Raw genomic sequence first — 72089 nt, 5'->3', positions numbered from 1 at the left:
AAGCATTCTTATGACTATTAGTTTGTGCTCTTTATCAGGTAGATTGTTTATCTCTGTTTCATTTAGTTCTTTTTCTGAGGATTTGTCCTGTTCCCTTATTTGGGAATGCATTCCTTTGCCTCCTCATTTTGCCTCTTTCTCTGTGCTTATATCTATGTATTAGGTAGGTCAGCTACGTCTCCTGATCTTGGAGAGGTGGCCTTATGTAAGAGATGCCTTATGAGGCCCAGCAGTGTGCTTCCCTCTCGTCACCAGTTCCACATGTTCCAGGAGTGACCCCTGTGTGGGTTATGTGTGTCCTTCTGCTGTGGCAGGGTTGCTCTTGCTGCAGGTGCCCAGGGAGGCTAGGCTGTCCCCCTGGCTGGCTGGTTGTAATTCTCAGCTGCCTGTGGCTGCTATGGTCCCTTCAGTCACTTCATCAGGTGTGGGGAACCCCAGCACAGTTGGCTATAAGATCTAATAGCACATTCCTGTTGCGGTTTTTCTGTTAAGTGAGTAGGCCCCCATTGAGGCTGGTTGCTAAGCTCAGGGGCTTACAATTGCTGTGGGCCCCTGGCCTGCAAGGCTCTTCTCAGCTCTCTCAGGATTGCAGTTAAGCGGAGCCAGCCCCAGCCATGGGAGCACCCAATTGTTTCAGGCTTTGGAAGGTGGGGCCAATGCCCATGTCACTATTTGTGAAGCACAAGTCTGCTGCAGCTGACAAGCCCCACTGTCCACAGGTCCACACACACCATCAACACAGTCCTGCCCCATGCACATGCCCTGACCCCCTGAAGCAGGACCACTCGCCCCACGCAGAGGCCCCACACACCCCGCCAATACTGGCCTCCTGCTTTTGCGTGCCCTGCCCCCCAGAGGCAAACCCATTCACCCCACTGCAGATTTGAGACCTCTTTTATAAAGGCACAAACCCCATTCCTGAGGGCTCCACCCTCATGACCTAATCACCTCCCAAAGTCCCACCTCCAAATACCATCACACTGGGGATTAAGTTTCAATACACGAATTTTGGGAGGACATGAACATCGTCTATAGCACCTTGTTAAATTGAAATGCTTCACTTCCAAGAAGTCTCCTTCCGTGCTTTGTTAACATATTAAGGGTTAGGTGATCCTAGGAAAGCTAATCTAACAAGAATTAGATTTTTTTTCCATTAGAGAAGAAAAGGAAAATGAATATTTTTTCTATGTCAGGAGGGGAGAAGAGATTCGGATAGTAATTTTAGTTTTCATATTCTTTCCATTCATTCCCATTGAGTGCTTTAATTTTGTTTTTCTACTTTGAACTGTTTTTCCTTGAAAAACCACTCCTTTCTACTTGTTCTGCTTCATCTCATTCTCCAGTGAAGGCAATTGAAATTGAACCCTGTTCTCCTTCTTAGGTGTGTGGAACACAAAGAATTTTCAATACAGTTGATCTCATCAAACAGATCAATCAGAGAATGATGATTTCCTTTCAAAGTGATTCTTTGCTTTTCAAAAGAAGGTCCCAATAGGATTTCCTTAAATAGTTTTCGTCTGCATGGCATTGCTCCTACAGTCTATTGTGGAGAACTTGACTCCACCGATAGCAAATGCTTCAGGAACATCTATTTTTGTTGATGATTATGATCTGCCTGATGTATTTGTGTGTATATCAGTCCCTCCCCTGGAGTCAGGATGGCAAGTGCATTTTATTGCTTGTTCCAACTCAGGTTGATTGGAAAGATCTGCCTAGAGCGTTGAGTTTAAAAGGATTTTGAGACCAAATCCAGGTTCAGGCTGAAGAGCACCATCATCGACTACAAATGTCTGACGTGGGAGCAAGAAGGGATGGTGGCTGCACATGTGCTTACCAACCTGCACTAGCAGTAAATATCTTCAGGGAAAGACACCGTGCATCTTTGAATCACTCAGAGAACACAGCACAATTTACGTCGTGTGTAGACACAGTGTATATTCACTGAATTCAATTAAATGGGAGGATAGTGACTTTCAAGACCATTCGCAGTAAACCAGTGGCTTCCTTATACATATTTGGTACCTTTGTCACCCAACCAACACATTTATTGAGCATCTATCAGTTGGAAGAAGTCCCTCTATAAATGGATTGTCAAATTCCTTCCGTCCCTCCTTGAAAAGATCAAAGCATTCACACGCACGCACGAGCACACACACACACTCCCACACCTCAGTCATAAACCCAGGGTAACAGAGATTTTGGTTTTCCCTTGGTTTGTCTGTAGGGCTGAGGTGCCTCTAGGACTTTGCCTGCAGTTTCCTACCCTGAGTTCATGATCTTTCATGAGCATTTTGCCTGCTTCTCTTTGCCGAAGCCATGACAGTAGGCAAATAATACACAAGTGAACAGGTCTGGCCGAGAAGTTGTATAAACACCATGTCACACTCCCTGCCTTCAGTCTCCTAAAGTATTGGGTAAGCGCTACAGCCTTTTAGCTAAACCAGATCACAATCACTGAAAAATTATATAATCCTCAGACTGTCTCATCATCAATAAAATGGTCACAAGATTAGGAGAATTTTGACTAACCATAACAATGACGACACTCTGGCCTTTTAGCAGGAAGCTTCCTGTCTGGGTGACATGCCTGAGCAATGCACAAACTCTGGGGCAGGGTCAACAATCATGTGAGAAATCTTACAAGTAGCACACTGCATGCTTTGTGTAACAACTTAAATGTTTCTCAATTTCATCTAAATATACTGTTACCAAGCTGGATTGTATAGAGGGGCTTCTGTGTGTCTGTGAAGCCCCTAAAATTCCAAGCAAAGTTTGGAAAGTGGGTGCATTTTTCTGAGAAAAGGTTCCAGAAAAAAAATCCAAAAACAGTTAAGAAGATTTCCTAGACGGACTTTACTTTGTAATTCATAACCACGCCCCCTTCTCTCTCTCCTCCACGCCCCATCTTCATTCATCTTAACTCCAGATACGATTTGTGAAATTGTTAGTTTTTTCCAAGATGTATACTATCCATATCAAGAAGGAGGGGTAACAGGATCATATCCGGTACAGCCATTCTTCATCACCCATACTTAGCCAAAGGAAGCACTCAGTAAACATTTGGTGATGGAAAGAGTAAACCATCTATTTATAACAGGGGAGTCGTTTGATGTTAAGTAAGATTATTATAGGCTTCGAGTTAGGGTTTGATTTGGTGTCACTGTGTTCACAACTTGACTTTTTTAAGAGCTACAGATGAAGGAAAGAACTCATTCTAATTCTGAATCTAAAGATTACAATAGATAGCAATTAGCACAGCCATCAAAGGGGTGGAGAAAATTTCATCTTTAAGAGGATAAGGATGTTACTATCATAACCAAAGAAAGATGATCAGATGCGATCCTATTATACCAGCTGCTAATAAAATAAAGCTTCATGAAATGGGTTAAATTACTTCCTTAATATTAAACATACGATTTTACAGAGAGATCTTGCTGGAACTGAATATGAGGGCAACCCACGGCACACCAGCTCCCTGCTTTTGCATTCTATGACAAAGACAGAAAATAAACAAACGTAATCATGGTGAGAGCAATATTTACGGCACCACCTCACTTTCCAATACCTTTCACACAGGTTCTCATTCCTTCATTAGACTGAAAGTTATCTCAGGTCAGGTTCTGGGAGTTGAAAACTCAAATGCCTAACTCAGTGGAATCCACAGTCATGTTACTGACAAGGTAACACTTGTGGCCCCTGGCAATTTTTAGGGTCAAGACAGTGCCTCTGTCAGAAGGGGTGTTCAAAATCTCCTCGCATTTCATTCTCCTCCTGTAAACACATGGATCAATCGCTGTCACGGAATTTTCATATCTGAGTGTCATTCTTTAGCACCAGAGGACAAATAATAAGGTTCTAAAGTGTTTCTGACATAGTATGCAGGAATAGCCTTTCATCCATGGGAATTACCGGAAATCATACAATGTCTTAACTGGTCAAAATTACTATTCAACCCCAGCAAAAGTATATAGCCTTTCAAAAGAAAGGGCAAAATGGCTCACAAATGAGGTGACACCTCTGTTTAACAGCTGAGGACAGCAAATAATTTGGGACAGGAAGCAAAGCGTGCCTTATCCTATTGAAGAGTGCAGGGGAACTCGAAATTGTCAGAATGCAATTGGCCCTCCTGGAATTTGGGCAGGCCAGCATCTGACACTTCCAAGCAATGCCGTGAGCCTTTTTAATGAACACGAGGCCTCCAGATTGGATTTCACCTCAATTCAAACTATGAAGCCTGCACTCTGAGAATAGAGAGTGCAGAGATGTTAATGAGCTCATGGCTGTCAGGTTCAGAATTGCCCTCGTAGAGATCAACTGGTCTAAAACCTTCATTTCACAGAAGGAAACTGAGGCTTTGAGAACATCACACAATAAAGAAACGACTTAGTAACTGCCTTTTGTCCTCCCTGAGTCCACAGTTTCCTCAATTCAGTTTAATTCAACAACTACTTATCAGCTCCTGTGCTGTGCCAGACCATTTGCTGGCGTCCTGGAAATTCATCGAGACGAAGGAGACCTGGCTTCTGCTTTCTGAAAGCTGCTCCTCTGGATGGAGGGACAGACATGGACACAAGCAATTCTATCAGAGGCAGAGCGTGCTACGGGCTGGAGTTAAGGACAGATGGGGCCATGAGAATATGCCAGAGGGAGAGATTTCCTTTTCTGGAGTGATCTCGGAAAAGTCCCTGGGGAAGTCTGCCTTCCTGTGCTCCTGAAACCCCACCCTAACTTCCCACTGGGTTCTCCTTCCTGATCAGAGTCCCGCTCCGCAGATTCTCAGACCCACGCTTTTACTCAAAACTTCTCTGGAATTCGTTCTCCCAGGCTTTCCTGTATGTTGGCTTGGGGACAGGAGTGGGTCTCGATTTTGTGGGGCCTTAAGTGTGTACAATCTTGGGGACTCTCTTGAAGAAAAAATGCAATGTTCCGAATACAAAAGTGAGTATTTATTTAGAATAAGAAAAGAAATCCCAACAAATTGTTGAAGCCTTGGAGGCTGGATCTCTTTCTTCTAGGGTCTCTGTCAATTTGCCAGAAATGCTTACATAGAAATACTTCCTGAATGCTGCCTGGCTTCCATCCCCCACCACGCCACCTCCAGCGCCCTCCAACTCCTGGAAACTCCTCTCTCTCCAGGGTCCATGCGAGGGAGGTGTTTCATTAGCTTCACAGTAAATCTGCCTTTGCCTGGGGAGATGACCGGTTCAAGGTCACACACTGAGTAAACTGGCCAGGGCAGGACTAGGACCAGGACCAGGATCGCTTGAGTGGAATGAGGACAGACTGAAGTCACACAGACCTGGTTCCAATCCCGGCTCGGGCACTGAATAGCTGTGTGTCTCTGTGCAAGTCACTTACCTACTTGGACTTTTACATGGAAGTCAAATTTCTAACACATTTAATCCACTGCTTTTTGGGTCTTGCAGCCAAAACTAATTCCAGAATACATTAAGTCCTATGCTCTTTACACTTTGCTACACAGCCTTCAGTTTGTAACGTCTTTGCATGCATTAATCTTGCCAGGTGTAACTGGAATTCTAAGGATACTGAGGCCTTAAACGAAAATGCCACGACCGGGGTGGGGGGCGGCTCCGTGGCTGAGTGGTTAAGTTTGCGTGCTCTGCTGTGGCTGCCCAGGGTTTGAATCCTGGGCGCGGACATGGCACCGCTCGTCAGGCCACATTGAGGCGGCATCCCACATCCCACAACTAGAAGGACCTGCAACTAAGATATACAACTATGTACTGGGTGTTTGGGAAATAAAGCAGAAAAAAGATTGGCAACAGTTGTTAGCCCAGGTGCCAATCCTCAAAAAAAAAAGGAAGATTGGCAACACTTGTTAGCCTAGGTGCCAATCTTTAAAAAAAGAAAAAAAGAAAAGAAAATGCCACGACCGGAAGGAGTCAATGGTGGGATTTTGACCCTGTGGCACGCTGATGAGAGCTGCTCGTTTGGAAGGCACATTTCACCCAACTCCACTAGCAGCCATAAGTATGATGACCTGGTTTCATCACTATAATCAGCAGCATCGGGAGCATGACTAGTGCAGTCATGGTGGCTACCATTTATAGGATGCTCACTATCTGCCAAGCAATATGATATCCCATTAACACGTTAAATCCTCACAACGCCCCACCAGCAAGAGTGAGTATCCCTGTTCTACAGATGAGGAAACTTAGATGCAGAGATGTCAAATGACTTTGAAACAAAACAAGTGAATTGTCAATGGCAGAGTTTATCAAAATCCAAAGCCCCATCCCCTAATAATTGCTCCTTACTTCCTCCCACAAAGTGAGGTCTGGTAAGAATTGGCTTATACAGAATTGATACAGCCATAAGCATCCAGTAAACCACTTCAGAAATATTTATTACATCATCATCACAAGCTACCCCCAAACTTAGTGGCTTACTTACATCAGCAACCAAAAAACCCGATGATTTTATGAGTTAAGAATTCAAGCAGGGCTTGGCTGGGCAATTCTTTGACCCCACATGCCATTGACCAGGGTCACATGATGACGGGAAGAGGAAGCTAACAATCTCTTAAGGCCTGGACCCAGAAACTAGCACAGTGTCTCTCTTACTATGTTCTGTTGGTCAAAGCAGTCACAGAGCCCGCCAGGATTTAGGGGAGGAGCACACAGATCTCATCTCCTGGTGGGAAAACTGTTGAGCTTGCAGTCAACTTCAATCAGTCCCAATACTAAACCTATTGAAGAGAATTTCACAGAAATAGGAAGGCAGATAATTTGACTGCTTGAAATATGTATTAGTTTGCTAGGGCTGCCATACAAAATACCATAGACTGGGTGACGTTAACAATGGAAATTTATTTCTCACCGTTCTGGAGGCTGAAAGTGCAAGATCAAGGTGGGGGCAGGATTGGTTTCCTCCAAGGCCTCTCTCCTTGGCTTGCAGATGGCCACCCTCTTGCTTGGTCCTAACATGGTCTTCCCTCTGTGCACATGTATCCCTGGTGCGTCTCTCTTCTGGTAAGGACATCAGTCATGTTGGATTAGAGCCCCACGCTAACATCCTTATTTTAACTGAATCACCTGTTTAAAGACCCCATCTCCAGACACAGTTACAGTTTGAGAGAGTCAGACTTCAACATATGAATTTGGGGGGGATACAATTCAACCTGTAACAAATGTCAACTCTAATGCCATATCTAAGTGGAAAAACTGAGGTCTAGAGAGAGAAAATGATGTGCCAAGGTCAGACAGTACAATTAGTAACAGAGTCAGGATGGAAGTTCTTCCCAATGCTCTCCTTTCCTCAACACATCAGATGATTCCAAGACTTAGATCCTGCCACACAGAAGGCAGGAAACGGAGCAGGGGATACCAAGAAAGGCCCAGTGTGGAGGCCAGAGATTCCTCCTTTTCTCTTGGAATTTCAGGCTTTCCACAATTGTCCTTGTTCCAAGTCATTGGGTTCACGGTCTTCTCAGCAGACCCAAATCTCTGGTCTGCTCATTCCTTTTCCCATTTCTTGGCTAACATTTCTGGCATTCAGGTCACTATTCATATTTGAATCACAGTGATATTGGAGAATATGATGTCCTTGTTTCTGCTTTAACATAGATTTGTCAAGACTTTGGGAACATCTCCTCAGAGATTTGCAAACTCAGACCCATTCTGGGACTGTGAGTCATCACATAGGCGCCCCCCTAATTTGCAGTGTATACCCCATCTTTGGTTTGCAGCTCTTGGATTTCAAGAATAACCTGCATCTTAGAAATGAGTTGGCCTCTGTTCTGTCCAGGCTTCTTCTGGGTTGCATCTGCTACCTTCTAGGATGGAGGTAGAGGACTGGAGGCTCCAGATGTGGTCTAAGCTTTCCAAGAACCTAGGACAATTGGTGTACAGTGCTCCTTTTCCATCTCACCTTACATTCCAATCTACGTTTCCATGTTGTCTGAGGCTAGGAAGCAAGTCTTCCCTGAAATAAAAGGAGAAGATTAATTCCAAGTCATGTAGCAAAATTATATTAAGCTTCAATTATATACCAGCCACAGTGTGGGGGGCAGAGAGCCAGTATAGTTGATTGAGACTGGCTTGTCGAAATACTCCAACACAAAGTAGACCACAATAAAAACAATGATGGATGTATTAGGGGAGAAAGAAGGCAAGGAAGGGTAAGTGTAATCTAGTGCTTAAAAGCATCAGCTTTGGAATCTGAAAATCCTGAGTTTTGATTCCTACTCTACCATTTACAAGCTGTATGACTTCGGGAAAGTTAGTTAACCTCTCCGTGCCTTATTTATAACAGTTGCTTTATTGAGAGGATTAAACAAAAGAATGTAGGCAATGTCCTGAATGCAGTGCCTGTCACAGAGTTGGTGCCCAATAGATGGCAGCTATCGTTGTAACCTGTCTCCCAGTGTGGCTGCAAGAACTGAATGACCTGGACCCTCGCCTACTCTGTGAATCTGCTTTTCCTTCAATGTGCTCCACTCAGTAAACGATCCCTTCAAACACGCTGTTGCTCATGCCAGAACCCTCTCTCCTCATTCTGCATGAACCAGTCACCAAGCTCTTTGATTTAGCTCCAAAATATATCTCACATCCACCCACGTTTCTATGTCGAAGCCTCCGTCGTCTCTCATCTGACACCTGTGACAGACTCTGACCTGGACTTCATAGCTAGACCTTCTAATCCAGTCTTCACAGGGCAGCCAGAGTAACCATTTTTAAATGTAAAGTTAATCATGTAACTCCTTCAATTTAATGGTTTCCTAGAGCCCTGAGGATAAAAATCCAAAATGTTCTGCAGCCCTGCATGATCTAACCCACATGCTTACTTCCCCAGCCTCCTCTTGCCCTCCACCCTCTGTCTTCTGCTGTGCCCTCATGGCATTGCCCTTTCTGGTACCGTGTACAAGTTAAAGTTTCTTCTCTCTGTGGTGGTTTTAAAATATGTTATAAAATTCTTTGACAATCCTCCATTTAATAGGTGAAGTCTAATTTTCTTCTCTTTGCATGTAGGCCAGACTTAGTGACTCACTTCTAACATGTAGAATGTGGCAGCAGCGAAGCTATATGACTTCCAAGGCGAGGCTATAAAGAGGATAGCTTCTGCCTGGCTCTCTGTTTCTCAGATTGCTTGCTCTGGGGAAGCCAGCTGCCATGTTGTGAGGATACTCAAGCAGGCTATGGAGAGGTCCACGTGGGGAGGAATTGAGGCCTCCCACCAACAAAGCACACTAATTTACTATCCACATGAATGGTGTGGAGATGGATCCCCCAGTCTCTGTCAAGTCTTCAGGTGGTTCAGCCCGGCTGAAATCTTGGCTGTAATATCATGAGACCTGCCCTGCCCCACCCACTGACCCAGAATTGCCCAGCTAAGCTGATCCAGAATTCCTGACAAACAGAAAATAGGGGTATAATAAATGCTTATTTTAATTGTAAGCTACTAAGTTTTGGAGTGATTTGTTACACAGCAGTAACTAACTGAAACGCCACGTTAGGAGGTTCATGGAGACTACTTTCTCTTCTTGGAACACTCTTTCCTCCTCTATTCCTCAGGCTAACCCTTATTCAGGATGCAGAGGAGGACAGGGTGGCATGCAAGTGGGGATGGGCAAGCCCACGCTGTCTTGGAGGAGGGAGAGGGACTTAGAGTTAATAGCATGCATATGAGCATCATGTATGTCAAAGGAGAAGCGAGAGAGAGTGGCCTCCTTTCTCCTGAATTATTGACCGCTTCCAGCAGCCAGAGACCACAGAAAGCAGCCGGCCTAGAGCAATTCCCCCTAAGGGTTGTCTTATTGAAAAGACACAGAGCTGAAAATGAATTCTGACAGAGCACTAGAGTTCTGAGTTAACTCATTGTATGACTGATATTTTCCAGATAGTTCACTGGAGAATTTTCAACCTTTCTGGGAAGCGCATATATTCCAATGCCAAACAGACAAAACTGCATGATTCTCAACTCTATGAGCTCTCCATTCCCCTGCGGTAAATGAGGGGGTTTACTGGAGTGGCCTGCAAGTCCTCCCAGCTCTGAGCTTCAGGGATCAGATGAACATGTTAGGATCTCATACGCAAAGTCATGGACAATGCTTCTCTGTCAACTGAAAAAGAGAATGTTTTCCAGGATTGATGTGAAGAAAAAGGTAAGTTAGAGGAAGAGCCCTGCATGTTGTAACTGATTATTTACATTTCTTTGCTGAACTGATGGAAAAAAGTACCACTGGGGGATAAAGAGGAAGCAGAAATGGGACATTCACAGAAGCCGTGTCCCCCAGCCTGGGGAGTGTTGGTAAAACTCACCATGAGCTATGAGTGCAGGGCTTCTTTCCGTGGGGTTAATAAGTACCCATCTGAAAATGTTCTTGATGAAAAAAGAGATAAGGTCCCCCTGGCCTCCTCATTTTTCTCTCTCACTTATTTCCTGATCTAAACCCTCCTTTTGTGACGAGTGGAATTTTGCCAATAGGAGCACTGCTAACTGAGGGCCTTTAGAAAAGCTAGAGCCATTCTTCTGGCCTTCATTCCCTGCCAGAATCCTTCTACTCCTGTTTCCATAAGGCACTCTTGTCGCATCCTATTACTTCCACTACTTTCAGAATGATATCACCTCAGTGAGGTACCATCTTTTCTCTCCTTACAAAAGAAAACAGACCTAGTTTCTTTAACCTTTCAGCAGAAGCAAATTCCCCAAATCCCTCTGTCATTCTGGTTGCCTTCTGCTATGCCTTCTCTAGTTCCAAAATATCCTATTTATAGAAAGAAACCCAGAATGAGCTCAGGACTCATAATATGACCTAACCAATCCTCTTTACATGACTAGAACAATTTTCCTTGCCTCCTCTTCAGTTTTGCAATGTGCCCAATATATTCCAAGCCAATTCTCTTTTCTTTTATTCCAATGTATGTGAAATGACAAACATTAGAATTATGGCCAATGTTATTGATAATAAGAGGTTGATGTCTACTGTGTTCAGGAACTTTCCAGAATTGATGGGTTCAAGAGCAAGTTAGAGTTTGTGACTTGTGTAACATTAGGGTTACAGAAACAGATCTCTTGCTTGAATTATTTTTTGTTATTTGGCATTCACTTCAGTTGATAAAAAGATGAACTAGTCTTCAATGAAGCCATAATGCAAATGATACCTGAGGCTGGAGCAGCAGGTGCAAAGTGTGGTCCAACCCCATCACCTGGGAATTTGTTAAAAATGCCAAGCCTTGGTCCCTGCCCTAGACTCAGAATCTGCTTTTTAACAAGCTGCCCAGGAGATTCATGTGCACATTAAATTATGAGGAGCATGGCTCAGCACCTGTGAGAGTTTCCCTCCAGATGCTCCAGGCAGGTTAGATCTCAAACATACCTTGTTAGGCCCCCACAACATAGACTCTATTTACTTGTACTAGTTTTCACTTGCCTTTTCACTATCCTAAGTTACGTGACTCCTTGGGGATTTGCTTTCTCATTTTATTCAATTCCTAATATGATCTTACATTTAGCTAAGCATATTTTCTTGCAAGCTCTGACCTGACATGTTCTTGACCTGTCTTAATCTCCTATCAACTCTTCATATTAGCAATGTCCCTTCTCCTCTACTTGCCACTCATGCTTCCTCTTATTCATCTCTTGTCTGTAAGATGGTTTAGAAAGAGCCATTCAGTTCTTCCTCAATATTCCATGTGGTCTTGCTTCAGCCTCATTATGGGATTGTCTGGTTTTCCTGAAATTGAGTTAAGTCCTATCCAGAACTTCTGTCTCATGTTTACTTGTCAGGCTCAGGAATGCACAGAGGTTATTGCAACTAGATCATAACTTTTCCAAGGCTTTCTCTTGCTTGCTTCTTTTTGATACTCTGATTGTTTCCTTTATAACTAAACTAGGTTTGTAGATGGAAGATTCCTTGAGTTCTTTTTAAATATGAGCTCAACACCAGGTTCTTGGCAATCATTGCCTATCCTTGTTTTCCAAAAGCTTTCCAAATTGTGCATCGTGATTCTTTGCCTCTCCTTCTACTGCCTGTGGAGAACCATTAGAGATCAGGATGTGACTAACAGAGCCAATCTTTCTTCCTACCTGGTCAGAATCACTTGTTATGTCATAAACAGAACTCTTTTGCTACCTGAGTTTTGTGGGGGGGTTTCAGCGTCCAAGACAGCAATTATATCATCATCTGAAGCCTTTCTATGGACACTCTTCTTCATTGATTATAATAAGTGATCCTGAGGTAATGACTGAGAAAAGGCACTGTTGACATCTTGGTAATAATTAACCAAGCTCTCTTCAAGCCTATTATCTTCACTTGACTCCCTAACTCTTCATAGATCATATCTTGGTTCTATTACACTGTGAGACTCTTTTAAGGCAGGGAATTACTAATAAATACATATATAGATCACCAGCCCCTATCAAAATGCCTGGCCTAGAATAAGTATGTAATGGGAAGGACAGGAAGTAAGAGGAACAGAGAAGGAAGGAAATTATCTAACCAACACATGGTGAGATGGAGAGCTTGGCAATTAACTACAACAAAATAGATTTGAAAAGAAAAGTTAGGAGGAAAGAACAGAAGTACTGTCTCATTACTGGCGCCTTGATGGGGGGAGTACCCAAACCATTCTTTGTAATGTGACTTGCTGAATTTCCTTTTAGAAATCAGGGGGATAGACTCTATCTCAAGAGATATTCCAAGCATCTGTTAATTCCCTAAGAAAAAGGAATCCTCTTTCATTTCTAATTTTGTAGACTCCTGTTTTGTTACTTCTCTCCTACTAATTCTGAGACCCTTCACACATCTACTTAATGATATTTTTGTGCCTCCTAGTCTTGATAAGCCCCTTGTTATTTTTGTACCCATCTTCATAAATGTACAGGCAGAAGACAAGCTTTAGAACTATGGTTTTGGTGGAAAACTACATGCAAACACTAAACAATTCACCATAAGGAACACAATACTCTTGGTTTGAAAGCAAAAATCCTTCCTGCTAAGTTGTATTAATACACTTTGCTTTAAACTTGGCTGCACTGTTATGTAGTGATCTTTAAGGAACAAGATTTGTTTACTGTTCAGTTTGAAATGTTCTTATCATTACTAAAAATGAATGAGGTCAGATGAACCTAGAGAAGTGTGATATTTGTATCACAGCTGACTAGGGTGGTATGGAGAAAATAAGATGACCTCAGGAATAAGTGCTCCTGAGATTGAAATTGTGGCAGGTTGCATACAGTGCTGGGCATCTATCTTTACAAGTGAAATGATGGCAGCCTTTGCTTATATTAGACACTGGATTTCTGCAGATGGAAAAAAAGAAAATACGCAACTGAGTGGATGGAGATAAAAAGGTGGAGAGCTAATAATGCACCAAGAGAAGAGAATTCTCCCACAGATCACTGAGAAGTCAAGAGAGGAAGAAAATAATATATGTCAAACATCATCTCTTCACTCCTCTCTCCAACTCTCTATTGCAACTCTTGTTATATAACAACTCTTGTCCCTCGTCTTGGTCTATGAGTTGTAGGTTTCAGTAATGACTCCAAGAAAGAAGGGCAATGGTCAGAAATATTCTTTGGGAAATATTCTCAGTACAATCATATGTTGTCTATATCATTTCGAACTAATCAATCATTCATATTCTGAATCTTCAGGCACTTGAGCTAACAATTCAGGGTATCCCACTATGAAAGATAGCATTAATTTTCAGAATAAAGATCCATCAGAGGAGTAACTGAGAGTCTCTATATAGACCACAAACTGCTGACGAAGAAGTCAGATAAATATATCACATAGATGACAATGGGGAAGACCATCTCCCTGTGTTATTTCAAGATTTCAGATCTGTACTAGAGTCGCTGAATAGGCAAAGGAACTTAATTACAGCATTATAAATTGCATTCTCAGGAAATCAGTTTTGTCCACAAAAACCTGTACCCCAAGACCTCTGAGGATGGAATGTGCCAGCTGTCCCAGTCTTAGGGCAGCATCTGCTGGCTAATTCATGGATCAACAAAAAGTGGCAGTTTATGGACATCTGAGCAGTCGTTTTAGTTGGAGGGAACTGTTGCATTGGTGACTGTGAGGGTGTGTGGCATCCTTTATGATGACCTGCCTACCTCAGGTCTCCAGGAGCCTGGAGCCTGGCAAGTCTAGAACTGTCCCTAATGAGGTCCAGCAAGCACTCGTATATATGTACCTTGGCTGGAGCCTAGGGTAAGCTGGGTTGGCTCTGGAAATATCTCTAGAGTGATATCAAGTCAATACTGGACTGACTTACAGTAATAATAACCCAGTACCAATGGGGGCTCCAATACACAGAATTAGGAAGGAAAGCCTGTTTTCCATAAGGAAGGCATTTCTGGGATGGGAGGGGGAGGGGAGCAGGACCTTGAAGCAGCTACTGAATGCTAATGTTCTGATGCTACTAACCATCCTATGGTGTAACTGAGTTTTTGCACATCAGGAAGCACGAATGACATTCAAACACAGCACTTTTGATTGGCGGAGAGAAGCTGGAAATTGGGAAGGGCTGGGTGGTCCGAAACTTCACAGCTATCCACCATCTTCCGCAGCATCTCTCTGCCTCGTCCCTGCAGTCAATGGCACCGCGACCAGGGCCTCTGACGCCGTGGGTGGGCTCCCCTTCGTGGGAACTCTGGGTGGGGAATAAAATCATGGTGTTGGTGCCAAAACGACACAACCCGAAATGCATCTAGGGACTTCCCAGGGCACTCGCGCTTCTCAGAGCGCCCTGCATCTCCATAACAACTGGCTTACACTCTTCCTCGGTTCCTCTGCTCAGCTGTGCAGGCGCCGGCTAGGGGCAGGCAAAGGGCGGCTTCGGTGGAAAGATACCTTAAGTTAGCTCCGCCCTAGGCCCGGGGACGTTGCCCGTGATCGACTTACAGCTTGCTGCCCGAGATTTCCCGAGTTCTCCCCAGGTCTCCAGCAGAGAGCAGCGCCCCTCTCCCACTTCGCCGCCTTTACCTCTCCTTTACACGGGGGGATGGTTGGGGGAGAGGGGTGGTAAGGGAGTGGGGAGGTGGTTTGTTTTGTTGTGCTTTTTTTCTTCTCCTTGAAGTTCATCCTTTCCCTTCTAAGTTACTTTCCGCCACACGTGACCTCCCCACTTCGCAGCCTGCGCAGCCACTGGTGGGGAAGCTCGGGTGCAGACCGCGGGGCTTCCTGGGAGAGCCCCCTCCCGCCGCTCGCCGCCGGGCCCGGCTCCTCGGGCGCCTCCCCGCCGCGCTCCCCCGGCACCTGGCGGCCCGGGAGCCCCCGGATGCTGCGGAAGCGGCTCCGGGAGGAAGCGCCGAGCGGACGCGAGCGCGGAGCCACCGCGGTAGCACCCTCCCTGCCTTTGCCCGCGGCTCCACGCTCCGCGGCGCGCCAGGCCAACCTCGCTGCGCATCGGGGCTGTTAACTCACATCTGAGAAGCCATAACCCATTAGAGCAAACGCAGTCATAACTTCATTCAACTCAGCCGCTCGAGAGCTCGGCTTACACAGGTTCCTGTGGGCAACTAGTGGCTCGCCCCAGAGCCTCTCGCCTAGTCATCAGTCCCTAAGAGGAAAAGGGAAAGTTGCCGGGCTGATGTGCGCTTCGACGCATGTACTTGTTCCCAAGGACAAGTCACTCAGCCCCCCCGCCCCGCCCCCCGCCTTGTCCCCCACCCTCCAACCTGATCATCACTCACGACCTCATCAGCTGGAGACCCTTAGTCATGATGGGGGAGGGGGAGGGCACGAACTTTTCTAAGAAGTTTCCTTTCTACCAAGGGAGTCACAGTGAGTTGGTCACGTAAACAGCACGGTTAGTCTTCGTCGTTGCCGCCACCCCCCCGCCCCTCCCGCGCCCCCCCCCCGCCCCCTCCCGCCCCCTCCCCCTGCGCTTTTCTGGTATTATTATTAAAGCGGTAGCCTGCTGGCGCTGATAAGCAACAAGTTCCCCAGCCGTCTTCCCGCCCTAGTCCGACAAGGCAAAGGTTTTCTTACCTGGCGACGGGAAAATCTCCCGAGCCGAGCTCAGCTTTGCCAGAGCCCCAGGTGTGACATGAGCAGTGGGCAAGGGAGCCGTGAGCAGGCTGAGTTATTTTTATGAGGGTACCCTGAAACTCCTCACTTCCCCGGGAACTTTCTGTGCCAGGACCCAGGGACGGGCGTTTGGGAGGCAGCCCCAGGAACCACCCGCTATATAGCAGGGCAGTTGGGCAGTCATTGGTAACCTCGCTCATTCATTAGAATCACGTAAGAACTCAAAAGGAAACGTGTCTCTCGGAGTGAGGGCGTTTGCGTAAATCTATAGGTTTTTCAACATCGATGCCAGTTGCTTTGTCTTCTGTAGTCGCCAAGGTGGTTGAGAGTTTAAGCTTGCGGATATTGCAAAGGGTTATTAGATTCATAAGTCACACCAAGTGGTGGGCGATCCACTGAGCAAAGCCGAACTTCTCACATGATGACTTCAAACAAGACACATTACCTTCCAGCATCTGTTGGGGAGACGGGATTTTAAGACACTTGAGTCTCCAGGACAGCAAAGGCACAATGGTGAGTAGCAATAAACCCTGCATTATAATTGAAAAATCTTGACATGTTGCTTAACAACGGGCATATCACAGCTCTTCCTAGCACTTCACACGCCACAGAACGGCAGCTACTCAGGCCAGGAGAATCGGGTTTTTACATAGTGCAACTTTAATTGGAATCATTTGAGATTTAACACAGCAATGTGGAACTGCGTGGAACAAACTTGGAGCCGGGGGGGGGGGGGGGGGTGTGTTATATTGGCTGTTCAAGGCTGATGCTTCTCTCCCAGCCTCCTTGCATTCCATTCTTTGCCTCTGTGTGTGTGGTGTATGAGCATATTCTATGATTTATATGTGGGCATGTAACTGACATTCGCAAGGGGGTTAATTTCCATCTAAAAACAATAATGATATTAGAGGTCGGGGTTAGGAGGTGGAGTGGGGGTAGGGATGGGGTAGCGACTGGGAGTTTGGATGCAGGTGGGGGTGGGGTTGGTGGGAGAGAAATAAGTCAGAAGTGCATGTCACCGGTAATGAAATGGGCAATCCTCTCATAGAAGAAAAGGGTCTTATCAACATGTGATCAACTATTAACAGGATGGCTTTGGCAAAGCCATCCGCACGTGACAAAACGTAAGGAAGTGGAAGAAACCGTCTAGAGCAATATCAAGTATCACTTAATTAGAGATTTTTTAGCCTTTTCCTCCTGCTGCGCCGGGTGTGTAATCCGGGCGATCGGAGCCCATTCAGCACCTTGGACAGAGCCAACGGATTTGTCCGAGGTGGTGGTACCCCAGGTAGCCGCCTCGGCCCCGCAGTGAAGCCAGCCCCGTGTCGCCCTTAAGAAGCGTCTTCCCTGAGGTTCGGCTCACACTGAGATCGGGGCTGGAGACAGAGTCAGATTTTGGAGCGGAGCGTGTGGAAAGCGAGCCCCAGTTTGGTCCCCTCATTGAGCTCGCTGAAGTTGGCTTCCTAGCGGTGTAGGCTGGAATAGACTCTTGGCAAGCTCCGGGTTGGTATACTGGGTTAACTTTGGGAAATGCAAGTGTTTATCTCCAGGATCTAGCCACCGGGGTGGTGTAAGCCGCAAAGAAGGTAAGCACCGGGGCGGGGACCCCCTGCAACCCCAATTCTTGAGCTATTTTGATACTCGATCTCCCCGAGAGGACGCGTGGTGGAGGGGAGGAGGTAGAGGAGAGCTTCAGAGGGGGGTTGTTTCTTGGTATTTGCCCAGTTTGAATTGCCCTAGGTGAGAGCCTTGGGGGAGAGCGAGAAGGAAAAAAAATGCTCAATCTTCCTGCGGATGTAATGAGTTTAGTTAACTTGGACCTGCAAATGTCTGATTCAAATGTAAGATTTCTCTTTTTCTCCCCTTCACCTCCCTCTTCTCCGTTCTCTTTGCCGGTGTGTGTGTGTGTATGTGTACAGTAGATTCATTACTAATTATGAAGCTTTTTCACAACATTCGATTTCCTAAATTTTGACTTTGTACCGTTTAGAATCAGGCGGTGGAGGTGGTGTGCGGTGAGGAAAGGGGAGGCGGAGGCTGGGGAGAGGGTAGGAGGTGACGCTAAATCTCCAACACAAAATGAATCAAGGTAATTTCAGCTCTTCTAGTGAGAAGGATTCATTCTCTGTCTCCCTCCGTCTCTCCCTCCTCCTCCCTCCCTCCTTCCCGCCCCCCCCTCCCTCCACCCCGCCCCCTCCTCCTGCCTCCATCCCTCCCTCGTTCTGTCTCTTCCCCTCCGTCGCCCTCGCGCCTCGCTGGATGTTTCTTTCTGGCTTTTTTTTTTTTTTTCCTCCCTCCCTCCCCACGAGTTTCGGGCGCTGGCTTAGAGGGCTCCCGCTTTCTCAAGGGAAGGGAGCCGCCGAGACCGCGCTCCGCTCCCCGGCCGGGCCGGATGCCTCACTGAGCCCAAGTCCGAGTCAGTCGGGGTAACTAAGGAAAGGGGGGCCTCTGCTTGGGAGGAGAAGGTCCTTTCGGGGCCGAAGAGGCTGGGAGCGGGCCGGGGGAGGGGGCCTGGGCGGCTGGAGGCGGTGGAGAAGAACACTCGTAGCTCCGCACGGCGGCTGGACAGAGCCACCAATCAGCTGGGCGCACAGACCGCCCAGCCACCGCGAGGCTGCACCCGGAGGCGCGGGTGGAGGGCGGCTGGCTAGCCGCGGGGCCGCCGCCGCCGCCCGGGTGGGCCGGGGGGCGGGGGAGACCAAAGCTGTTCGGAGCCTCCCTGCCTTCAGTCCACCTCCCCCGCCTCCGCCCCGGGACCCGGAGCGGCCAGAGCACGCCGCAGCGTCGTCCTCCTGCCTCTGATCTGGGACCCCAGGGACTTGCGCGCCCCTGTGCGGGGACCACCATCCTCCCCTCTCCTACAACCCTCGACCCACCCCCTTCCCGGGCCCTTTGTTCCGGCCGCCGAGCCCAGCCCGCCGGCAGTTTTCGCCCCGGGGCTTGGGCGTTCTGGACTCCTCCTTCCTGGATCAGCCTCTCTCAATTAAGAGGCGAGGGCTTGGGGTGGGGGTGGGGCAAGCGCAGGGGAAAACCTATTTCCGAAACTCAAGACTGTTCTCTCGAACGAAAGAAAGAATCCCAACTCTACTCTGGTGGAAAGGATGGATTCATAGGCAACGCGAGGATATTGTGGAGATTTAGAAGGAAAAAAATAAAATACAGGCACTAGGATGCGATGACGGTGATAGGCTGCTCGGCACACAAAGAGAGCGTAGGGCAGGGTTTACGGAGCGAGCCTGCAGCGAATGGGGCACAGATTGTTCCGAGATCCAGTCGTTTTCCAGTCAGATCTACGCGAGGGGAGGGGAGGGGAGGGGCAGGGAGGGGAGCGGGGCGGGAGGGGCCGGGCTTGGGGGCGGGGGGATTTCTGATCAGTCTGATGCAATTCCAAGCGTGCTGCAAAGGAACTCCAAGGAGTCCGCATCACCATCGCCACCCACCCTTCCCAGATGGTGCTGTTTTAAATACGGATCTGCAGGGCTGAACGCAGAACTGGGAGATTTATTGCAAAATCCCGAGAAGAGGGGGGAAGAGGGAATGGAGGGGCAGGATTTAAAGGTGCAACGCTTGCTTTTCCCCAATCAAGCGGCAACCGGTCGATTTTTTTTTTTCCTGCCTGTCTCTGGATTCTAATTCACCAAGGAAGAGGTGTAAATATTGTGACATTTTGAGGCGGCTTGATGGATGAGAAAAAAATGATCTGTCACTCTAAATTGCAGAGTTCCCTCTCTCCGCGAGATGCCTTGCTAGCGAATACTCGCTGCTGCCTAATACAGTTGCTAGGGCTTCAAATGAATGCATCGTTAAGGGAATATTATCCTTTTAGTCGACTTGCCAATTTTTCTGACAGTCGAACAGAGAAAATTGTAGATTTCATGTCTCTGGGAGACAGGCAGAGAAAATGCTTAACAATCTAAATCTTGCAATCTCGAGATCTTTAACGACTTAAACAAACCTCAAAAGTGTCACGTCATCCTCTCACACGCGCGCACACACACATCCTGGACTGGTGAGATGAGATGGTTTCTCCTAAAGTGTTGTGGAAATGAATGTCACTTTAAGAATGGTGCACCTGGTAGTCACTGTTTATGTGTATTTACATAGAGCTCCTCAGCATGACGGCAAGAAATTTCAGTTGTCCTCTCTGAAATCAGATGGAAGATTAGGAGGTGATAAAGAGGAGAGGGGAAGAAAGGGGGAGGTATTTTCAACCTAAAAAAATTATCTGTAACCCTGCCTACTTTTGTACCCCTGGTCTTGCATATTAATATTTCTGCGTGAGATTTTAGCTTGGTCTAGCTCCCCCAATGGAATATATCAGTATTGATTCAGATGAAAATATATTCATCCTGCCTGTAGCTTTTCAGTGTCATTGATAGTAAGACCTACAGCACAGCAATTTTTGGAGGATAGAGGAGAAGGAAAGGGCTTTGCAAACTGGGAAGCAGACACTCCTAAATGGGAGGCATCAATCACTAGGACATTCTCTGCATAAAGCATTTTCATTTGATTGAACCAGAGTGCTAGCTATTTTTAAGTATCATCTAATTTGTGTGGTCAAGGCAGTAAATGGGGATTTTTAAAGCAAATTTTTTTGTTGGCTTACAAAATATTATTTGTCAGTTGCCTATCAATGTAAATTCAGAAGATCTTTAAAAGATCTAAAATCGATGTACATAAGCCTCTTCATTCACTTGCCAGCCTCTTCCTATCAAATCTTGGAATTCTTAATAAGAGGCATAGCTGGGGAACTCAGTTTCTTTCCTTTTCCTGGCCTGTCCTCTAGGGGAAGCTTTAGTAAGAAACAACATTCCAAAATCAAGCAATGTGAGAAGCAAGGGCCTGGAGGACCACAAAGGAGATGATCAGCCACAAAAACCAACGAATAGAAATGAGGAAAACTCAGCATTGAGGCGTGACTTTTTATTCTTAATTCTATGATTTGGAGACCAGGCTCCAACTTGCTCAAATAACATTCACTCAATCAAATTGCTTACAATCTGTCAGTTAAAATGATGTCTAACTGAACATATTTCTTATTAAATTTAGTCCTACCAAAGGCCGGTGAAGCTAATCTTTGCTTTTAATTAGGACGAACTAATCTAACCATTTAAATGATTCTAATCAATATGAACTGATATCATCTGATTTTAAAATTCTGCTTAAAACTAAATTTGTTCTGAAAAGCACTGACTTGCCAGAAAAATATCTATTTTTGTAGCTTTCTTTTCACTCTATGGATAATTTAATGAGTTGCCTATTTTAATTTTACAACTGCTACCTCAGAAGTATCTCAAATTATCTTTCTTTGGCTGGTGTCTTTCTCTGCTGATCTGCTCTGTGTGTGTGTGTGTGTGTGTGTGTGTGTGTGTGTGTGTGTGTAGGCATATTTGTCTCTGTGTGTTTTCTAGTGAATTTAACAAGCAGTCAGGCTTTTAAATGTACACGCCATAATCCATGTAAAGAACAGCGTGTGGTGCTTAATAAATAAAAATAAACATTAACGTTTAGCGAGAGCTTACCATCATTGAATCCTTATGGAAATGGGGGGGACGCCTTTAAGGGGAGAAAGATTAAATTCTTAAACAATAAAAAGAAAATTTTCTCTCCCCTTTAGCTTAAGAGTGACCACAATTTCAAAAATATGAACTCTTTCTTCTCTTACTTTGGAGGTTAAAGCTATTGCTTTAACAAGTGTGTCATGAGAAAGATACGCATGCTCCATAAAGACTGATACCCCCAAACAGGGTGATGCAAAGATCATGGTGTTCAGGTCTTTAGCCCTGCCTCCATCCTTATTTGGCAATTTGGGGAATGTTCATTCTGAGTTTTTAAAATTCAGATGAGCTTTTTTTTCTCTTTCTAACATTCTAAAGGAGTGCTATAAGGAATTCTGCAATAATGCAGATTTTGTCTTTCCTAATAATAGTACTTTCTATGCATACAGTGCTTTGAAAGCCCCTTACAGGTTTCCTTATTTAATTTCTTCTGCAATTGTGTGGGATAGGAGTCATCAGTCACCTTTTACAGATCAGGAGCCTCAGGTTCAGAGTTGCCCAAGACCGCATTGCCAGGCAGAGGTGAAGACTGACTCAGAATCTGTTTCTTCAGATTTCAAGGACTGTGCTGGTTGCTCTCTAGACTGTGCTGCCTCCGACCCCACTCAGGCATCTGAGGGGATTGTAGGCATTATTTTCTCCTATGTTGAATTCTTTAATTAAAAAAGGTTACCTACAAATACAGTAGTTTCCAAAATTCTGCAGGCCTAATGAAAAATTTTTGCCAGTCTATGACCTTCTCTTCCCAAGCCTTTCTTTCCCTCTCCTACAATTGGAGGCTCCAAGAAGGCAGGAATCTTCCTGTAGCTGACACACCGTCTAAGGCACAGTCAGTAACTCCCCCCGAAAATCAACACTGAGAATAGGAAGAGCCAAAGCCAAGAAGCAGTTTACTTTTACGTGTGAGTCATAGAATCCGAGGGCTGGAAGGTTCTCAGAGGTCACTTAGCCCAGCCTATATCTGATGCATGAATTCGTGCTGGCTCGTTTTCTTCTAACCTTCTGGAATTTCATCCCAGTCTTGGATGCCTGGGAGCATGCTTATCTTGGTAGATATTCTGATACTTATGGGGGTCATGAGCTTGACTGGCCATTTCCCGCTTGGCCCAAGAGATATACTTTCTATGGAAACTCTAACATCCATAATTTTATTCTATAAGCATTAATTGACAACCTTTTATGTGCCAGGAATCGTGCTGAAGTCTGGACATTCATCCGTGAGCAAGACTGAACGGTACCTATCTTGGTGGAGCTTATGGCTTAGAGACATGACTGGTCCTTTAATTTGCTCTTTTCCCTAGAAGGGTACAGACTTCTAGATTTTTACTTTTTTCAAGAGAATGCAATGAACCACATTAAAAGACTGAGTTCAGGTTTTGCTCTCAACTAGTTGTCTGTAGCTGGAAAAATCAATTAGGCCCTCTCTATGTCTATTTCCTCACGCATAAACCAAGGAGGATACTCTCAGGATAAACTCTGAATTTAATTTTAGCTCCAAGTTTGAGTCATATGATGGATAACAATTTCTTGGTGGAAAGTAGGGCCTGTCACCCTAACCTTTGATGATTTACAATTTTGGGCCCCACCAATTTTTAATTTGTTTGTTAAGAAGCACGTTATGAAAAATCAAAGCAACTTATTTGAACCCAGCATAGAAGGAATCTAGATAATGACCCTATCATTTTCTGAAAAATGATGACCTGGAAAATTTTCATTTGAGCATTGATCTCAAACTTCTGCAGATTATTTTTTAAAGGGATGGGGTGATGAGAGACTCACTCTGAAATTAAATGCTTATTTTCTTCGTGCAAGCAGATGTTCTAATTTTTCAGATCGTTTCCCTTTAAAACCAAAGATATTACCTTCTGAAATTGTCTGGGCCTCATGAATAATGCATTATATACACATGATAATAGATAATTAGATGGACCAACCAGGAGAAACATGAAAGGAAGCTGGTAGCCCAAGGACTGCAGAAGGTGTGTGGGCATTTTGACATCCAGGAAACGCTATAGATCTGTCCTTAGCTAACTCAGCCTGGTGGAGATAATTAAGAAAAAATGTGGGTGTAGAAAGGCTGCAAGCCATTCCCTGGGATGGGCTAGATTGCTGCAGTAGTTCAAAAACAATTGGCACAGCCACCCACACTGGACATGATTGCCCTTTGATGAGGCAGCTATTGACTTTTATAAAGATGCCATATTTAAAATAACTTCTGATGCACCAGGATGACAGGCATCATTCTTGAATTCTATTTTAGACAAATGGCAAAATATATTCAAAAGAATTAATTTAAAAATAAAAAACTTTAGCGTCTGGTTTCTAAAAACCAGCAGTTGAGCAACATGTGACCCCCGAATTTAACAGTTTAGTCTGAAACTAGGAGAAACGTGAGACATTTTGACCAGTTATGAGCATCTTCTGGCCCACCACAGGAGGTAGAAAGTACTTTGCCAATGTTTTTCACCTCTGAGTGAATGTTAAATGCACTCAAAAACCTTCTCACGCTGGGAAAGGGAAATCCAATCAATTGCCCTAAACAGCAGAGGAAAATGCTCTGAAATCTTTGTGCCCAGAGTGCATGTTACAGTGTTATGGAATCTAGAAATTCCTTCAGAATATGCTAAATCCCACTCTCGTCAGCATCAGATGGATTTGGGCTGATCTATCTTATCTCCAGCTTCATGGAGAACATCAACTCCCTACTATCCCTGGGTAAAAGGAGACTGAGGGAAAAAATATCCAAATTGGGTATTTGTAGAAAGTCTCCATAAATATCTAGAACCTTTGCGATAGGATAATGCAGGATGAGTGAATAGAAAGGAGAGAGAGAACGTGAAGTAAACTGAGCAGAGAAATAAAAGGGAAACCAAACTAGGGTTAGTATTCTACAGGTGCTCGAATCGGAGTGTCCCCTCTCTGACTCCTCAGGGCCGTCTGTTCACTGAGAGTGATCTCTACTGTCCGGGCTCACTACTGTTCTGCTTTCTTGGGCAGGAAACGATGATTTCTTCCCTTTAACCTTCCTGCTCCAGTAAGGGCTTCTTTCTCCCTAACCACTTCCATAGTCAATGTTTAAGAACAGCCTTCTTATTGCTTCTCCTTGGGGTATGTCGGATTAACGCAGGCTTGGCAACCTCTTTTGTGTCACAGACTTCACTCTTTAGCAGCCTGGTCAAGCCTATATAAACCCTTCTCAGAAAAATGTTTCTAAATGAATAAAATAGAAAAGAATAAGATTACAAAGGACAGCAATTACATTGAAATAGTTATAAAAATATTTTAAAAAACAGTATATTGTGTGATATAGTAATACACGTGCTTTTGTAATGCACTAAATAAGGTCTAGCACAAGGTAAATAGGATAATTTTGAAGTAAGATAGGCATCAATGTATTTTGAGGTATCTGTAACAACCGACGTGTGATCTGAAGGTGTCTGTGATTTCTGTTGGTGACAAAGTCTGCAAACACTACTGTATTGCATTTGCCAAACGTACTTGACAACACAACACTGTTGTAGAGGGGCACTTATTAACATAGCGTAGACTCAGAAATGGTAATTTAGTCTCTTGCTGCCTTTCAGTATTACCATTAAGTTTTCCTTCCTGGCAAAAGGATATTGACATTTGGAGAAAACTTTTGAAATTCACTTTTGCCATTGGACAAGCTGCCAAGTGGAAAAAGAACCAACCGATGAGATGGCTAGGATGCAGCAGACATGTTTCTATTGACTGAGATTGCTGTTACTCTAAAGTTTATCCTTAGTACCTATAGCGCTATCCCAATGCCCCAGAAATCCATCATGCCATTGAAAAAGAGAAGAGTTCAGATTCCGCTCATTAACTCAGTGGGCATTGCCTCAGGTATCGGGTGTGACTAACCTCAACAGATTATACAGACTCTTCATTTTTGTCATTGCTACCTTATGGGAAAGTAGATGCAAATTATGGTGGCATGGAATAACATTTATTTTGCATTTATCCAGTGCTAAATTCTTTGCTTTGCATTTGACATGTATTATTTAACCCTCAAGGCAACTCTCTGAGACAGGTTATATTCTTATTGTATAAATAAGGAAACTGGAGCTCAGAGAGTTTAAGTAACTTGCCCAAAATAATACAGCAAATCTTACATGGAGAAACTAAAACTGAAACTAAAGCGTTTTGATTCCAAAGTCTGTTATAAAATCCTGCCTCCATGTCTAATAGCTACCGCCTAGATTTGACGTGGGTCTCCCATTTCAGGTTTGCACACATGTTTTGTCAAGAGATCTTCGCCGCAACCCTTTGAGGTGGCTGAGAATCTGAAAATTAGTGCCCACAAGGGCTGTCTTAGAATTATGTTGAATCTGCTAACTAATGAAAGACTCTCAAGCCACTGGCTGTCGCCTATCTTTTTTGAAGCCCCGTTTTTACGATCACACCAGCAGAGAGTGATAATACTTTAAGTGTTTTGTGAGGATCAAATAAATTCATAATAAAATCTAACTTTGAGTTCGCGGTGGTGAGCATTCCACATCTCCATAGTTAACTGAATCCTCACAACAATCTTTCTAGGCAGAGATTATTATTATTCCTCTTTTAAAGAGAAAGAAACTAAGGCTCAGTTAATTAATTAACTATCCTAAATTAGCAGAGCCAATAAGTGGCAAAGCTTGATTGAAACCCTGGTCGATCTAATTCCAAAACCCTTTCTTTTAATCTGTAAACTAATCTGTAAGTCACTGTGCAATCTTAGGTGTTACTATAATCGTTGTCACGTTTAAAACACCAGCAAGAAAGAGAATTGTCTGGAAATAAGTATATAGTCACTGAAGAGAAAGATCAGTATCTGGAGCTCTTCCACCTGCACGTTCTTCCTTCCACTTACTTTAGTTTATTAACCCAATGGATGATGTCTAACTCCTTTCTTAACTTGTTTAGGGTAGATCCAAGTTAGTTGGCTTCTGAGAGTTATTGAGTAAGAAATGTTATAAATTGTTTGGATTAGGATTTAGTATGTTTAGAAGCCGTTTCATAAATTTGCCTTTTCAAACTGTTACTGGCTGCAGCACTGCAGATGCTGTGAGGAGGAACGCCCTTTCCAAAAGCACAGTGGATGAGAAACCGCCAAAGCTAACATGTTGTTTACAGATCCGGAGAAGAAGGGGATGGACAGGCACAATCCTCAACGTAATTACAAGGCTTACGGTCCCTGTTGGGGACTAGAATGTTTATTGGCTTTCCTTGTGCAATTCAGTGTTCTTCCTCCAAAGGCTCCCCTCAACTTGGAACTTCTCCGGAAACAGCATCTCAGTTGGAAAAATGCCAAGATTTGGCATCTGGATCCTTTGTGTCTTTGCACCAACTCAGAACTCAGATACCAGCTCTAGAAACTAAGCTGGGAGACAATCTGAGTAAGGAAGGAAGTCATACATCTCCCTGGGCACCTTCCTGATAAGTTTCTTCCATCTTCCTCCTGGAAAGCAACTCCTAGAAAGATGTGGTTTTAAACGCACAATTTGATGCATACTAGTAAGTCTTAGATAGCACAAGTCAGTGGTCTTTGCAGAGCTGCCAAAGTCATGTAAGGAACCAAAGATGTGGAGGCCTATGGGGAGACCTCATCTCGCCTCCACTCAGATTTATGCAAGGAAGGATGGCCTGAACTCATGATGTATTTGATATGTCCCAGAGCTCAGAAGCCAGCCTCACAGGAAAGGATGATCTTAAAGGACATGACATTTTGGTGTATGAAAAAGTCTACCTAAAGCTTCGGCAGAAATAACTACGTAATATAACAGATAGAAGAGCACCAATCCTTACCTTGGCTCAAGGTTCTAACTTTAGGGGAAATAATTACATGAGTTCCAAGTTTAGTTTACCAAATGATACACAGTTCCTGGAAGGAGTCCAAATTTAGATGGAAAAAGTACCTTAAAGATGATCTTGCTCACTGCTTCTCCTGGTGCATTGAAATCACCTGAATCATTTGTTCCTTTTGAGCTGAGGTCTGAACGTGCTGCCAGGCTCAACAACCACAGCTTATAGCCCATTGCCCTCATGCTATTGATCGGGCAACTGAGGTGCACGGTAGTGAAGGTCTCTCAACTTATTCAACAGACATTTCTACAGAACTTAAAGTATCGATGTGAACAGGCTTGGACCAGTGAAGTGATTTGCCCAGGTCACATGGCCGGAAAGTGATAGACTTTAAACTAGGACCCAGATTCTCTTGACTACTATTTGGGCCTTAAAATCAGAGCATATGACAATGATATTTCTTCTATTTTTCAATAATCAAAACATAAGAAAACAATGGACGGTCTGTGCAAGATTTTAATTATCTCGATTTTCAAAATAAAGTGTTTTGTATATAACAGATTAATTACAATATACATAATTAACAAAATGTTAATAGCGTGCTAATAAGACATTATTAATGTCAAAATAAGACAAAAGTAATTATATTTTAAACTTCTTAACTTTCAGTCGTTACTTTAAGATTATTGAGACACTAGCTAAGACAAGATGAGTTGAAACTCAAGTTTTCATTGATTCCTGTATTATTCCCTATATTTTCAGTTACTTCATCTGGTTCTGGATTCTCACCTGAAATTTGACAACAGCTATATTTGGTTTTTAGTGACAAAATTCTTGTAGCTTCCTTCCCCTTCACTCCAAGAAAACAAAACAAAAAATTGATTTATTTCCCTTAAAACGATCAAGAAATAAGGAGGAAATTCTAAAATTAATTGTATTTATTAAAATCCCTAGTCTTAAAAATGTTAGGGAATGTTTACTAATTTAAACTTTATATTTTTTAACCCATGCTGTTTTCCAGAAGTACTCATTAAGGCTGTCTTTTTGTTCTTCATACGATATCCATACATATAATTCTGCTTTTGTGATTAATTTCTGTTATTAAATACTGTTTGAAGTTGTGCTCTTATAAACATCAATTAAATGAAGGGTAAATTAGATACTTTATAAATTCTCCCTAGGAATGGAGGGAAAAATCATATGAATAAATAACAATATGAATTACCAAAAACAAAATAACAAAAAGTAATATTGGAAAAAATGTTAATTAGTCAAGCAAATAGTCAGGAACATGTCAAACTTCTACATATTTTTTGAGATAAATTGGCATCGTGTAGGTTAGCATGATTCTCTTTTATGAAATTCAACTTATTTTTACTCACTTCAGTCTAATTAGTTTTGTGTGCAGATAAAATGGAAGGCAATAGAAATTTGGCTTGCAAAGTAGTTCTAAGATGATCTACATCCACAATCTGGTTGTAATGCCATCAGAATATGTTTATTATGTGAGAATGGTAATTCGAGTTAGCATTCAGTGTAGACATAAAGCAATGAGCCAAGCAAGCTAACCAAACTTGTTTATCCTGGGAACTTTTTTTTCATTAAAAAGATCAGAAATATATGAATTTTTTTTTAAAAAAAACATCAGAATATGTGATAGTATTGGCTCATTCTTCCCAAGGCCTCTAGGAAGATATGCCTATGAAATAAAAGATCCTTAGCACTAAACATGTTACTGCATTTGGGAGATGCAAAGACTTTGGGAATAAATAAAGTGTTGGGTCTTCATTTTTCTAATTAAGCACGAAGGCCATCTTGAGGAAAGCTGACTGTGGTCTGAATTTGCATCCCAGAAATGCATTTAATGTGTATCATGGAATCAACATCTGACTTCCAAAATTGGATATCTAGCCATCTACTCCCCACCTCACCCACATCACCCCCTCTCCCAGGGCATGAGTGCTGTCCAAACAGAGGAAAATAAGGAGTTTCCCTGAACACATATAGAACAATGACTGGAAAAAAAAGTGAATTAGAGGGTCTTGGAATTTAAATGCATGGCTCTGCCCCCCCCCCCCCATTCATTTCCCCTTCTACCCTATCTCTCTGTCCTTAACTTTGATGAAACATTGTATTTATCCTACCCTGCCTCAACATCACCCTTTCTTAGGTCCAACTAGACTTACCACTTTTTGGTGCCCTGCACTGGTAGACTAAGGTTTCAGAAGTGCCTACTTACAGCAAACACTCTTAGTAGTCTTCTTTTGGTCACAGAGTCCCTTGACAACTCCTCAAAAGGATATCATGAAGGGAACATAAATGTTCTCCTCTCCCACTCCCTTTCTTTTTAGTGTGTTTATTTCATTCTGTGTCTGCCCTAATTTCTTCTTGGGACTACTGGATTGATTTTGCAATCACCACTGAATGCTCTAAATGTGCCCTAAACAGACAACCACAAGTAGTGGCCATGGTATTTCTGCTGATCCCGTGGTCTTCAGCTGGGTTATAGAGAATTAGAAGCCCCCAAATATTTGGTCTCATTAGGTTGTGAGGTCCTAATGGAGATATACCTGACAAGGGAAGTAATCAGGTAACCTTGACTCTAGGTATCTCGTAGGTTAGCATGAGTCTCTTCTATGGACTTCAAGTTAGTTTTACTCTTTTCTAAACAGGTTTATGTGCAGACAAAATGAAAAGAAATGCTTCAATTTAGGAGAAAGTTCAAGCTTCAAAATAGTGTAGCATTTCATAGATCTTACTTTCTGAGAGAAACTACATCAAAAGAAGCACTCAAGTGTACGAAAGGACTATCCCAATTTAACAATTAAAGGTCTACAGCTTGGGATATTAGTGGAGCACAGAAAAGTCACTCGTTCTTAAACAATTTTGTTGAGAGGGAAAAAAGAGTCAAAACGAAATGTCCTGTTTAAGATTTTTTTTTTTGAAAAGTGCTTCGTTTAAAAACAGAGGATAGAAGATAGAGCTTTGACGTGAAGGCTCGTCTTTTTATGAAACAAAACCACTTCTGTCTCCAAGTTGCGAGGGAAGGATTTGTCAATCTGATTGAACCTTCCCTTTAGTTTTTCCCAACAGCTGTGTTCAGATAATTCATGACTCCCATATTTCCTGAGCCCTGGATAATTTCACACACATGTCTAGTTTGGGGCTACACACTTTCAGAAGAATATGGAGATCTTGGAGGAGGTCCAGCGTAGACCAAGGGAAATGATTAATGGATTGGAAGTTGGAGTTTATGAAGAAAGTTTGTGAGATCTGATTTCTTGCTATGAGAAAATCTGAGTGGTGACTTAATGACACAAGGAGGTTAGTAAGCAGCTGTTCTCCATCTTCACTAAGGTTGAATGAAATGAAGTAAGATATAAATTGCAACAAGAACAAAAATGTGTTACAAGTAGGAACTTCCAGGCACTAAAATTGCCGGATTCTTAGAAAGGTTCTCAGAAGAGAGATGTGCAGTCTACTTCCCTGGTCTGCAATGATAGGCCTATGAGTCAAGAGGAGCATGAGATAATCTCTTAAGACCCCTTCTGGATCTACCTTTTTATAAGTCTACCTAATCATATTTAGAAAAATTATTTACCTGAAGTGTGTCTCATTTTCTCCCGACCACTACCTCCACCCCTGACCCCTTATCCTTTGTCTACCTTCTGTAAAACACTGTTAACCAAGGGTAGCTAGGGCACTTATCAACCACGGTGGGCCCTCCCTAGCTTCCAGGTGCCCCTTGGCTATAGGCACAAGTTTCTTGTCATCACTACTACCCCCTGGCCACTAGGGGCATGCTGATGGTCATCTTTCTATACACCAAGTGCATGGCAAAGGAAAACAAAGCTAAACAAAATTCCCTACCTTTAATTAATTCACAAGTGGCCCAATGGATTAAAAGACAAATCTATGTCCTAGAATGTGACCACCTAAAAGGCTGAAATATGTTTGTTCCCCTGTCTGTATCACCGTCCATAGAGCAGTGTCTGGCAGTTGGTGTTCAGCAAGTTTTCATCAACTGCATGGATGTAACTGTGAAGTGAAGGCAAACTGAAGTAGAGAAAGTCAAGAGCTTCAGATGTTACCAAACAATTCTGTGTGTAGACAGACCTAAAGCCTACCCCTTGCCACCCAGCATGGGCACTGAGGGTTTTATCCCCACCATGCCTGTGCCACCTAGAGGACTCAGACAAGAGAGCCACCACACATCCTGCTCAGATCCTTAGTCAAAAAGACCATTTGAGATGGGCACTGTGTAAATTCAGAATCACATAAAAATAGGCCAAATTCTTAGTCTGATTTTTGTGTGTGTGCGTGAAGAAGATTGGCCCTGAGCTAACATCTGTTGCCAATCTTCCTCTTTTCGCTTGAGGAACATCTGTGCCAGTGCTCCTCTATTTTATGTGTGGGATGCTGCCACAGCATGGCTTGATGAGTGGTGTATAGGTCTGTTCCTGGGATCTGAACCTGCAAACCTCAGGCCACCGAAGCGGAGTGCATGAACTTAACCACTAGGCCACTGGGCCAGTCCCTTCATGTGATTTTTTTAATACAACTTTAGGAAGTTTGGTAGTTATTTTTTTCTGACTTATCTTTTTGCACGTGCTTTCTTCTCCATGACGAATATAAAATTTGGCAGTAGAAAATATCTCACCCCAATTGTCACACAGTCTAAATAGCTGGGTCTCACAAATAAGGTAATTTGCTCCTTACAATCTTATTTAATGTCCTGAAACCCTTTGGTGTAAACTTGCTAATTCTTCTCATGGCTCTTCTCCAGGTAAAACCAACAGATACCACAGTCAGCTGTTGTCGATTTGTGTCCACAGTCACATCCCTTTTGACCATGCTTATAGAAACATCACGAGTAAACCAATTTATCCTTCACGATTAATTTCTAAATGTTCTCAGGAAAAATCTGGTAACTTGGAGGGTTATAAGTTGATGACTCGCATATGTTTGGGGGTTACTCTCAGTTGTTTCAAAATGGTTTTTGTGCTGTTTTTCTTGATCCAACTAAATATTATTCCCAGATGAGACCAATTTTTGACCTTCTTGTTCTAGTCTCCTAATCTTGACCCTTCCAACACTTTCCTGCTGTGGTTTCTTTCCTTTGTTTGCCACTAATGGCCATGCCTGGTTACATAATTCCTGAAACAGGTGTTGACCAATCTGGACACATTTGAATATGGCATGGAGGTCTTCTCATGGTTCTTGAAAAACTTAGAGAGAAGACGTGCACCTCATATTAAGGTGCTATCTAATGAATAGGGATGTTATTTCTCCCTTAAGATTTTTCTTAGGACAGGCCTTACTCAATAATTTGGAGGATTGTGAGTGACATAGCTGGAGGCTGGATTGGGCCTTTGAAATCATGTAGCATGAATTTGAAAACACCTTGGCCATTCTGCTCAGCAAGAGAGTTTTCTGTTTACTTACTATTTCCCTATGCTGATTACTTCAATTTTCAGTTTTCGAGGTCAAGTCATTTGATTCTAGACTTCTGGTTTTTTTTTTTTTTTGCAAGGAAGACGGAAGGCAGGAGTAACTAGGAAACTTAACAAACATAGTTAAACATAAAATGCTATAGTAATAGTAGAATTGACCTCAGCCAATTAAAATTATTAATAGAAAAAAATATGTCAATGTCAAATCTGAGCCTGCCGCCTCTGTTCCCACTTGGGTAATGAGGATTAGTTTATATTTCCTGACAAGAATAGATGGAAATTCACATTTCCTCCTGACCTTTGTCCTTCTAGAACATGGGGTTAGGATAGTATTAGACCGCAACCAAAAATAAACACAGATTTTGACTAATTCAAAATAAATTTCTAAGCCCCTACAGAAGCGAAATAGGGAGCATTTTCTTTTCAAGTATCTAAGTTTTTCCCCCTTTTGGTGGTTGAGAAAATGTTCAGATCATAAACTTGGAAACTTTGCTTCTAACACACCAATCACGTCAGAGAGCAGTCTTTAAGAAGAATCAGAAATGCATGCTTTATAGTCTCGGCATCACCCTGAGAGATAATAGGAAAATAATTTTATAAAAACTTTGATCTGAGACCTCTAACACTACCTTCATATGCTACTTGAATTAAATTTTAAAACGTATTCAGAATTCCGTGCACGGCACTGGTATGACTTTAGTTTATCTTAGCTTCATTGTTTTTGAATGTAAGAAGTACTTTGAAGGCAAATAGGCAAGTGTTTAAGTCTGGTCTCTTATTGTTTTGGTGACACAGTGATCACAAGTCAGAAACTTTGGAGATGCCCAGAAGCGGCAAGAGGTCTGATACCTCAGAGAGTTTATCTGAAATGGCATTTGGTCTTCTTTTATTTCCAAATATTCCTACCATTTCTGACTCCTCTGTGTTTTCCTCAGTAAAACTGCACCACACACTGGAAAACAAAGATACAGACATTCATTTGTATAATGTCAGGGGAGAGTAGGAATTAGAGACTGGGCGCAGACACAATCAGAATCTCGGAAATGAGAACGCTTTCTCCTTCAGCAGAAATGCTGACGTGGCCGTGTAGACTTAGCAGGTAGATTTGCTGTCACTTCTGACTGAGCGGCAATGAGAATACCAAGATTCTTGATGCTCACTCGCTAGGTATTTCTCAGGAAGGAAGTAAATTACAGTTAAGCTTAAAACCTGGGGAAATAACTCATTTTCAAACAAATTTAAAGTTGGAAAGTACGGATTGGTTTGAAGTCAGCATAAAGTAATAAAAATAAAAGTTTCGGTTAGGGTTCTAGTACTTTATAAAGTAGTACGAGCATTTTATTTTTTACTTATAAAACTAACCTCTTAAATTGTTTTGCAATATTAGAAGAAATTCTGTCTACACTCAAGCCTACACCCCTGGGAATCCATACAGGGGTTCTTTGAGGTGGCCAAGCCCAGCCTCGTGTCCTCTGTCCTTTATTGCTTCTGGCTAGCCTGCGTATTTCATAGACTTGAAATATTCCACCGTAAACTTCGCCATCTGTGCTGTAGGGTAGTTTGTATTGGTCACGTGTTCCGTCGAGCTGATAGAGGTGCAAAGCTAAATGTGTGACACTCTAAGAATATGCATATATTTGAATAATTTGACTCTTCAGTCCAACAATTTGCAAAGCAATTCTTAAAGATCACACATCCTGATAACACTTCCTAGGACTAGAGAGTAGCGCTGATTTGGGATGGGGGAGGCAGGGATACTCCTAACTGGAGTTCCTGAATTCACTGAAGTCTCGTCTCTGGCATTTAGCTGTGTGAACTTGGGCAAATTATTTCATGGCACTGAGCCTCCAGTTCTTCCTTTATAAAATAATAATAATTTCTATCACTAGTCTTTAGAAACTCCAAAACAGCTGATATAAGTGAACTCATTTTGTTAACTGTAAACCCTTAGGTAAACTCAGCTGAGTATATAATAATATATATTCGGTCCAACTGCACATTCTTGACAACCACAAGAGGGTCCAGGAAAGGAAACTGTTTATAAATCTTTCCCTTTCCCAAAATTAATGTTGGAGTGTTTAGGGAAATTCTTACAGCAATGCGTCTTAGCGATTATTAGGTCAAACCCCTTTGAGATTACAGAAAAATGCACATACACATAACTGCCTACCAAATTTTGGGAGGATGGGCGATTCCTCTGACTCCCAGTTATGCATCCCTAAGAAAGAGTGTTTCTCAAAATGTGACCTCAGATTTTCTGCCTCTGAATTGCCTGAGGTGCTCGTTAAAATGCTAATTCCTGGACCCTGCCCCTCTCCTACTAAAGCACAATTTCAAGAGGAGAAATGTGCATCTTAACAGGCATCCTGGTGGTTTTTAGTCACTGGTCCTAGTGCATACGCATCGGTTGAACTAATGGGAAGAAAATTCAGCTTCAAAGGGGGAACCTAGGTAGCCGATTGACAGCGTTCTTACACCGCAAATTGAAAATGGTCCTCTGGACCCTAGCCACTTAAGTTCTCTCCAAGGGTCTTAGCTACCCGCAAATAAGAACCTAAAAGACTGCTAGCTTTCCTGCTGGGGGTTGGGGGGCGGGGGGGGCGAGGGGAGAGGTAACTGAGCCAACTGCCCCCGTACACACACACACTCACACAGACATGCACAGACACGTTAAACCAGAAGGTTTTCTATTTATCTTTGCTGCCCAGGTTCATTATTAAAAGGGTCGGTTTATGTGCGTAACTTTGCTGGGGAGGGAAGCGAAAACATCTGCAAACCCATGCAGTGCCCCGGCACGGAACTCTTCTAATAAAAGATGTATCATTTTAAATGCGCTGAATTTTGATTCTGGTAATTCGTGCACTGGAGTGTCTATTTCGAGGCAGCGGAGGTATCATATGACAGCGCACGTCAAGGCACCGTGGAGCCCTCTCGTGGACTCCCACCCACTTTCCCATTCACCGCGCAGAGGGCGGCGCGGCGGCCGCTCCCCGGCGCGCGAGCATGAGCCCTCCCCGCCGCTGCCCAGATCAAATGGAGCTCCTCGCTCGGGGGGTGCGAGTGTTCCCTCCGCCATGCAATTTCCACTATCAATAATTTAACTTCTTTGCTGCAGAACAGAAGGAGTACAGAGCGGCCACCAAAGACCCACCCCCCACCCCTTCTTTTTAACCAAAGGGATCGTGAAAAAAAATAATAGAGTCTGGGAGTTTCGGGGCCGAATTCTTCCCCAGAGCCGCTGCCTTGATGTTTACTTTGACAAGTAGTGACTGAAAAGGTGGGTTTCTTTTCTTTCTTTCTCTTCCCGTTTTCTGTTTGGTCTGCTGGAAAGCGTGTGGCTTCAGGGAGGTCTGTCATTGCCTCGGCTTCCCGGCTGGAGCAAGTAACTTGGTGTAACGTTATCTGGGGGCGTTCATTAATAAAAAATGCCGTTATTATCTTGATTGAATTCCTATTAGGCAGACTCGGGAGAGGTCAGTGCATGAACTCTGGTTAAGCCGGCGTGGTTAAGGCGGCGGAGTAAACCAATAGCCCCCGTGCTCTGTGCCATTTCATTGTGTGCTCGCGTTTGCAAGCTCGGTGGTGCGGGAAGGTGCGGGAAGGTGTGTCTGTGGCCCGGGAAACGCACGCCCTCTCCCACACAACTTGGGTGCCGGGATGGGGCGGAGGGAGCGCAAGGGAGGCAGCCGGGCCCGGGCGCCCGCCTCGCGCTGGCCCGCCGCCGCCCCGGCGCGCGGGCCCCGGGCTGCCGCCGAGGGCGCGGGGCGCGGGACGCGGGGTTCCCGGGGCGGGGCCGGCTCGCCCCTCGAGGCGGCCGGCGGGCGCGGCGCGCGTCCTGCCGAGGCGCCCCGGGCGGCCGCGGGGCTTGCGGGGCTACGTCGCGGGGCCCCGGGGACAGGCGGCGCGGGGTGCGCGGGCCCGGGGAGCCCCGGGAGTCCCGGGGGCTGAGCCGGGGCAGGAAAAGGCGCGGCGTTCCCTTTAAGCGGCGGCCCCGCACGGTGTCGGTGGCGCGGGCGAGCCGGGGGCGGGGGCCGGGGGGCGGGGGGCGGCGCCGTCCGACCAATCCAGGCGCAACCGAAGAGCTAAATAATGTCTGACCCGAGCCGCGGCGCAGGCTGGAGCTCCGGTCCCCGCCGCCGCGCCCGGGCGCAGCCGCCCGCTCGCTGTCCCGCGCTCCCCGTCGCGCCGCGGGCTCCCGGGCGGGTTCGAGAGGCGGCCCGCACGCCCGCTGCTCCTCGTGGAGCTTTGATGAGACGCCCAACCTGCAGCCGCCACCGCTGCTGGGGGGCCGGCGGAGAGCGGCTCCGCGACGGGGCCCGGGGCTGCGCGCAGGGGCCGGGAGCGGGACGACGATGTGACTCCGCCGCCGGGGACCCGTGATCTTCGTGTGGACCCCGAGGTAGGCGAGCCGCGGGCGCGGGGCTGGGCGCGGGAAGCGCCCGTCTGCGGGGAAAGTTGGCTGCGGGGCCCCAAAGTTGGGGAAGAGGCAGAACTCCTCCCCTCCAGGAGAAGGGGCATTTGGAGTTGCTCCTGGGGAGCTTTCTCCTCCCACCCCACGACCCAGAGGGGTAGCCGGGACCCCGAGGGAGAGGGACCCCGGGAGGTCCTGGACTGGGAGGGAGAAAGCCAAGAGGAGACGCGGAGCGGCGCGAGGGAAGCAAAGCCGGCTCCCCGGGGACCCCCCGAAACCCTGCCCCGGGCGAGGAGGGGTCGTGAGAGAGATTTAGGACGCCAGCTGTCGGGGGCCCCGACTCAGGTGAGGGTGTCGAGGCTGGGATATGAATCCTTCTCCTAGGCTGGGCGATCCCCGCGCAGATTTGGGCGGGCCTTGTGTCCTCAGCCCGCATCCCGGTCCCCGGGGCTCAAGCCGGGCTGCACACGGTCACCTGCTCCCCAGGAACTGAGACCAAAGCCGACTGATACAAGTCCAACGCCATTGTATCCTGGAAAACTTGGGACCCTCTTGCCGCTCAGACTGGAAAGGGACTGCGGGACTCCGGGGCTGGCTGTGCCCTCACCTCTCCATCCCACACCCTTTCCTTGGGGCCTCTTCCGGGGAAGTGAGCGTTTTGACTTTCGGGGGCTGGGTGGGATGTGTGCGTGGAACGTCCTGACGCGAGTCGGTCTCTGGGAATGCGGAGCTGGAAGAAGGAATAGGTGAGTGAGCTGTGCCGGGAAAGAAATAGGTGAGGACTGAGGGCTTGATGCCCGACGGGCAGAGAAGGGGAATTGCAGACTGGTGGCACCCCCAGGGGGGAAAGCCTGGGGCCGCCGGGGTGAACCAGAGTCGCGGTCGAAGGATGCTGTGTTTGTGTGTTGGGGGTGGAGCGGGGTGGAGGGATGGGGGCGTGGGGGTGGCGATGAGGAGGAGGGGGCAGGGAGAGCCGCGCTAGGGAAGGTAGAGGGTGCCCTCTGCCGGCCGCGCGACCTAGAGAGGCTGCTGGGGGCGGGGACGTGGAGGATGGCGTTGCGGGATCCCTTCGGGAGCGGTGGGAGGGACTTGTTGAATGACGCTTCTGACTCCCGAATCGGACGAATTTTGACTCGTTGCGCCTCTTTGGCTCCAATGCAGAAAGTTTTCCTTGCGCTCGGGGAGCTTGGACAGGCTGCGGTGGGTGGTGTGTTAGGGCTTCCTGGATCTTGTTTTAGGGTCCTCCAGGTATCTTACGTTGACTCCGCGATGTCAGCAGCAACCAGCGAACATTTTCTGACAAGAATGCAGGAATGTTCTTGGCCAGAAGCAAAGAAAAGCATATTTCTGAATGTTTATTAATTCTCTTAGTACAGTCATCTTTTAAAGCAAAGCAATATATAATTGGGAACGTTGGTTTTCAGCTGCATATAAAACATATACTATTAAATGAGACCTTCAAACTGGCTCGACTTCTTGGAAAATACCCATTTTCCTTTGTTTTTATCCCCACATCTATTTTCATATGAATTTGTTGTAAAGTCAAAAGCCATTTTGGTCTTAAAGTTATATTTCTACATACATATATGTTTTTTACACTTTTTTTTATTGAGGTATAAATTGCAGATTTAATTCCTCTAAACATGGGAGCCCTCAGTGTTTACCTCATCATGCAACATGATCATTTTTAAATTGGGGGTTTCTGAGACTATGGCATGTGGTGCTGCAAGTTATTACACGAAATATATCACGTTGCATGGAGAAATTACAGGTCAAAGTTTTGGCCCTGGGAACAGCATCCCTTTAAAACAATCGCTAACTTCTGTTCCCTGATTTTGCAAATAAATACGTTGCATAAGATTTTTCTTCTGTAAGTTTACCTCTGGACTACCAGCAGAGGTAAGAGAAAGGAAAGAGACACTTGTTGAAATGTAACCATAACCTTTACTGGAATTTAAAACATGTTGGTCACCATTACTGGAATTCCAGGGCCATAAAGTCGCTGTCTCTTTTCTTCTACTTTATTTTGCAAAATGTGATCACTGTTGGTAAATATAGACTGTGATAAGTATGATGACAAGAGAAGCGCTATGTATGTAGAGCTATTTTAAGTTATTACAGAACATTTTCTATTTATAAATGATATAAGCAGAAAGAAATGATTTCTAGATAAACAAGACTTACGTGCATGTTTTGAAGCGTTAGAACATTGCAGACACACTTAGACATCACATTTTTTTTTAGAGCAAAATAACAGAGTAATTTTTCACATACCTTTGGAGCCTTTCATAGCCCATTCAGAGCTGAATTAGTAACTAGAAATCTTGTTTATTTTAAGGTGATATTTAAGGTCATTTGAGATGTATAGTACATCAGTATTTTGAGTATCCAAAAAAAAAAGCATTTAGGAAATCTCTTTTGAGATGTCTTTTCAATAAGTGTAACTTTTGCTTTCAAACAAAAGGAACCAAGAAAGCCTAAATTTGCCTAAACTGCAATGATCACCTCAAATGATCCATTTATACTATGTGAGTTAATTCCCTAAATCTCATAATGGCCAAAGGGGGAGGGGATGGTGCTGGAATATTGGCAGGTTCATTTTGATTCACCAGGAGGGAGCAAATCCTGTAAATAATGCAGATGTCTAAAATCCTGGCTCAAAGTCCTTGGGTTTCCTGTTTAATAGGGGCCCCGTTAGAATGTAACCTATTCCCTTCTTCCTGGAACCGTCGAGAGTCACAGCTTCTCAATAGTCAAAATGCAGATGATTGATAATCACATTTCTTTCAAACATAAATAGCTGGATTGTAGCTCGGCACACACAGCAGGCTGAGCACGCCCACCTGATAGCATAGAAAGAGCTTGTTTACATTTTTTTACGTTTGTCTTTAAAACCTTCTGTAAATATCCCCCCTTCACACACACACACACACACACACACACACACACACACACACACACACACGGCTCTATATCCCGGTAGTGAACTTGTGGAATGTAACAGCCAGCGGCTTTGGGTCTCAATCAGAGACTTAATCTTCTACTAAGCTTCAAGAATATTGAAGATGTACACAATGGAAAGGTCATATACAAGTAGTTGTTAACATTTTAAGAGTTAGGAAGTTCATCCCAGAGTAGGGAGAAGAAAATTTCAGATTTCCGGAATGAAAACAGAAAGCGTGGAGACTGTACGGTAGCTAAACTCTGAGTGTCTTTTAAAATGAAAGGCACTCCCATTTCACATGTCCATAATACCGAATTTATTTTAAGGGTTAAAACAAAATTTCCAACTTGCATCTCCCTGTGGGGAAGATTTTGGTTTGCCAGAGGGGGCTAGCTTAGCCCACTGCAAGTGACTATGTCCCTTTAATAGGGTAATTGCTAACTCGTCCCGACTTGTTTTCAAACGATTGTTATGGAGCACTCAGTTTCCACTAATTGCAAAATTGCTGCTTAATTGAAGGACTCTCAGCCCTCTAGTGCAGCCATTCAGCCACTGGCAGGCTCTGTGATCTCAAGCTGTGAACTGCATTTTAAAGAGGCGTGGAGGAGAGAATTCGGGGGAATTCTAGGTTTAACTGCTGCCTGTTGTTCAGTGGAGGAAGAAATCATTTGAACCACAATCACATTCAGTTGCATTGTGATAAATTTTCTTTATTAGGGTGAATAACTTGCCCAGATGGGCTTCAAAAGTGAATGAGCAACTTGCTGGTTACACTCTGCAGCCGTTCACTTTGTTTCGTATGGAGTAATATTAAGCCATCAATGAGGTTGGCAAATGCAATCCGTATGTCATTTGTATGTGAGATTTAACCCTAGGGAAAGAGGACGGCTTTGTTGTTTTTAAGCTTAGGCATGTGTGTCCTCAGAGTCCCCTTAAACTTCTCCTTAAGGCATAGAAAGAATTGTTTAATCCTAAATAATTTTATACTTAAATGTATCTCTGGCTTTCCAGAATACTTATAGTACTACTGCCTTAGAAAAGTCATGGACCCAATTATTAAATATATGGAATCATTGTTGATGACAGATACAATTCAATGGAGCTCACTAATATGTTGACTTAAAAAAATATGGGGAGGTGAGGGAGTGGTAAATGAGTATGTTCTCTTAAGTGGAACAGGAAAGTATTCTTATTTCTGTAGAAAAACGTGAGTATCTGGTCAGATAAGATGTGTGGAAGCTTTCAGGTAAATGGAAGTACTCAAATTCAAGTGCAAACTCTGAGACACCTATGCTTTTGGTGAAACAAATCTAACCAAATACTACTGGATGCTAAGAAGTGGCTCATTGCCCAGCTGTCTCATTTATACCCTGCCTAAAGTTTGGGGCTGGGTTCCATTAGATGAAGTGGGGGGCTGGGTGGGGGGCAGGAGAGTGACTGGGGCAAGCAGAGTAAATTTACAGGCTTCACTGACAGCCATAATAAAGTAAAAGTTTATTTCCAGAGAGCCCAGAGAGTAACAAATGTTATACAGTTTTCCCCAAAGGTTCACTTGAAAGAACTTTTCATTGGTTGTCGTGGAAGTAATGTCCTGATTTTGAAAACTTGCAGAACCTAGTAGCTCTTAACGGCGCTTTCATCTTGGTTGCTTTGGTCTGACTCAAGCTTTCTGACGACCTTCTGTGTTTTTGACGTGCCTCTGCGTTTGGGGAGGCAGGAAGGCAGGCAAAGGACGAGTCCTTAGCTCTAAGACAGGATAACTAGGAAATGCAGGCTTAAATAACTAAAAAAGTCACTTAACTTCAAATCAAAATAAAACTAGAAGGCAGCCTGTCACTTAATTACAACTAGCATGTGTGAGATCAAATTTATATGATGGAAATTCAAACAAAGTAAATGGGCAGTTGCCAGTACTTTAAGCAGCTCATCAAAAGTTGAAGTAACAGTGCCACCTAGGGAACAGGTCACCAGCTTTACCAGCCAAAGGACTTATTTGCCTTATGAGCCGTTTTCCCAAGGCTCCAGTTACTAGGATTTTCTTGCCACCCTATTCAGATCTGGTGAGTGTGCGTGTTGAGGGTAGAGAGGGGGGTTTAGGGTGCATTTGGGATGGTAGATGAGATTTTAAAACAGCCAGATCCACAACTCAATACATACGCTGAGACCTTTCAGCGTTTAATATAGTAGCCGAATATAGAATAGTCTGCCAGGAATAAGGGCCGGCCTCCTTTTTAACGTTTATTATTTTCAAGGATATGCGCTAAGCCTTGAGTACAAAGGTTCTGATTTTATTTTCTTGCTACAGGCAATTCATTGCACTTTCTCAGATATAATAACACCAAATAAATTGAGTAGAGAGACCTTAAGAATGTCTTTGATCGGTGATCTAATTTTAACTTTAATGATTTGAGAAGACTTATAAAGGGTCATGTGTGTCGCAAGACTTGGAACACCAAAAAAGTAAGGGGCAAAAAGGACAAGGCAAAGGAAATTGTAAGAATGAACCTCAACCTCAGAATAGGTAAAGATACACATCTGGACCAGCACCGAAAAGTGGTAATGGAACCAGGGACCATTAGTTACAAGTTAGCTTAGAATTCTGTGACAACAAAAATCTGTATTTAATTCATTTTTCGTGCTCCCGCAATAGCATCTAGACCAGCACTGGTAGCAGAGGGAGCACTCTGAGAAATATTGTTGAATGAACAGATAGATGGATTAATCATTGCTTCAGACTCCTACTAGCCATCTAGACAATGAAGAAACTTTATGGAAAAACGTCTATCTGTTTTACTGGTAGAGAGGCAGAAATTGGAGGAAACAAATGTAATAATACTTTGTTTTTTCTAGTACCGATTATAAATGTCCTTTAGTTGGCTTAGTTCTAAAATTTCTTGTGCACAATTTGGTTCACTCACAGAATTATCATGTTTTGGAACATATGAAATGTTAAAGTTGGTTTAGACAGTAGCAACTATGAACTTCCTGGTGGATTTTTGTTGAAGTGTTTTCAAATTTTTGGATACTGGTTACTGTGCTTCAGGGAATGGAAAACAGTATATGTTAAGTTTGTGCCAATTTCTGGTGGGTAGATAAACAAAGAAAGTCATTATATTGTCTGTACTTTGTGTCATTCATAGAAGCAATCATATGCAGAAAACTATTTTTCAGGAAAAAATACGAAAAAAAAGATTTATATATATAATACACACACACGCACACGCACACGGGTGGTGAGGGGGAGAAGAAGAGAGAAAGAAGGAAACTCATTGAGGAAAATCTCTGCCGTGCGGGAGGTGTCTCCCTGTCCTGGTTTTGGAGCTGCTGCCATCAGCATTTGCCGCATTTTCCGATGCTTGCTTTCTGCCTTCATGTGCTTTTGAAAACTGAAACCAGCCCAAATTGAAACAAGTTTCTCTATCTTTTCACATGTTCATTTATTTCTTGAATGATGAGGAGTGTTTTTAAACACACATAAATTTCTGTACCTCATGTAGAATCTGAAGGCCGAGAAATTTGCTCACACTGTTGGGAGAGACACTTGGCCGGCGTCCCAGGCCACATTCCCAGACCCAGCTGTCAAAGGTGTTCTCTCTTATGCAACGTGGGGAAAGTGCGTCCAGCAGTAACGTGTTGGCTGATAATGCATCTGAAGGCACAGACGATATGCTTATCATATTGAAACATAAAGCCAGCAGACGTTCTGTTGAATGATAGAATCTGGATCATTTACATTTACTTAAATGTAAAATACTATGCTTAGGTTAAAAATCAATTGTATAACTGTAGGATAGAATAGGGAGCTGGGACAAGGTTTTGAGGGGTGACTTACCAGATTGTAGAGAGGAAACCTAGATGGTTTAAGTTACTGCGGGTTCAGTGGGAGCCAGTGTTGTGACCTGGGGCAGTTAGAAGCATGGTACTCAATGGGGAAGCTCATCGTTCTCCGCTTGCTAAATAGACTGTATATAGAATAGTACCTTCGGTTCAAGAAAGTGAAATAAGCTGCTTTTGGTCCCTCAGTGACAAATTGATGTGTACTGAGATCACTGTGACCAGGATGCGCAGGGACTCTGACCACTGCTTGCAAGCGATGTTGGAGGGACTTGGCATGAGTGGCTCAGGGACAAGCAGACTGAGCCTGGAATGGCAACTAGATTTTGTCTCTCTTAGGAGCTCTGATCACGTGATGGCAGCTACCTGGAATGCTAGGTTAAGAATTCTGAAGCTGCCCAGGCTCAATGAGAAAGAATGTTCTCACTGATGGTTGATGCCCGCCGTGGCTGGGGGCTTGGCGTGGCAGCCTGTGTGATACGTTTTTGATGTCCTTATTGAGAGGACTGTCTCCATAAATGTGAAGAACTGGCATATGGAGAAGGGAGTAGGTTTACTTTCTTTTGCCCCAGAGAGCAGATCTAGGACCAGTGACGTAAATTTAGGTACTGTGCATAGTATCTAGGAGAACTTCTGTTCCATTTAATTAAGCAAATACTGAATGCTTACTGTATACAAAGCAGTTTATTAGGGGCATTTATCATCTAACAAAGGAAAAAAAGAGGCTGCTTTGAAATATGGTCAGTTTCCTATTATAGGCGTTTAAGCAGAGGCTGAAACTATCTTAGAAAGAATGAGTGCTAACGTGGGAGGCTGAAGGTAGGTAGACTCTGATGTACCTTTGTATTCCTGACTTTTTCAAATACATTGACCAGATCAATATGTGATATTGATGCGCTCCTTAGTTTTAGTCACAAACATTTCTAATGATGACAATCTTGTATCTCTGTCTTTGAACCCTCTACCTGACACCTGTGCAGTGTCATGAGTTCAGGATCAGAAATCCTGCCCATTTCTTTGCAAAGTGCTGCCCTTTGACTTTTTCTATACTTACTTATGGATTCTCAAAAGTGGTTATTTTTCCTTTGGATCAGACTGAGTGGAATGTTTAAAAAATAGTCCCGATCAGATTCAGATGCCCAGATTGCTTAAGAAATTAACGTTTGACATTAGATTTTTTAGGAGGTTCAGCAGCTGAACTAAAAAAACTTCTCAACATTCACCTTTCCCTTCTAGCAACCATGAAATCTTCAGATATTCCAGTTTTCCAAAGTCTCTCTTTTTAAATGTAAACTGTCAAAGAAGTTGGCCCCTGCCCCAACCCCATCAGGCTTCAACATGGACAGAGTTACTTTTTTCTAACTTATTTTGCTCTTCTGTAGAATACTTGGAGGTTAACGAACGTGGAGCTGTCATTAAAATGCAAGTTTAGACCAGAGGATGCACAGCCCACTCCAAGTACTCATGAATATTCATTCCTTATGATCTCTCCTGCTGCTTTCAAGTACTGTATTGTCAGTCAGCAGAGCAAACAGTTTACTATTTACATCCCCTTTAGGACATCACATATTTGATGGTTTATGTTGCCGCATGCATGTTTTCTCCTCAAAGCTTTCCTTTAAAAAAAGTAAACGTTATACACAGGGAATGATTCTTTTATTCATTAATTCACCAAGCATTAATCGAGTGCTTGGTAGATGCCAGGCACTGGGCTAGCTGAGGTTTCTTCTCCCCTCCGGGTCCATCCATCTTCAGGAGCTACTTGATAAGGAACTCCATTGATCCTCCCATACAAGGCTTCCATGACCTCTTCATGTACTCGCTTCTAAAGAGACCTGATCTAAAAAAAAAGGAATATGTTGAACAAATATTCGGAGCTACTTCAAAGAGCTTCCTGCCCACACGGTACTTTCGGTTATGGACTCTAACGTTTTGGAAGAACTTAATTCTTTTTCAAGAGATTGATCTTTTTTGTCCCCCTGAACTTCAGGTATCATATTGTGTTCACATTAATACAACAAAAATGCTTGTTAGACGTTGTCTTAAGTATTTTGCTATTTGAGGCTGTTTCCTGAGGAACTCTTGTAGTGATGCCAATAGAAGCCACAGTAGAGGAACAACTTCTGGACCAAAGATGCTGTTCGTTTCCACTGACTTTATGATAGATTTTTCCCTTACATAAAAGGACGTGTTTAGGCCTCTTAGCATTCAGGAATGTGTCTTTCATTTGACAGTGTTTATAAATCCGCTGTGTTTTTACCCTAAAGCAACTTAAATTGTGAGAATGCTTCCATTTACCAAAAGCTGGTTTTGCTCAGTAAGGAAAAGGAGAGGGAAAAATCAGTTTAGTGAATACTATCTTGCCTTTAAACATTGGCCAATAGCATGTTTAAATTTAGTAATGTATTTCTTTAGAGTTTACTAAAACCCCTTTTCTGTCCATTGGGCCTCCTTTCACTGTGAAGTCAAGAGGTGTTTCTGCTCAAGTATGCGATAGAAGTAAGAATCTGCATGTGGCATTCGCGGATCATGTAAATATGTCAATAGAACCAGAGCACAGTTTGGCATGGTCAACTCAAGAAATGTTCAACCTCCAGATACACAGCAAGAACCTCCTGACACACAAGGAAATCTTCACATAGTTCTTTTGTGAATCAACAAAATCCCAGGATCAGGAAGTGGCACTAGGTCCCGTGTTCCCTCTGGTACCAAATCTAGAGCCATGTTCCTGGCCTTATCTTTCACTCCTGAGCGGGGCAGTCAGAATAAGCGGTAAATAAATAGTGCCAGAGACCACTCCATTCTTCGTTCTTTGAGACAAAATCGGAGGGAGAGACACATGTCCACTAACCTTCAAATTCGTCGTATAAATATAAATAAGTAAATTGTAGGACTGGGTTTTTATTCCTTAAAAAAATCTTATGTGGAACGCCAATATGTGAAACAAAAATTAGCAATGCTATTCTAGTTGACCACAGATGGGAGCGACGGTGTCCAGGCCCCTTGACACTCTGCAAACCCAGTTGGAAGACTGCTTCTCTAGATCAAAAGTCAACAAGCAGAAACCCCAAAATCCTAAACCTTCCTTCCTTCCTCATGAAAATCGCAGGCCTCCTGCCCACTCTTGGGGCCATTCTCTGGCATTGAGAGTTGTGTTCACCCCCATGTTCAGAGTATTCACAGATGGTAACCTGATAAAGCAGATACTTCTATGTAAAATTTTTCCCATTGCATATTTTTTAGAAATAATCATAAATGTATAATGGTTGAGAAGCAATGCAGGATGACCTTATCTTAAACATTTTATTAATGATTAAAATGTATCATCATTAATACAATTTATTTTAAAATGCTTTTCCTAAAATCCTAGTGTATTTTTCTGGTTTTCACATTCCTGACAATGACTTTCTTAAAACTTGAAAGTGACTGTTATTCCAGAGCCTCTGATTGTTCTTCAGAGTCATTCTCATGTAAACATCTAGGGGAACGCTCACCATCGCCGTTCCAAGCAATGTCAGGTTATAAAGACTTGCCCTCATGCAGCACCCGATAGGCATTGCTACTAGAACCAAGCCAATTGGTTTATCATCCCTAACCTTCCTACAGAACTTTACTGGCTAAAGTCATGTAGACAAGATTGCATATTTCACTAATAATCTTGTCCAAAGGCGTATTGTTCCAAACATTCAAAAATTCATCCGCATGTCTCACCCCATTTGATCCTACAAATAACCCTTTGAAAACAGTTGGGCAGACATTATTCCTATATAACAGATGAGGAAACTGAAGCTCAGAGTAGCTAGATAACTTGATGTGAGATGCACAGCTCTAGAACCAGAGCAAGGATTACAGTCCACTGACTCCTCCTAACCCAGTCGTCTTACCATCACTCTGGCTGTCTACAACCATGACCTGCAGTATTCAAGTAAGAAACCATGTTTCACCCTTGACGTATTAGCGTGAGGGCCTAGCACAGGTGTGGGGCAATAGCATCCCCCTGGCCTGGAGTCCACTCTCTCTCTAGAGTGGGGACTGGTGACCTTCTGTGTACCAAGGAAGAAAATGATGATTGGAAGATAAAAAATGTTTATTCTAAGCAGTTTTTAATTTAGTTTTCTTTTTTTTTAAAAAAGAATTCTTGAGAAGAGGGAAAATGAACATGATTTTTGATGCCTTATTCCTTGAGCTTCTTAGCTATAATTTTGCTTAAAGCTGAGGGTCCTCGTAAGTGAACTTTTGGAGAACACAGCATAGACTACTGTTTCCCAAACATGGCGATCATCAGAATTACCTTTGAAATTTAAAAAAAAATACAGGTATCGGGTCCTAGTCCCTGAGATTCATAGATTTGAGACATATGTTTAGAAACTTCTACAGGTGGTTCAGATGTGCAGGAAAGTTTAAGAATTGCTGAACTAGAAGCCAAATAAATTGAATATCCTGTGATTTAGAGAGATTTCTCATTTACTTTATTGCGCAAGTACTTGCACTGAGCTTGGTTAGAGGGGATTTACAGCCTGTAAATAATCAGAAATTCAGAGGCTTTGCGTCGGGAGGCCTGCTGAAGATACTCTTCTGACCCGAGAGCTATTTCCTAATCAGGAACTTCCATGTGAGAGCAAAGGCCTGGGACAGCATCCCAGGTCATCACTCACTAGGTCTGTGACCTCGTACAAGTTACTTCAGATCTCTGTGCCTCAGCCTCTTCCCAGGGGAGTGCTGGGGATTAAATGTGTTACTACAAGTAACGTGCTTAGAACAGGGCTTGGCATAGGAAATGCAGAATGAGTTTGAGCCACTGCTGTTATTTGGCACTTTCCAGTCCCAAAAGAACACCTTTTACAACTTATTATCAAGACAATTAAAAACTTTATCAGCATGCTTCATGCCTAAATTTGTGTCAGTTTGTGCCAAAGTGGACTAGACCAAAACTGTTTTGTTATAATCCTTGCAGTCTAATTTGTTTACTCATGGTTCTCTCCTCCTTTCATCCATCTAAATCCTGCTCGCTCTTTAAGACCCAGCTCTAATTCTGCTTCCTCTGGAAAGACTCCTGCCCAGGATAACCTCACTCCGTCTGACTTCCAAAGTCATCTGTGGTCTGCATCTCACAACTTAGTTACATAAGCAATTGTGCAACCATTAAATCATTATCAGGTGTCTTCTCTGCGTCAGCTTCTGTGCTAGGAGCTGTGGATATGATGTTCTAGTCTAGATGAATATTCTAGAATATCTCACTCAGGATAGTCTTTTGACTTTAAGGAAACGTTTCCTAAATAGAAACTTCATGAGGCAGCCCAGGCCTGGTACCTGCATTCCTGGGTTTGATGATCAAGTTTAATTCCAGGCCCACTACTTACTGGATCTGTGATCTTGGGCAGGTTACTTAAATTCTCTGTGCCTAGAATAATGTTGAGGGAAATCCTTTTCCCCTATGCTGTGTTTCCATGAGGGGACTTGCTTCCTAAGAGGGAACACTATCAGAGGAGCATTCTGGGCCCTTCTCTTGTCCCCATTACTGGCTCTTTTCCATGAGATGAGAAGTGATTAGTCTGATTGCTGGGACCCACTAGATCTGTCATCTACTGGACTATACAGCACGTAAACCAAAGCAACAGACCACTGTGCTGAAGTCGAGCCCACTTCTTTCTTGCTCTGTGGACCACCGCACCCAAATTTGTAGGTTCTTGGCATTCTAGCCCTTATGCGGTAAGCAATAAATCCAGGGCTGGCTTCTTGCAGGACCTGCCAAGACCTCTGTCCCCTCGGTTCCCATTTTTCTGCCTCCCTTTGTGTGGGTCCCAGGGCTTTGGTTCGAGATAGTAGGAAAGAGGCCCCACTGTGTTTCCAACACAGCTTGGCTGACACGAGGCTGACTCTGTATTATGATTCCCAGTTGGCAACTTGTTTCTATTCTGTTCTCAATTCAGAATCCCTAGAGGAATAAATGATAATTTTTTCAAAGTTGAATAAGATATGGTCCTTGTCCCAAAGAAGCTGTCTTATATGTTAGCTTTTCCCCAAATATGAACTGGTTATAAGTTAGCTTTTCTTCTCCCATGCATTTTAGTCTTAATTCTGCAATTAAAATTATAAACCCTTTGGAAGCAAAAATTCTGTCTCCTACATTTTCTTAGTCCCCATTGCACATAGCCAACTGATGGGCACATACATAGTAGTGGCACCATAGGCACTTGCTAAATAATTCAACGTGTCCTTCCCTCATGGGAAAGATAACATTTCAGTGTTGTTGTGATCAGCTAGGAAAGCACTCTAGATGGGAAATCAGTTCTAGATAAGTATCCGTCAGTGAGTCTTTCAGTTTCCAGCTTATATGCCCCAGAAACTCACCAGCATTGAAGTCTTCATGGGTGCTTCGTCTTGCTTTATGGCTTGTAGGTGCTGAGAGGTTAGCAGATTAGATAATATAATCTTTTCCTTTACAAAATATGATCTATATTGAGCAAAAACCTGGGCCAACAGCCCCCTGTCCTCTGTCACCTTCCCCCACTTTTCTCCCCCTCCTTTGAGGCTGCCCCTGTGCATATGTCAATTACAACATGTACTACATTGAACTATGATTGTCAGTTTATGTGTCTAACCTGTTCCCCACCTCCCTCTAACAGTGAAGTCCCAAACACCATTCGTTTTGGTGTCCCCGGTGTCTGTGCTCAGAGAATGTCTGTTAAATGAACAAAACTAAAAAAATAAATTTTAGGAGAAGGCTGAGTCACAGTCCTCCTGAGCTGTAAGTGTGATTACAAGTTGACATCCAAGTGAAAGGTTTTCAGAGAGAACCCAACCACAGAGGGATGGGTGACCTTCGTAGCTCTAAAAGGAGAAGAGACAGAAATGAGCTTTAAAAACATCTGTGGGGTTTTTCCTCATGGAATAAACATGGTCTGCAACTGAGTTTTCTTCACATGAGGGAATGACAGAAACACAGCTGGTTATGACCTTCAGCTTCAACCAAGTGGCCAGAGCTCTGCTGATGAAACATGAGTTGTCTCTCTGACCCTGACGTACTCTTGGAGGTGTCGGCTCATTGTCCTCGCGTCCTGTAAACATTTTTGTAAGAATTGTTTGTGCACTTGTGAACCTCTCACTAAGTGATTTACCATATCAAGTTGACCCTATGGGGCAACGTTGAAACACTTCCCTTGAAAGCGACTGAGAGTTAGCTGGGAGTGCGCCACCTCCGTAGGTGTCTGGCTTTCTTGTTATATTTCAAAATCAGTGACAATTTAAACTCAGGATTCAGTCACTTGAAGAATCCATTAAGAGTTACCACATTAATTATTCCTGCTTTACATGAAGCAGCCTTGAAAATGATTTTCCTAAAGTGAAGTCCATCTAAACTTGGTAAGTTCTTAATACCCAGTGTTGAATAAATAAATGAATCATTAAAATATAACACATTCGTATGCTTAATTGGAGGTAGTTTAAGCCTCTTATGCAAGAGGAGACTCTGACTTGAAATAATATAGGCTAGTAAGCCTTCTCAAGAAATTTCTGTAAGGAAACATGGTCTGCTGTGAAACATGAAGCTGGAGGAGAGAGGATGTTGTATTTGATCCAAAGTGGCCTTGGAGCTTCTCAACATGGCCTAAAGTCAAGGTCCATCATTTCCTCAACAGATGGTCTTAGAATTCATCACACCCTTTAGATTACTTGGACCCAGCTGGACCAGGCACCTGGAGCAAGGACCTTCCTTCGTCTATGTAGAAAGGTGTCCTTTGCTTTCTTTTTCTGAGTTCCATACACTCTTCTGATTTCCTAACCAGGCATCTGGATGGCAGTACCAAGTTAGGGCACCTCCAGTGAACTTCCTCCTGTGATTATTTCATGCATCTTGGAAGGCTTCACTTCCGGAAGGTGGGGAAAGCAACCTTGGATTTTCATGAGTAGTTTAACATTGTGGTGCAGCTTGACCATCCATTTAATGGAAGATCTGCTTTCCAGATGACTGTACATATGGAGATGAGAATTTTTTTCCTTTTTGCTTTTTAGAGTGGTTTCTCATTCAGTTTCTAAATTTGTGGTAAAAGGTCTTCTAGGGAGCATTTTCAGAAATGTTTGAAGTTTGCATCTAATTTTGGAAGAAAGTTGGGAGGCCCACCCATGTGTGATGGGCACATGTCTCCCACACCTATGCTGATCACAGGGAATGAGGGCCATCCTTCTGGATCATTCTTCGACATTGATCTTGCCTTTGTATTCAGGTCTATATCCTTAAAGTTTGCTCCCAGAGATGTCTCCCTAATTTTCCTGTTAGGTTTATGGAATTTGCAGGATGTTCAATGGCAGACAACCAAATATGGAGTCATTTAACCCCGTGTCTTCCTCTTCAAGTCTCTGTCAGCCTGCTCTGTTCACATCTAGATTCCATCTGTTGGAAGTTTTCTCTTCCCCCACCTTCTCAGGTCTCAGAGACTTTGGAGATGGCTCTCGTTGTCCCCCTGTGCTTGGCCATGGGCTCCCCTCAGGCTGATGTGGTACTCGTATCAGTTGTCTACAAAGTTGCCTTTTCCATATGGTGAGGACAGCATGATGCCGTGAGTCAGGAAGGGCAAGAACTGGTCCTCCTCATCTCACAGAGCAGGGTCCTTGGATTGGTTTACCCATGAAGGTTCACCCATGAATGCGCACAATTTGTTGGTAACAAATGGCTGATTATCCACATTTCATAGGGTCTACTTAATAGCCAATGGGAAAGGCAGGAATGGGTCTTCAGCCCCCAGCCCAGGTACTGTCCTCTGTACCCAACTCTCCTGCCTAGTGCTGGTTTCTTCCAGGGAAACTGAGATGGCCACCACCAGACTTCTTGATTGTAGTCACTACCAGGATGCAAGCAAAGGCACTGGGGTACATCTCTTGAGTGTCTATTGCGTCAGAGCAGTGTGGGAGACTCTGGTGCCAAAGTGAAGCCACTAGGCTAAACATTTTTTTTAAGTTGGTTATTTTTCATTTAATTTTTTGATAATTTATTTACATAATTTAAAAATCAAGCTGGTATCAGCTATCCCACTACTGGGTGTCTATCCAAAGAGCTTGAAGTCAGTAATTCCAAAAGTCCCATGCACCCCAATGTTCATTGCAGCATTATTTACAATAGCCAAGACATGGAAGCAAACTAAGGGCTCATCAACAGATGATTGGATAAAGAAGATGTGGTATATGTACACAATGGAATACTACTCAGCCATAAAAAAAGAACAAAATCATCCCATTTGCAACAACATGGATGGACCTTAAGGGAATTATGTTAAGTGGAATAAGCCAGATAGAGACGGACAATCTCTGTATGACTCCACTCATATGAGGAATTTAAACATGTAGACAAAGAGAACAGATTAGTGGCTACCAGGGGAAAGGAGGGGTGGGGGGTGGGCACAAAGGGTGAAGGGGTGCACCTACAACACGACTGACAGACAATAATGCACAACTGAAATTTCACAAGATTGTAACCTATCATTAGCTCAATTAAAAAAACGTCACGCTGGTATCAAAAAGTCTACATTGAGAAGTCTTTCCCTACCCAACACGTACTGTCTAGAGGTGATCACTTATATTAGTCTCATGTGAGTCGTCTAAAGTGTGTTCTATGGAAATGCAAGTAAATATGAATGTGTCTTGTTATATCCCCCCATTTTTAAAACAAAAGGTCGTGTGTGGTACATATACTGTTCTGTGCTTTGCTTTTATGCTCACCGAGGTCTTTCAGAGAGCTTTCCATTGCAGTATATGGGGAGCTGACTTGTTCCTCACAGTTGTGTGGATTCCATTATAAGTATCTACTATAGTTTGTCTACTTTCCTGGAGCTGGGAATGGGGCTACTGCTAGTGTTTTGCTCTTCTATGCCTTGTTGCGGTTAATAAATTTGTATATACATCATTTTGTACATGTGCACCTACCTGTATCCATACGTTTCTTCTCAGAGGCGGAAGTGCTGGATCAGCAGGGAAACTCATTTATAACTTCCAGAGGTATTGCCCAATTGTCCTGCAAAGGGCTTGAAGCGTTTGGACTCCCACCCCCTGTGTACGAGACGCCTGTTTCTCTACTTCTCACCAACAGAGTGCGTGTCAGTCTGAGAGAGGAGGAATGGGAGGTGAGCTTCTAAGTGAAGTCTCTCTCAGGTTCTAACTGTGCCCCTAGTTTGTAGTGGGAATACCACACACTCCCCAGAGTTGGGGCATGCGCCAGTTCCAGTGGAAAGCATGCCCTGCCGTGGCCATGACCTTATGCCAGCTCTGGTGACACACATGCAATGGACCCACGTTGCACTTGCAGAATTTCCTGCAGTCGAAAGTTGAGCATGCATTGGTTATTCACCTAACTGGTAGCGCAAGATCTATAGAGCACAACAGAGTTTATTGGAACAGAAAAGGAAATTGTTCCACCGCAGCACACTGTGCACCAGACGTTAGCACTTGTTTCTCAGCTGTTAACCTTATTTCTAGGGACTGAGTTGGAGAGATGTACCCTAAGTCACAGAGGAAGTCTTGCTAAACCTGGAACCTTCATACCCAAGGGGATGCTCCTTTGAGGAATGATTTTGCACTTCCCCCAAGATTCGTAATGAAATGCTTAGTACTTTATAGGATAGATTAAAACTGCTGCGGCACAGTGTCGGCGTTGAACTCTGACGCAGTATTGCAGGCTTCTCCCCTGAAGTTGCCAGGCCATCCCCTGCGTTAGACGGACAGGACACCCAGTGAAAACACGTCAGCGGCAGCCTCGAGAACATCTCCACACTTTGAAAAGCATACATTCCAGGTCGTCCTCACGTCACTTCTTACCATTCCCATTGGAAGGATCGATTCTCAATCTTATTTTTCTCTGAGGACAGTGTGCTTTGTTCAGAAAAAATTTCCTTTAGTTCCACTGCATAGAAAAGTGTGGTAAATGGAGCCTGGTGGAATGGTTCTTCAATCCAGATGGACATTGTTCTTTTTCATGGAATTTTTGCCAGGGCCACTTTAAGAGGGAAAGCCACTCCTCTTCCCCTATAGGGACGGGCTGCTGTGATGACTGTGTCGGGCCTACACAGGAAATAATTCCTGGGCCGAAGGGTGGACTGCCAGAAGCTAGCTCACACACCGCTGATAAATGCACGTTTTCTTTTGTTAATACCTGTGAAGACTTTCACAACAGGCCTTTCCAGTTTTGTTCTCAGGCTCCTTGCAGCTCCTCCTCTGGAAGTCTGCTCTCTTCCAAGGGCTGACGATGGCCGGAAGCAAGGTGTTCTGTCTTCTGTGCCATCCTCATCCAAGCTGCCACACACTCTCAGGTGTCTGTTCTGCATCAACTCAGTGTGGCTGTGGGCTCCATTTGGCCTGCCGTTCAGGCCAAGGGCCTCTGGGTACCAGTTTGGTGTCAAAGAACCCACATGAGATCTCTACTCTGTCACCCTTGTTCCTGTGCCTGTTTTGACTTGATTGCTCCTGTTGGCACAGTCTGAGAGTCCACTGCTCTGTCTGTGCTGGACAGTCTGTTTTGCTGTCTTTGGGGCCCTAACTAGGTGTCTGAACGACTCCCCGAGAATAAATTTGAGGTCGTCTTGCTATACCTTTTTATTGACTCACATCTCAGTCCTCACCTCTGCTCTGGAGTGACAGGACAAATGGCACGGGTCACGGGGTGGGGGGTGGCCTAGGGTGCCAGGCCTCCAGACTTTGAGGGGATTAGGTTGGGGCACTCAAAAGAAAGATTTTATGTCACAAGTATTTTTTTAAAAAGGCACCTTGGCACTTGGGTCTTGACTGAAATCATGCTTACTCAAGTGGAGTCGACACAGGAGCATTTGGCAGTTGTGGTTACTGGTCTGAAAGCGCGTGGTTCTGTTCCAGTGCCTGAAGAGATCTTCTCCGGGGAAAACGTACTGACATTTCAAACCAATTACCTTCATCCCTAGTTTTGACACTGTGCCCTACTGAGTATGCATGTGTGGTTGGTACCCTGAGGGAATAATTCAGTATTGAGAAGAGGGCAGTAAGGAAGAAACTGTAGGTTTATATTCAGCCTCCATGGAATTAGTGTGTAAACAAACCGCTTGTCAGGAATGATCATAAGGGGCTTTGCTTAAATAAATAAGAAATTGGTGCATAAGGTCTGCAGGATCTCTCCGCCAAGTAGACTTCCCTCAGAATATAGGACACCGCATCCACATCTGACCCCATTTGGAAAGAAGCCTGTGAGCCAGCCCTGGTTTAAATTCCATTTCCCCGCACGCCGGGAGTATGGTCTGGGGCAGTTTATACCAAACTTCTCCGGGCCTCTGCATTCTCAGCTGTAGACTATGGATAATTAGATTCTTTACCTTGTAGCTAATAAATGTTAGCGATTATTTTTAATCACTTTTAATACAAAGAGAAGTTTGACGTTACTTATTTACCCAGCTGCCCAGAGCATCTTCCAACAGTCCCTCCATATACACGGCCGTCCCCACCGATACTGTATCTATTCCTCGGTACTCTGTAGAAACCCAGCCCCCCTCCTGTTGCTTAGGTTAAACGTATCTGTGTTGAGCTCGCCTGTCTTCTGGAGGAATTATTGTTGAGTGAAGAGGGATGGAAACACACAGATGTTCTCACCGTCCTGGTCCTCATGGAGCCACAGAATTGGATGTTTCCCTATATGTACTTTCTATGGGCCTAAGTGATGTGGATATTTTCTGACCAGCCATGCGGATCTTTTGTCATCTGAGAAGTTAATATTTTCCTTGTATTTTATAGTAGCTCTGGCGGATGGCCAGTCTCTTGAAGAGAGTCCACGTGGCTCGCTATGCACCGGGCGGGCTCACCTCGGTGCGCCGTTCAGATGAACGTGACCCTTGGGAGACCTGGGGCTGAGGTAGCTCAGTGGGCAGGGGAACCCATTCAAGTACTTTTGCTCCTGCGTTAAGCTACAAATAATGAGCACTTTCCCCTGCTTTACAATAAGTAATTAAAAGAAATTATAGAGTTGGACACAAAAATAACCCGAAGGACAACAGTGTGTGGAGCCACCAGTTTCCCCGTGTGTGCAGAAGTCTAATCCTCGGGAACACTCAGAACGTTGAGTTTCTGCGGAAAGGGTTGCATGTCCACACATGTTTTGGCACCTGTCCACATGCTTCTGCATGGCGTGACTGCGTCCCAGAAGAAGGGCCGCCGTGCGTGCATATGCACCTCCGTGGAATTTGCCCAACTGGTTCCTGAAAATGGTCTCGTAAAGGTGAGCCGCAGACAGCTGACAGCCTTCTCTTGCTAATTTTATCTTTTCCTTAGGATTTCTTGATAGTGGTTTTAGAAGGATTGCTCTTCTTTTGTCTGTTGAAGCATCTCAGCTATCTGGTTTCTCTCCCTCACCTATTTTCACCTCTCTTGCTTTTTTAAATTTAATGTTCTATGCACTTCAGAGGATGGGGCGTGATCTAGAGAGGTCTCTTCATCAGGTGAGAATTGTCCCTCCGGTTTTCCATGTCACCCTTCTGAATTAATGACTTTGAAGCCTTCCAGTTGGGACCTCAGATGGGTTTAATCATGTAAAGATATTCTGTCTATAATGGAAATTGCTCTGATAACTAATTAACCACAGGAATACTCCGGCTGTGGAAAATTTCAGGAGCACCATCTGTGGAAAAACTGAGAAGGGCATGCCTTTACCGCAGCTCTGGGGTCCATTAAGAGTGTGTTTGTGTGGCGACGGTGCCAAGTGGGTGTTGGCTCACAGCTGTCAGAATTCCTGTAGCATCTCATGGCAGGAACTCCGCGTGCCCAGCGACACCCTCAAAGCAACCTGTTGATTTGAAGCTGCCAATTCAGATGAAAGAGACTGTAATAGGACTGACGGGTCTTAACTTTCTCTGTCTTGCTTTGTTGGTGGTATGGTTTTTTTTTTAAATTGTAATTGTTCTGGCATGTTCCCAATCTCCGCATTATGGCAAACTTCTTTTATTCAAGGGAGATTCCCTTTATCCTCTGGTATGAGAGAGTTACTGCATGTTCTCCTCTTAGGAAACAAGAATCCAGTTGTGTCACCCTGCATTTTTTTTAGGCACGGAGCATGCTCTGCTGTCCTTTCACAACATCCCCTGGTTGTAGGTGTGCCTCGTTTGTAATCTGGAGGAGGCTGTCCCTTAACTGTGTTGACGTCTGCACTATGTGGGGCTCAAGGTGGATCCTGCCTGGGAAAATAGAAATAGGGTTCTTTGTCATCTCAGTCCCACCCATTTGCAAATGATTCCCCAGCAACACTGTCAGGGTTCCCAGTGCGAGTCATTTGCATTTGTACTGGTGAACTTGACGCCTTCTTGGTGTTTGGAACCGAGCCACCTTGCAGTCCTTTGTAAAAAGCCCCAACAGTGGACCAGTCTCCGGTTCTGTTTGTGAAACCACCCCATCAACTCCTTGGTGATGTTATTCAACTCAAAAATTTTTGTACTTTTCTTTGGAAATCTGCCTTAATTTTTACACCTTCGGGTCCTTCGGTCTTAAAACATGATCCCAGATGTTAGAACCCAACTGAGAAATTGGGCTGCCTGCTTGGGCACCTCTCGAAGTAGAGACAGATTTGGGTTGGAGAGGGGATTCTGATGCTTGATACTCGCATTGATCTGCTTTAGGGTTTTGCTGCTGCTGCTGCTGCTATTGTTTTATTTATTTATTTAAATTTCATGGTGCCTGGTAGGAGATAGCTGGAACTGTTAGTTTTAAGACAAGTCTAGAAATAAGAGTCACCGTTGAGTGGTGAGTCAGTTCTTTCTGCCTCTATCTCTATTTTACCATTTCAGGATAGGAGGAACTCACAAGGATCAGAGATATCTATCTGGCTGAAAGTATTAGTGTGCCTGGAAATCTACCCCCTGCTGTAACTGGTTGTATTATTTCCAGTACGATTCTGATTGAGTGAGCGATGATAAGCTATATAGGGAATCAGGGAAGCCAATTAAGCTTGCACTTGCCTTGTAGCATTGAGATATAAATTAGTGCTTGAGTGTGAGTCCAGATATAGATCAGCAGTGCTCTCTATAATTCTCATTCAACCAATCACGTTTATAGGTGTCCCACACTTTATGGCATAAACACAATAGTGGAAAAGCCAGTCGACAGAAGGGCAACCCAGATTTTACTTCATACCATCACAAAAGCAAAAATATTTCCCCACATGATAAATGTCCCAATAAAACCAGTTGAACCAGGGAGGAAAGATGACAGGTAAGCCCATGGCATGATCCGAATGTACCGTAATACTCCAGTTGACATTAACCACTTCATCTCTGTATCTTAAGTAGCTTCTTTCTCTTTAGCATTTCGCCCAGTCCTTCTCAACTTTAATAAGTATATGAATCACCTGGAAGTATCTGAATCTTGGTGAAAAGCAGATTCTGAGTGAGTGGGTGGAGTGGAGGGATGCAGGAGAAGACCTGAGACGCTGCATTTCCTGTAAGCTCCCAGGTGATGCTAATCCTGCGGCCCACGGATCACACTCTGAGAAGCAAGTCTTCGTTTAATTTCAGCCCCCGGAAGTTTATCCTTACCTACATTTCCTAAAACTTATTTCGGGCCCCATAAATTTCTCCTTTTGTTGTAGTATTTTTGGTAACAAATTTGAATTGTATTATTACACTTAATTTGTAAATGTAGTACTCAAAAACTTACCTGAAATTTGAGACTTTAGGTTGCCTAAAGTGAATTTTGTACTTGAAATTTTTCTATAAATTCGAAGTCTGTATATGTAAGTACAATGGAAATGCCTATGTTACAATAATGTTTGTATCTCCCTACTCACTATTTCCAGAGTCATTTTCCCTTTAGCGGAAAATTCGCCCCATGATTTCACAGTAATCATAGAGATGAACGCCTGTTATTAAATGTGACGTATACTTGATAATTTTTCCAGGTCTTTCCTTACAGGGCGGGTCACTGACACTTCATGGAACCAGATAGATAGTATCTTCTAATTAGCATTATTGTCTACCATATATGGGCATTTGATAAATAGTACACTGTTTTTGGCAATTCAGTAGTTAGAACATCGTTAAATCTCAATTTTACTTTAGTTCGTCATAACAAGTCCCACCTGAAATTCTAAAGAAAACAGAATCCTAATTAAAGAAGTTAGGCTTTTGAATTGAATGTGAACTGCCATTTAGTTCTTATAATCTAAAATATAGTAGTTGAAAATTTTAAAAAGCATTTTTAGGCAGTCTCCTCATTTGATTTGCAAGTGATTTGTGTGCTGGATGCCAAGACTTCCTCATAGGCGGGAGATGCGCCATCCAGCAGTGCTGCTCTGAAGAGGAGACGAAGGAAGAGGGCCAGGCATGGGTCGGACTGCCGGCTCTGGTGGCTCTGGCTTTCAGGGGTTCTTCCTCGGTTACAGGAGAACCGTAGGTTTCCTAGGGTGGTGTTGATGGAAAGCACTTGGAGACCTTTGGATGGCGGCGGCTGTGCCTGGGCTTGGAGTGGCGGGGGCGGTGGAGGGTGGTGTTCTCTGACCTGGTCGTTGGGCCAGGCGCGTCCTACCCCTTCTTCCGAAATTCATTCCATTTTTACGGCCCACTTTAGGACTTGCTGCTCTCACTTTAATTGCACCTCCCTGAAATACCAGGCCAATAGTACCAGCACGAAGGTAGCTGAGTCATTTAGATGTGTGGGGACCTGGTTTGTGCAAGGGGCTGTACAAATTGGGGTAATTCAGAGGAGAATTCCCAGCCCGTATCCTAATGGAGAATATGGGCTCGTTTTACTCTTGGCTAAGGTAGGTCCCTGACCGATAGAAAAGTCCTTACTTTGTCGGGTATGGGCTGGTCAATAGAGGGGATTAATAGAGGACCAGAGCTATAGTGCTTTCTATGAAAGATGTTTGTAAATTTCTCTATCAAACTAATGACTCAGGGAAATAGACATTTTTTCATGGTAGTTACGTGTATGTATCACTCCGGGTTTGAACTAAGAACAGCAAATTCTCTGGCACTCTTAGTGAGGCCGAGTAGCGTCTACAAGTATCACCCAGCACCAAGGGTGTATGGGGCATCAGAGAGGACTCTGGTTTTGGGACTGTGTTTTGTCGTAAGCGTGATTAGATACCCATGGACATAAACTACATTATAGTTAAAAACTATGTTTCAAGGCACTTCGTTCAAAGCTTTAAAGCATCTGCGTTATCAGGTAGCATTTTTTGAAATATTTATTGTTCCACTTGATTGGTCCTTCAGGTAAGTTTGACCTGAATGCATCTGTAATGATCACTGGCTTTCTTTCCCCTTGTTTTATTTGTGGATTCCAACTACCAATTATTAAGAAATGTGAGGTTTTTTGTTTTTGAGTGTTTTTTGGTCTTCTTGGCTAAGCAGTTTATACATAATGGGAAAATAATACAGAGGGATGGAAGAAACTAGTCCCTGGATTTGAAGACCTAGTTTTCCTTTGGAGACTGAGGTTCTGACCTCGTTCTATCAGGGGAACTACAGTGAGTGGATGAGTTGATTAAAAACTCTGGTCCTCTTTCCTCCTGTATGAAATGGGGATAATTATAGTTACCTGCACCTCTAGGGTCCTATGAGTCTTAATTACTTACTATTTGCAAAGTGTTTGGAGATCTTTGAATTAAAAGTGCTGAGCGGTGGAATCCAAGTTCAGGGTAATTATAATTGGAATGAGGGTTTGTATTCCTGCCTTCCCTCTGCCTCCTTCCACGCTGTCCTTCGGCCAGCCCCGACGTCACTCATGCTTTACCATGCAGCTCCGTGCACTTCTCTCTACTCCCTTTTCCTTTTGCAACTCACTTCAGCCTAAAAATAAATAAGTAAATAAATGATTAAGTTAAAGGATACATCCAGGCCCTTAACCCCCACCCCACACTTAAGTAACTGCTTAATATTTACTTTTAAAGCTCAGTAGCCACTATGAATAAAATCAGTGAATTAAATTGTCTCTTCCGGTCTTTCATTCTTCCAGGTCCTCCCACACATGGTGATAAGCTGGGCTTTTGAAGCACTCCACTGCTCAGAACCTTTTGTGGGCCCTTCCATGCCTGCGAGGCAAGGTCCCAGTTCTTTAGCATCACCCTCAGAGCCTTTCCAACTCTGGCAGTCATCCGCTCTCAGTTCTCACTATTCCTAGTCCAGAACTCTTCTCTCGAGAAATTTTCTCCACGCCTTTAACTGACCTGCTGTCCATCCGCTGGTGTCGTTTCCGGATATGTGTAAACCCTTTGCAGGCTTCTTCACAAAGTGTTCTTCATTTTCTAACTGGACGTAACCTCTTTCTTTTTATAGAATTTTATCTATACTTTTCCTTGGAGGTTTCTATCTTTACATTTTAGTTACTTACATACATGTCCTACCTCCCTCCTAGACTGTGAAACTTGAGAGTAGATTCCAGGTCTGCTGAATGAACAAACAAAAGTAAGGATAATAGTGCATGTAGTGAAACTGGGTACAGAGTAATGATTATTTATATGAATTTACAAGATTTCAGTAAGATGGCCTCTTAATAGATTTGCATCGTGTATGTTAGGAATTAAGCATCAATTGATAATTTCTTCAACATTACCATCGTCCTTTTGGCTTATAAGACCATCTAAGATGAGCAGCCATATCATCTTTAATCTGTGTTTTCTTTAATTTCATGCTCATAGACAAACCCAAAGGGACTGGGAGCAAACAGAGCGTGGCACTTTTTTCCTGGATGCCTGAATTATTCATACTGTTGTTTGGTTTTTCTTCTTAGCTTTGGCCATGGAAACTTGGTTCCAACATATCTAAATTTTTGGAAAGCTTTCTTTAGAGGAAGAGCACATTGTCTAAAATTCCATCTGCGGAAGTAGTCAAGCCTTAAGGTTGAAGGGTCTTAGAGGGCAGGATTAATCCAATTCTCTGAAGTCGTATCTTAAGGCGCTGCCTTTGGAAAGTTGGGCGTAGGATACACGTAACTGCAGGAAACCGTCACATCCCATCAGCTCCTCCTTTGACGGCCCTTCACAGCCTCTCTCCTCCCTGCAGTTAAATGTTCTACAACTGGCAGCGCGTGTCCTGATGGTAAAAGCTTGGACAAGGAGACAGGTAACCTATTAGCTTTGTGATATCTGATAGGTTACTTGACCTCTCTGAACCATAACTGCCTCATCTGTATAATCGGGATAATAATACCTGTCCTGTCTCCTAATAACAACCAAATTAGATGATCCTTGTGAAGGTTCTGTAGTCTTTTAGACAAATCTAAGTTATTACTACAGCGTGCTATCACAGATATTCATCTGGCTGAATGTAAGACTTGTGAGTCATGCTTAAAACTAAATTACATTTCTACTACGTTGATTTTCTTTTAACCCTCTATACTATATTTAAATTCTTGAGAGCTAGAAAGAGCCCTTCCTAGCATTTTATAGGTGTGGTTGAGTCGATTGTTTTAAGCCTTGGAGCAGAATTGGACAGCACCAATGAATTTATTATGTATAAACAGATATATAGACTAACGATCTACTTAGCAGTATTGCGCAACCCCTTTATCTTTCGTGTAATAAAGACTCATCGGAAGAGCTAAAATGTAAGAATTGTCACGGAAGTTCTTACTTAAACTTTTATGATTTCCTAATATAGTATGTAAAATTATTGAAGAGGTTAACAGAAAAAAAAAAAGGAAAAGAAGGAAAATTCCAAATTTTGCTATTATGATTATTACTGACTTGTCTAAGTCTCCTCCTGAAGTAGTAGAAACAGCTACACAGGAAGTAGTATGTTGTAGTGTTATTGGCCTTTTAATTATTCGAGTCAAGGTTTACCCTATTAGAGAAACTCAAGAGATTGCTCATGGCTGATAATTGCCATCCGTCAAATCCCTTAGAGCTGGTAATTTGGGTTTAGCACAGCCTATACTTGACCTAATAATTTCAGTGAGTTCACTGTGCTTTCCAGATGGAAACGCTTCCTACAACACTGATGTCAGCACCGTCTGCCACGGTTTACAAACCGTCAGTAAGTTTTTACTGAGTACTATTACCTTATTTTGTGTTCAGCGTTATGGGGGATCAGACATGATCCATTCCCTCCGAGATCTTATCATCCAACTGAGGAGTTAGCATAATGAGGTAATCAGAGAACGTGGCGGGTGTGGTCTGGTGCTCGAACTGGGTCATGAAGGATAAACAAGATTTAGTCAGAGAGAAAGGAGTTTGCCAGGAGAATGGAACAAGTCACTTCTGGGCAATAATGTGTATAGGGCTCCAAGGACTCTGGCCTGATCAGAGCAGAGGTTAGAAAGCATTGATTGATATGACAAAGTTAGCTAAGTAGGGTGGGGCCAGACTTTGGAGGGTGTTGAATACCAGGTAAAAGGAGGTTAGATTTGATCTAGGGGAACAAAAAAGCCATTGCAAGTTCTGTGTAAGAGAATGATAAGACGAGAGTGTTAGGCCATGGTCATCAGAGTTAAATGGAGCAGAAAGGATGTCGGGTACACCAGGGGGACATTGTGGTCATAAAATGGGATGGTGAGGGCTGAGCCAAGATAATGGCAGTGGGATGGAGAGAAAGGGATGGACAGGATAGACGTCGTAAAGGAAAAATGAGCAGGACCTCTCCACTGACTGGATTTGAAGGCTGTATAAGAAATGTATTGTTAGACTTGCTGCCAAGATTTCCAGCCGGCAGCCTGGGTGGTCCAGAGTATCACAAAACCATTGGCAGAAATAGAAAAGTTAGGAAGTAACATTGTTCCAACGAAAAGCATTGAGTTTGTCTTCGAGGCCTTTCAGAGAGTGGGCAGTTGGCCTTGTAGAGGTGTCACTTAGGGGGCAGGCGGGGCTGGGGGGTTGGGCTCTCTCACCAGGTGATTAATGACTGAATCTGTGTGGCTGGTCAGCTTGGAGGGATGCTGGGCCTCAGGATGAAGTAATATTCACTCAGAGGCCATTTGTTCCTCTGAAATAGTTGCTGTGGGACTGATGAGAAAGTGATCTATAAAGAACTAACTACTTTTGTAACCCAACAGTTATTAATAAAAAGATGAATGAGACCAGTGAAAGGCAGGATGAACTGCTTTAAGCCAAGTATAGAAAAAGGTATCATTAAAAGACTCGTTACTGTGGGACTGATGATAAAACAGTTTGCCAGCTCTGGTTTGAGATGCCTCGGTACCTTGGGCCGCTGTAAGCAGTTAGTGTGGGCACTTAGTAAATGCTTATTAAACTTACTCTGTTTCATTAATTCTCAGATACACATTTTCCTTTTCTTATTTTTAACATCCCTGAACTTGGATCGTGTCTGAAATGGATGTCATTTCGTTCTTATTGTTGGCTGTGCCAAAGTCATAACACAGTTGTCATCACATTAACCCATTTATTTTGCTTAATTTTCTTTTTTTATACATGCATAAAAGTTATATATGATAAAAAGTGTCCAAATAAGTCTGAAATAACAGTAATCAGTGATAAAGAAGGCTGCATTTTTAATTTTTTCGTGGTACTTAAAAGAGTGTGTTTTATAATGATGGTATCTGAGACTTAATGAAATACGGTGTTAAAAGCTAGCTGAGCACAGCAAATCTCTACCAGTGCGATGTAGATGGCTGGAGTAAAATATTATAAATTTGCATTCTTTCCTCGACCTACATTTGCGGTATCCCTTGGGTTGGTTTAATTTGGACTGGGAACACGAGGAGAAAGGGTTTTCGTTCAGTGGTCTAAGTGCTGCCTGCCAGAATAGACACCTCCGTGGAGGACCGTTGCTTTGATGGTGCAGAAGCCAGGATATTCACAAAAGTTCGGGTATTAGCAGAGTGGGTCATCTGCATTTTATTCAAACCAGCGTGCACTTCCTACTCTGAGACCGTTGTGCAATCCACACAGTTCTGAGCGTGCTTGCTGTGTGTGCAAAGTGAGGGTCTAGCAGGGAATTTGTTGGTGTTTGGGGAGGACCATAACGTCTCTTAGTGGTAGAAAATGTGATCTCATAAAAGTGGAGAACAGACACATTTGGTCCTCGCTCGCAGAGTTTCCAGCCGTTTCTGCAGTAGGAGCTACTGACTGGAGGTAGGTTGCCTTCCTAATCAGTGACACTTCATGGACAGAAAAACAGTCCCTTTTCCTACTGATGGACAGCAAAACAACTACGGCATGTGTGTGTCTTTTGTAAGTCCTTGCTCCACAACTGACAAGCAGGAATTAAGTTAGGGTGCCGGGGCTGGGGGGTGCTCCTCTTTACTCCTGAGGGGCACAATGCTTCAGGTAAGTGATTCTGAAGTTCTTCACCAGCTGACAGTAACCTTGGGCTGGTCTGTAGGTATGTTTTCATTTTGGTTGTTCATCCGGCCTAATTGGCTTCCCAGAGCACGCCTGTAGATGCAGAGCCAAAGTTAGAGTATTGCAACCCTCTGGCAAATGGGAAAAGATTAATTTTGTGCAGTGCTGTTCAGGGACTTCCCAGGAAACTTCAAAAGCACAGGAAGAAGCTCTAGCTGCCTATACCAAAGTGAGCAAAATGCCACTCAGCGTTTTAAAGGTACGATTAACTCACAGCTCTCACACACTCACACACACATACAGGACCACATTTCCCATAAAAAGAGAAGCTGAGGTTTCTCAGATGGGTCTGTGTATGCGCCAGAAAAGCCAAGGGGTGAGGGCCTCCAAGGGTTGGTGGAGACGAACGTGGATCCGCATATGGGAGGCATTTGAAATTGACTTCAGTGCCTTTTAAGGCTGACTTTTCTAATTCTCTCTTAGGCAGACACATTATTTTCATGATATCAGCCCCAGGCGTAGACACATCATTAAAATCAACGTGTATTAAACGATTTTTGTTTGGAAATAAGCAAAACGTTTTCAGTTATGACCATCCAGGTGTAGTAGAAGAATGCTGGAGCTGGAGTCGGGAGCCCGAATTCTAAGAAACTTTCTTCGTGACACGAGGCAAGCAAGTCCTCTGTGGCCTTTGGTTTCCTTGCCCGTAAAACAGGATGGCTCGATGACATTACCTTTCTTCTCTGCTCTGTCTAGTAGGTTATCTCTATGGGAGGAACATAGTCTATGTGGAGGCTCCTGATGGCTCCCTGACTTCAGCTTCTGCGTGCACTCAGGCCTAGACATGGCATAGCTAGAGAGGCCCACTCAGACCCTCGGGCCACTCCTGTTCCCGTCACACATTCCTGCGATAGGAACATGTTGCACACTCGAAAAAAAATTACCATTACATTTGCTGTTGTTGCTTAGTGACATTTCTGATACAGTGTTTCTTGTGACAGCAGAGATCATTAAAAATTAAATCTGCAAAGCTGCTAAAGTAGGAGGAAGGAGGAGAGCTTGAAGCCACAATTTTTTTCACTTGCGTAGAAGCCGTCTAATCTTGGGTTTATATGCTAAATCTTGGGGCAAACGCTGGCCGTCTCTGGTTTATATTAAAGCACGCCAGCACACTGCTGACATGAACTTGTGTCTGGTGCAGCTGGAGTTTATCACCAATACGTCAAAAACCTTGACCCTCCCAAATGCCCTGGAATTACTGTCAGATGGGCTGCACGGCATCCCTGCCAGAGAAAACCCTAACCAGTTTTGTGTCCTGTCTCTGCTTTCTCCCTGCAGTTCCACCAGGTGCGAAGAGTGATGACCATCCTTTTCCTTACTATGGTTATTTCATACTTCGGTTGCATGAAGGCTGCCCCCATGAAAGAAGCAAACGCCCGAGGACAAGGCAGCTTGGCCTACCCAGCTGTGCGGACCCATGGGACTCTGGAGAGCGTGAACGGGCCCAAGGCAGGCTCGAGAGGCCTGACCTCGTTGGCTGACACTTTCGAACACGTGATAGAAGACCTGTTGGATGAGGGCCAGAAAGTGCGGCCCGATGAAGAGAACAGTAAGGACGCGGACTTGTACACTTCCCGGGTGATGCTCAGTAGTCAAGTGCCTTTGGAGCCTCCCCTTCTCTTTCTGCTGGAGGAATACAAAAATTACCTGGATGCTGCGAACATGTCTATGAGGGTCCGGCGCCACTCTGACCCGGCCCGCCGCGGGGAGCTGAGCGTCTGCGACAGCATTAGCGAGTGGGTCACCGCGGCGGATAAGAAGACGGCAGTGGACATGTCGGGCGGGACGGTCACGGTCCTGGAAAAGGTCCCTGTGTCGAAAGGCCAGCTGAAGCAGTACTTCTATGAGACCAAGTGCAACCCCATGGGTTACACGAAGGAGGGCTGCAGGGGCATCGACAAAAGGCACTGGAACTCCCAATGCCGAACTACCCAGTCGTACGTGCGGGCCCTCACCATGGATAGCAAAAAGAGAATCGGCTGGCGGTTCATAAGGATAGACACTTCCTGTGTATGTACATTGACCATTAAAAGGGGAAGATAGTGGCTTTATGTTGTATAGATTATATTGAGACAAAAATTATCTATTTGTATATATACATAACAGGGTAAATTATTCAGTTAAGAAAAAATAATTTTATGAACTGCATGTATAAATGGAGTTTCTACCGTACCGTGGTTCTACAGTCTGTTTATTGGACAGATCCATGACCAGAAGGGAAACAGTCATTTCGCGCACAACTTTAAAAAATCTGCATTACATTCCTCGATAATGTTGTGGTTTGTTGCCGTTGCCAAGAATTGAAAACGTAAAAAGTTTAAAAAATAATAATAAATTGCATGCTGCTTTAATTGTGAATTGATAATAAACTGTCCTCTTTCAGAAAACAGACAAAAAAAAAAAAACCAACAAAAATTTGAACCAAAACATTCCGTTTACATTTTAGACAGTAAGTATCTTCGTTCCTGTTAGTACAATATCTGTTTTACTGCTTTTAACTTCTGATAGCGTTGGAATTAAAACATGTCAAGGTGCTGTTGTCATCGCGTTACTGGCTTAGGGGATGGGGCATGGGAGGGGTATATTTTCGTTTGTTTTGTGTTTTTTCCGTTTGTTTTGTTTTGTTTTTTTAGTTTCCACAGGGAGTAGGGATGGGGAAAGAATTCCTTCAGTACCTATTCTGGTCGAGAAAAGAGTCATTTGTATGTTGTAAAGATGTTTGCAATGCAGTCAGATGACTGGAAAGTGAATAAAACAGAGGCGACTGCGCGCAGGGCTCGCGGCTTCCCGGGACACCTCCTCGGCGCCCTGCGGCCGCGGTCAGGGCGCTCTGCTGTGGAGAGGCCTACCTTGACTTCCAGCACATTCTTCCCCCCCTCCCTTCTTGGTCCTCTCTGTTTTGTTTTCTCTCAAGGAAGAAAAATCAGGTGCGTGCTCTGAAATATTTCCCCCGCTGCTGTGAACGAGGGAACAACTTCGACACATCGTGGAGCTGGTGTAAGCGTGGAGAACAGGGATTTCCCTTTTTAGAAGAGAAAAAGGATAACAAAATCACGCAAAAATAAGGATTCTTTTTTATGAGGGGTAAACATTAGGGTAAACCATAGTAAGTCTTAAAAAGAATCATGGTAAGGCTTAAAAATGTCTTGAAGCAAAAGGTGGAGTTCTGTATGGACCCAGAAAACGCCTAGATTGGAGCAGGAGTCTACACTGCCAGTGAAACGATACTGAACAGCCGCATGGAGGCTGTGGGGAGCGGACTTGTCACTTCCAGGCAGTGCAGGAGGACTCTGAGTGGCCGTCCCGAGGTCTGGGTGAGGCTGGCGAGTGGTACTTGAGACATTCCAAAAGGGAGGCCTCTGAAGGACCCTTCAGAGGTGGCTCTGGAATGACATGTCAAGTTGCAGGGACCTCGCGCTTTAAGTGCCTACATTACCTAATGTGCTGAGAGGTTCTCACTGGAGGACGTGCTCAAGCTGACTCCCGCCCCCGCCCTGGATCATTTTGCATAAAGCTGGATTAGCCTGGAGCAGGCGCAGAACCAAATATGGCGTTGTGACCCTGAGGTTGACGCCATGAGATAGATGTTTGCTCCGTGAACACTTACTGCTTTGAAATTAGACTTGAGGAAACCAGGGTTTTGTCTTTTGAGAACTTTTGGTAAGGGGGAAGGGGACAGGAAAAGGCCCCAAAACTCAGGTTGGATGATCAAGGCTACAGATAGAAAACCTTGTCCAGAGATGAGACTTCGGGAAGGTGTCTGCACACCCGGGACCCTGAAGGCTGGAAGGTGCCTTGCTCGATGGAAGAGGCCAGGACAGTCTTGACAGAGCTCTGCTTCCCGGTGAAGGCCACAGCGACCTCCCGTCCATCCTGTCTGTCCAGGGAGAGGTCCCCTGCCTCACCTCTGCCATCTGGGGTCAGGAGAAGTCAAGTTGGGATCCTGGAGTAGTGGTCTTGGGAAAAGTGGACCCCAGGGAAAATTAGTGCTAAGCCCATTTAGCCCACTCTCTAAACTGAAGACGTCCTGCGCCAGTGTCCTTGAGTATCAGAAAGCCTCAAGAAATTGCTGCATCTTAGTAGGATGAGGGATAAGCAAAAGAGGATGTCCACCATGACCCGGGGATGAAGATGCCATCAGCAACTAATTTCTATCTGTTCAGTCTTTCATTTAGAACGACCTGTCTTTTACAGGACCCTCTGAATACCTGTCTTTAAGAGAAGGAAGACTGTATGTAGCATAGGTATGTTTTGTGCTGTTTGAAAATACTATCTTTGTAATTATTTTTAACATGTAATGAATACTTGGAATACCTGCTGTATGTTCATTTTTTGCAGTCTCTTTCCGAGGGACAAACTTATAAAACAAACAAAAGTTCCCATCACAGCCTCAAAGTAGAGCAAAGGCCAGAGCTGTTAAGCGGTTGAGTAGCAGCATTCAGCACTGGCGGGGTCACCGGCTCGCTCCTCCCAACAAGACACGTCCCAGTCACATGCTTGGTGGTTTACGTTGACCTAAGATTTATTTTGTTAAAATCTCTCTCTGTTGCTTTTCATTTTTGTTCTGTTCTGTTTTGTTTTGTTTTTTAAAGTCTTGCTGTGGTCTCTTTGTGGCAGAAGTGTTTCATGCATGGCAGCAGGCCTGTTGCTTTTTTATGGTGATTCCCATTGAAAATGTAAGTAAATGTCTGTGGCCTTGTTCTCTCTATGGTAAAGATATTATTCACCATGTAAAACAAAAAAAAAAATATTTATTGTATTTTAGTATATTTATATAATTATGTTATTGAAAAAATTGGCATTAAAACTTAACCGCATCAGAAGCCTATTGTAAATACAAGTTCTATTTAAGTGTACTAATTAACATATAATATATGTTTTAAATATAGAATTTTTAATGTTTTTAAATATATTTTCAAAGTACATAAAATCTGGGGGTTCTGGGTTTTTTTCTCTTCACTGTAAAACAAACATGAAAACGTGTTTTACTATAAATACGTGTGTTCCTTGCTTTAAGACCAACCTGACTAGTTTTAACAGATGCACAGCCCTCCAGAGAAGACGCTTATTTCAAAGCATGGGAGGCCAATCCTACAGTCTGTGAGCATCCAAGAAGCTCCAGGATTGGGCCTGTCTTCCACAGACGAAGATAGGAGTGTCATTTTCTAGGACACTTGCAAGTTTTCCCCTTTGAAGTGATGTACTTTCATCCAGTACCAACCCGTGTATCCTAGCAACATCAGGATCCATGAATCAGGGCTGACTGGCTCTATTTGATTATAAAATAACTGTTTAAAAAATCAAAGTAGTTTACTTAGGGATAATGAGAATAAATTGGCCCAAATTTAGAAAGTCAATGACTGGAAAGCAACATAGACATTCAATATTTAGAGGCAGGTCATGCACCCTTGGTTTGGAAATGGCGCCATTTGCATTATGTATTTGTATCCATTGCACTGATTTAATTTTTGTACGTGGAGCATGCAGATTTTATATCACAGTACCCACGATCTAACAGATTGCTAGGATTTCTAAAAAGATTTGCCTCTGTGATGGCTGCCAAGCCGCTGGGTAATTTAGTTAAAGTGTTTAAAGTTATCACTAAATCTTAGGGAAATAAATGGAAGGATTTTAAATTAGAGAAAGAGCCATTAAGGAAAAAAAGCATCTGTTCCTACTCTTCAGACTCCCCATTTGAACACTGACAACCCATCCCAGAACGTGGTGAACTATATCTGTGCAATGTATCATTTCTATTTCAAACATACACACATGGTTTCCTCTTGTATTGTCTTATAA

The 72089-nt window shown here is 43.8% G+C and overlaps 1 protein-coding gene across 7 annotated transcripts; it reads left to right on the top strand.

The window, feature by feature from the left end:
- Positions 1-15970: 15970 nt before the first annotated feature.
- BDNF (brain derived neurotrophic factor) lies at positions 15971-70809 on the top strand. Of its 7 annotated transcripts, none has more exons than XM_044752591.2 (2): positions 15971-16513; positions 67569-68825. In XM_044752591.2, exons 1-2 carry the CDS (start codon positions 16511-16513, stop codon positions 68331-68333), a joined length of 768 nt encoding a protein of 255 aa, XP_044608526.1. In that variant the 5' UTR covers positions 15971-16510; the 3' UTR covers positions 68334-68825. The 7 variants fall into 7 exon arrangements, with proteins under 7 accessions (XP_044608526.1, XP_070347479.1, XP_070347482.1 ...); XM_070491378.1 differs by lacking the exon at positions 15971-16513 and adding an exon at positions 17198-17586 and having other exon boundaries at positions 67569-70809; XM_070491381.1 differs by lacking the exon at positions 15971-16513 and adding an exon at positions 17360-17503.
- The last annotated feature ends 1280 nt before the right edge of the window (positions 70810-72089 follow it).

This window comes from Equus asinus, chromosome 20 (genome assembly GCF_041296235.1).
Source record: "Equus asinus isolate D_3611 breed Donkey chromosome 20, EquAss-T2T_v2, whole genome shotgun sequence".
In the NCBI taxonomy this organism is placed as follows: domain Eukaryota; kingdom Metazoa; phylum Chordata; class Mammalia; order Perissodactyla; family Equidae; genus Equus; species Equus asinus.
The sequence above is the reverse complement of the archived record's forward strand: the minus strand, read 5'-3'. Positions and strand labels throughout refer to the sequence as shown.

Excerpts from the sequence above, each read along its gene's own strand:
- BDNF (XM_070491377.1), top strand. The coding sequence starts at position 42,169 with ATGAGCCGTTTTCCCAAGGCTCCAGTTACTAGGATTTTCTTGCCACCC. Across the intron at positions 42,229-67,568 it reads TGCCACCCTATTCAGATCTG|TTCCACCAGGTGCGAAGAGT; the intron begins GTGAGTGTGCGT and ends TTCTCCCTGCAG.